Source organism: Pleurodeles waltl, chromosome 4_1, assembly GCF_031143425.1.
Source record: "Pleurodeles waltl isolate 20211129_DDA chromosome 4_1, aPleWal1.hap1.20221129, whole genome shotgun sequence".
Lineage (NCBI taxonomy): Eukaryota > Metazoa > Chordata > Amphibia > Caudata > Salamandridae > Pleurodeles > Pleurodeles waltl.
The window spans coordinates 1,023,854,827-1,023,926,915 of record NC_090442.1 but is presented as its reverse complement, the minus strand read 5'-3'; the positions used below and the strand labels follow the sequence as shown (position 1 = coordinate 1,023,926,915).

At 43.4% G+C, this 72,089-nt stretch overlaps 1 long non-coding RNA gene across 1 annotated transcript; it reads right to left on the bottom strand.

The window, feature by feature from the left end:
* Positions 1-57,531: 57,531 nt before the first annotated feature.
* LOC138288378 (uncharacterized) lies at positions 57,532-61,076 on the bottom strand. Its single transcript, XR_011202384.1, has 2 exons — positions 59,952-61,076; positions 57,532-57,877 (listed from the first exon to the last, which is right to left on the bottom strand). It is a non-coding gene; the product is annotated as an uncharacterized lncRNA (long non-coding RNA).
* Positions 61,077-72,089: the final 11,013 nt, after the last annotated feature.

The following is a 72,089-nucleotide window of genomic DNA, read 5'->3' as shown; positions in this document are numbered from 1 at the left end:
GAGTAACCTGTCCACTGAGTTCTAAATGAGGCCCTGAGTCAGCATGTCAACGAAATGAAACATTGTTCTCTTGTGATTGGGTATATACATTCAATTCACTTGGAAGCTTCCAGTGAAAGGACTGTAAAATGTGTTTGGCAAAACGTTTCCTCATTACACAAGCATTTTTCAGCAGCTACTAATGACCAAAAGTGGGAGTAGCTAGACCTAGCCAAATTAACAGTATTCTCACCTCATGAGCATTCTTAAAGACTGTTGGTGTTATGTTGGATGCATTGGCAGAATTGGGTATTTTTTCTCACAGCAGTTAATATTTAAATCAATGGTTAATACCCACAGCCCATAAGAAGAAGTGGCAAGAAAAGCAGGTAGAATTGTTTGAGGGGTTTAGACCTTCCTGATGAGAGCAAACTTCCAACAACAAATGTTGGTTAATTCTACAAGAAACTAGCAGAAACCTTAAAAACAAGACTTTCTACCACAAACTCTTGAACTATCATGACTTAAATAGTGGGAAATCATCTAGGAAACAACATCAACTCTTTTACACAGCAGATAAAATATTTTTACCCAAAAAAATGGCTAACAGATGGTATTGCTATAACATATGGTGACATGAAAGTGATGCCACTGTGAGTAATTGTGATGGCCACTAGTGGAGGATTTAGAGCACACATGGAATGCAGTGCTGTCTTTGCCCCTCATGATTTTAACCAATTATTGAAACCAGTTGAAACTACTGCTGTGCCAAGCTGTGAATGTGAACATAGTTTCACTGTATGCATGATCTACTTGCAGCAAAGAATAATTCCCTTACCACAAATAATATCTCACTTCTTCTGATTTTGAAATGTGTTGGTCCTCCTGGCCTAAGTTTTGAACCACTGTCTTATTAAGGAAACATGGTTGAAGTAGGGAAGTGGATCCGCTGAGGAGAAAGATTCTTGGTATCTCAAACAGGTGGAAAAAGTGTCATCTTTCAAGTCTAAGGGCCAGATGTATGATTCTGGCCCATTGCGATTCGGTAATTGCGATTTTTAAGAAATCGCTATTACCGACTCGCAAAGGGCCATGTATCACATTTGCGAATCGGTAATAGCGATTTCTTAAAAATCGCAAATGCAATTACCGAATCGCAAATTGCGATACTGGCCCCATTCGCAGCTATGGGCCTCTTGGCCCATAGCTGCGAATTTTTTGCATTTCCAAAATTGCGATTTCTGAAGCAGAAATCGCAATTTTGGAAATGCAAAAGGGCAGGGTGCTGGGGGCCTAAGGCCCCCTCTCCTGCACCCCATCTTTTTTTTTAACATGTAAAGTACACACATGCCAAAAGGGCATGTGTGCTTTACATGTTACATTTAAAAATGCAGTTTTACTGCATTTTTTATTTTTGCACCAGGTTACCACCTGGTTGCAGACCATGGTATTTTGCATGTGCAAAATGCCATTCTGCGAAAAATTGCAATTTGCGATTTTTTGCAGAATTGCCTTGCGACCTGGATTTTGCGAATCGCTATTTTGTGGTCTGCGAATGCCTTTGATGCATTGCAGACCACTATTTTGCACTCGCAAACGGCCGATTTTGCCGTTTGCGAGTGCAATTTTTTTTATACATCTGGCCCCTACATGACTACTTTTCTGACTTTTGGAGTTACCAGGATCATTAAACGTTTTATTCATTGATAATTTCTTAGCAGTCGCCTGGAGAGCCACAACTTTTGTTTTTGTTTATATAGTTTAAATAATTGTAGTTTCTCTTTTGTAACTTTTTTCCAAATGTAATTTTTATTGGATTTTCCAAGGGAATGAAAAAGCAACTCCATTTCAGAAACCCTCCATCGCACATCATCCGCTCCCTCAAGGCTCTCAACACAAGTGGAAGCTCAGTAACATCAGTGTTACATTGGCACAAAATATTGTGCTTGTGAAATAGAGGTACAGAACGCATAATAAAGTTCTCTTCTGTTAGACTGAGAGCTGGAACAACCTAGGGCACTCACAGATCAGGGTTTGTCCAACAAATATTTTACAAGGGTGTGCCACTGGGTGTCATGTTGGTGATTGGCCTCCATTCTGTCATAAACATGCTCACCATCTCTGCTGGCTTCAGGACCAGAATTATGGTTGCAAACTTTCAGTGGGAAGCCTTCCACCCCTCTGATATGACTGAGGATCTCTTTTCAGAACACCTTCAAATTAGGGCACAACCACCATATGTGTATTACATTCCCTCCCCATAATGTCCACACGCGCTCCATCACAGACCATCATCTGTCCCATACATGTGTTTCAATTTGGCAGGTGTGATGTATAGCATCATAAGTATATGTTGTTTTCCTGTTCTGTACACTCTTAGATAGCGAAGGGATGCCAGCTCACTGTGTTTGACATTAATTCCTGGAAACAAGGGGACTGATGATCTGGGACCACCTTTTTCTGTAGGGCCATTCCACATTGAGGCTTGTGTTTGGATGATTGTATAATTGTTGGAAATTAGCCCTTGTTGGCCCTCAAGCCTGGTAAACCGTTTCTTCCAAGTCTTTAGTAGGCATATCGCAGCCAATTTGTTTACAGGGAAGAGAGCTCAGTGGAGCAATTTAAAATATTGCAAATAATAATTTTCCTAACTTGGGTATCTTGCTTACATTCCAAAACACACTGGGAAAAGTCCACATTACCATGTAGGGCGTGAAGGGGATGAGAAGGTTGACATTCTATGATTTCCAGTGAATGCATCCCAAATTTCAAAGGTTGTCTTGAGGTTCCCAAAATAGTAGCAGATGGCTGACCAACCCACCACTGCTGCATCCATATGGACCGAATGATGTTTGTTTTCATATAGGGACCACTGGAAAAAAATCTGAGTTGGGCTGCCTGATATTATTAAACGTATATCTTGGTGGCCCAGTCCGCCCAACTTCCTAGAGGCTCACATTATTTTCTGTGACACCCGGGCTCTCTTCCCAGCCCAAAAAAATGGTATATCGCTAGCTGTAGGACTAGTATGTCACCCTCGGGTATCTTCATCTAGAGTGCTTTACAGAGGGACCTCAAATAGGGTACTATGTTTTACTTTATGGACGCCACTGTGCCTAACCGCAAAAAATGTAAGGGTCTCCATCTATGGAGGTCATTTTTTATAGTGGTCTATATTCGGGGGTAATTTGCGGCATATAGCTGGCAGCGTTTAGGGATAATATAGATCCCTTGATATTTGAGCTTTTTGTTGGTGGCTCAATGCAACGGAGTCATTGTGGACTGCATGTTTTTCACCTCCACAGTCAGGCCAACACCGAGCATTTCAGATTTGTCTAGGTTCACCTTGAACCTCAACACTCTCTTGTAAGTCTCTAGGAGTTCCATCATCTTATGTAATGAGTATATAGGGTCAGTTAGCAAGAGGATATGCCATTTGCAAACCAGTGCAGTGTGTGGTTTTATCCTGCTAAAGGCATGCCTGCTAAGCCTGCATGTTGTTGGATGGCTGCTGCTAGGGGCTCAACAGCAAGGATAAATTAGGAGGACCTGCCCAGTTGGTTTCGTATACCTGGCTGTCACCCAAGTTATCATTTGGATGCTTCCAGACATTTGGTCAAGAAGATCCAGTTTATTCTGCCAAACACCTTCTTGGCATCTAGCAACAGGATCAACATGGGATCAACATTTTTCAATAGTTGGCCTTTTCAATGAGATGTAGTACTTGTCTGATATTGTCTTCAGCTTGCCTATGATGCACAAAGCTCAATTGTTCGTTAGGTAAGGTAAGTGGGGCAGGGTCCTGTTGGCCAATACGTTTGTGAAAGGTTTTGCCTTTGAGTTCAATAGGGTGATAGGCCGACATGCCCGCTTATATCTGTGGGTTTGCCTGGTTTGTGGTTTAAAGTGATATTCACCGCAACCCTTGAAGGGGAAACCATCTTAGGGTACAGAATAAAATTAAACAGGAACACAAGATGGGGAGTCAACATAGATATGTAATGTTTGTAAAGTTGGTTTGTGAGCCTGTCAGGTTCCGGGCACGTATCTGAGTGCAAATATGAAATTGCTTTGGAGACCTCCTCCTTCATTATAAATATGTCTAGTTTGCCACTAATGGCTTAAGAGAGCTTTGGGAAATGGGCTGCTGTAACAAAGGCCTCTGCCTAGGCCTGGGACAGAGGCTGCTCTCGATAAAGGGAAGTGTTGAAATCGTGGAACACTTTCAACGTATCCCTATTGCTATCAAGGATCACACCGCATCCCCAATCAAGGAAGGAATCTTCCAAAGGCTGCTTGGGCTCTCAGTCTTGTAACCCAGGGTGAACCTGTCTTGTTGGCCCACTAATAATCCTTTTGTCGCAAGCAGGGGAGTGCCCTTTCATATTTTTCTTGGCCAATAAATCAACTTTGCCCTTAGGGGCGATACTGTTCTGTAAGTCCTTCAAGTGGCATTCCGAGGCTGTTTTCAGGTCTGTCTCAAGGGAGGTCCTGTAGGCTCTACTAACCTGGAATAATTTTGCCTTATCAGCTATACATTATCCCCTAAAAACTGCTTTGAAAGCATCCCATACTATGTTATGAGAAACTTCTCCTGTGTCGTTTACAGGAAATTGCATCCCTCAGGTCCTGTCAGGCCAACCTATCTTTCAATAGAGATTTACCAAATTTCCATGAGGGGTGTCTCAGGGGCACTGCATGGTGGTCACCTTCTCAGACAACCATTTCATGATCCAACACTGCTATTGCATTATGTATAACCATCCAGTGGCATCCAGTATTTCCTGTGTTCCACATCTGAGATCAATAGAGGAATAGGATCTCTGAAGGTGGGAAAAGAAAGTGAAATTGTGTTCAGAGGTGTGTTTACTTTACCCGAGGCTGACTAGGCAAAAGTCCTTCATGCTCTGGAGTAACATAGGCAACACTGGCATCCTTTGAGAACCTATCATGAGGGTGCCTATCTAGCACTGCATCGGGTACACCAACCCAGTCACCAACTGTAGTGAAATATGTGTTTTTGACCACTGACTTTGTGTTGCTCCACTTTGCACCTGGATTAGCTGTCTAGTGTTCACCAGTTACAGACTACATTTTGTATTCAGTTTAGCTGCCTATTGACTTTATCGTAGCGCCTGCCATGTTAAATCTGTTTGTACTTTTCCACATGGTACAATGTGCTTGTTTTCATGCTTTTTCTCACCAAGGGCCTTGGTTGATAAGGATGTACTCAGACGGCATGGAACGGCCTTGTTGTGATTTGACACCTTGGGATTGTGGCCAAACCCCAACTTGTTATTTTCAAAGCAGACTTAAACTACCCAGCATGTTTGAATTGCTAAATTAGGTTTTTTTTTCCAGAAAGCTCCTTCTGTTTTTTTTAAGATATAAAAAGATCCAGTGCGACAGTGAGAGTGAGAGTGGATGCCTGATATCTGTCCTGTGAGGGTGGAAATCTCTTTCTCGCAGTCGAATGGGGTCATCGTCTTGCTGGCATGAGAAAGATGAAGAGCTTGGCAGGCCCTATGGTGATTAATTTTTACTTCATTATTTGCTGTGTATATTGCAGTGGAGAATCATTTTGGTATGTTTTCCTTTCATTGCTGTGACTATTTTTAAATGTGTGCTTTCAACATGCTAATCTCCTTTTTAGGCACCTCGTGGTGAAATAATAACAAATGTCTTCTTTGAACTATGAAGTTCATTCCAGAGATTTTTGTCAGCTTGGTCATTAGTGAAAGCAAAATACCAGCCCAAATTAAAGTCTGCAACCCAGATTAAACTAGATTGGTCACAGGCCCTGAGATTTGCTTGGAGTTGGGTTATATATTTTTCTTGGCCTTGGTTAGGGAGGTACGTGTTGAGGATGTTGTAGGGACGTTCATGTCGACCCTCAAGGTAAATATGTCTTCCTTCAACTTTAACCATAACTACTTTCAGCACTTCTAAGAGTTAATCCTTATGTAGGGCTATCATGACACTTCCCTTCTTAACCTTAGTGGATTCACAAAATGGGGAAGAGAACATACTATGCTTCATTTAGGATAAGTTTGTGGACTGCAGATATGTATCCTGTAGACAAATCACATCAGGGCACACCTTGCGCACTTCCCTCGAGATTGTGAGCTGCTTTATTGGAGAGTTCAAACCATTGATGTTTCAGGATATGCATGTTACCACTATCCTACATGTGTAATGTGTCATACTGCAAAACTGATGTGTGATAAACCTCCCTGTCTAGAGCAAAATGTCAAACATGCCAACATTTTAAAAAGAATATAGGCATACAAATGGGTGAATATTGTGGCCAACATTACAGAATAAGACAAAAAAAACATTCATTTGGCCCGAAGCCCCTTTTCCCATTCCACTCTATGCTATCCCTTCACCCTCAACAAACCTGAAAACATTCACACCCATCAAGAAGGAGAGATTAGATGCATCCATAATGCTGTGATGATTTGTGTCTTAGCCTGCAAATCTGTTCCCCACCAGCTCCCCCTTCCCTGCAACTTACAACAAAGTCATGAGGCACCAAGTTATTTGTGGGTATAATTAAATCCTGGGTGTGGTAACAAGAGTGTGTAATCGATTAGAGTACCACCCTCAAAAGGGCCATAAGGGTGGCTTAAGATGAGCCATTTCTCTACGAAACGCCTTGAAACATCTTGAGTCTCAAACATTCACTGGTTGGTATGTTCCTGATGAAAACTACTCCATAAGGCACACTTTGACAGTCAACCACCACACAGAGTCGGGACTCCGGGTCATTTGCGTGTCGAATGGAGACATGCAGTAGGTTTCACAAAATTTTCCTTGGGCTTCCAATGCTTGTCCTACCCTCCTGTTTTGGGAGACTCTGATCAATCTGGTGACAACCCCAGGAATGACTGCTTCTCCTCCGTGGTGCATATAGTATGTGGCATTGCATCGATCTGGAATCACAAGGCTAATAGAAAGGCCCAACAGAAGCAAATTTGTCTCATACGCAGTGCAGTCATCACTGGGGAAAGTGCTTGTCTCTTATTTAATGTAGAATGAGCAAGGTTGTGGAACAATTCAAGATGTTGATCCTAAAATGTGAGCTGGTCACCTGGCTTAGACATTCTTATAATTCTGTCTTTCAATTTAGAAGAGCCAAGCTTGGCGATGATATCCCTTGGTCTAGTTCTGGGAGCAGGTTTTGGCACTCCAACTCAGAATCTCATGTTTGTGATTCTTTAAGAGTAGAGCAAAACAAGTATATATAATATTAAGCCACATCATTACACTCCTCTCCTTCCTGGACATGGCAGATGCATATATTGTCGCACCTCAACCTGTCTTCCAGGTCTGCACATTTATCCCAGATCATTTTGACCTCATCCTCGAGTTTCAAACCTGGATCCTACAGTTTCTCAAGTTCTTGACTCATGGCAATGATGTTATCCTCATTAATTGCCAACATCTCGCCCAGGGACTGACGTTATTTTGAGACTTCTGCAAGGCTTTAGTGCTAGATCAGCCTTCAGGGTCTGCTTTTGTGTAGTTACCATGTTGTAGATTTTATCATGAAGGTCATTCAAGCAGACCATTATGTCCTCTTTAGTAATTGCCGCTCTTCAATTACACTTCCTAGAGCACGTGGTGGGCTCAGGGTCCTGCAGTTGTGAGGGATGAAGTGAGGCAGTTGACGGACAGGGTGCAAGACCCTAACAGTCGCCAAACGTCTTCTGCCTTTTCAGTCGTTTGCTCAGAAAAACCTTTGGTAGGTGGATCCCTGATGAGAGGGCCCAATAATTCAAGCTTAAGTGGTGTGGGTGCCTGCCTCAGGGGTAGTGCCAACCAGAGGACATCCAGGTGCAGGGTAAGCCGATTCATAAATGTAGCAGCTATGGGATTCTCCAGTCTGGCCCTCCCTGCACAGGGACACTACTGCATGTTGAGGCAAGTTAGAGAATGCATCCTTCTGCATGCGTTGCGCTGTGTGGTCATTAGTATTTTTAGTCTCTGTTGTGCTGAGAAGAAGCCAGTGATGCGGATCAAAGTTGGAAGGTCCTTCCCGGGGAAGCACAAGATGGTTCATTCCCCACCAACCATGTTCACAAATTAAGGGTGGCCTAGTTTTCAGGCTATGAGTCACAAGGAGGCCCCAACATAGCTGCCTCTGAGCGCTTTCTTCCAGGGTGTGCCACAGCGCAGCGTGGGCTCCTCACTCGCTTTCCGTGCACTAAAGGCTGTTCTCTAGAGGCTGCATGTGCTTATGTTTCCATTGCCATATTTCATTTCCACCCAAAACGTGACGGAGGATCGAATAAGAGGAATCTGGGTCAAGAGCCCTTCGATCGGATGCCATGTTTGTCCGACCGTGGCCACACCATGTTCATTTTGTAACTTTTTAGCTAATTTCTGCCCATCATATTATTACATTTTGGCCTTTTGTAATGCAACTTAGTGGATCGGGTTATGAAGTTCAGTAGAATTGGAAAGTGAACTTTAAACGAACGAACGCAACTGAAAAAGGGGGCAATCTCATAGATTTGACAAAGAAGAGGCCTTGTGGAACTTAATACTCTGTTAACAGGAACTCCATCATGGTATATATTTATCCATGTTTCTTACTCAATCTAACCACATTGTCCATAATTGGTTCTTAAATATAAAATTAATGTCTTTCTGTTGCATTCTATACATAAGTGAAATTTAAGAGAATACTTTTTAACAAGCAAAGGCAACAAGAATACTATACAGATGCAGAAATGGCTTTCATGCACAACGACAAAATATTGATCCAATTAAAATATTTCACCCAACACCTTTAGCTCTCCACTTTGGCCTGTCCCTTAGCTGCATTTCCTATCTCATTCCCAGCCCGTAGCTCAATTTTGTGAGTACCTGCGCTTATTTTACCAGTTGTGAGTATTTGGGTGTATTATATGAAATGGAGTTGGGGCCTTATCGTGGAGTGCACTTGAGAAACTGCCTTGGGTCTAGTCAGGGTCATTTCAACAACCTTAAGCTCAACCCTGGGTAGCTATGGCTTTTGAGCAGCAAGGCTTGTAGAAAGGAACTTATTGTAAAGCATTTAACAGTACCATACAACAAAATAAGGAAGACACACAACATAAAAGAACCAGGACACCAATTTATGAAAATAGATTATGGTGCACATTATGACATTGGAGATATAAACCACCTACCAACGCGGTGACGGCCGCCAAAAGATCGTCACCGTGGCTACCATCCATCCGCCAGATTATGACAACAGCCGGACTTCCGCCACAAGAAGGGCAGAAATCCGGCTGTGGCCATACTGGCGGCTGGTGGTAAGGTGGCGTGCTACCACCAGCACCCGCCACGCCAGTAGACTGCCGCCCGCTGTATCATGACATATGATACGGCCTGGCGGTGTTCTGCTGGTGGGCGCTGCTGGCGGTAGCAGCGCCCCATCCTGTTCCCTGACGGAAGACCAGCTGGATGAGGTAAGTTGGGCTTCTGACAGGGAAGGGGGCTGGGGGGTGTTTGTGTGTGTGTGCGTGTGTGGTTGTGTGCATGAATGTGTGCGTGTGCGCGTGAATGCGTCTGTGTGTGTAGAGTTGTGTGCGTGGGTGTATGAATGTGTGTTAATGCGTGTAAGAATGGAAATGTGAATGCTTGTCTGCATGTGAGTGTGAATGTGTGTACGGATGTGTGCGAGCATGACTGGATGTATGCATGTATGAATGCGTGTATGCCAGTGTGAGTGAGTGGGTGTATGCGTGGTACATGTCTGAAGTTGTGTGCGTGTATAGAGGGTGGGGGATTGGAAAGGGGGGAGCGTGGATGGAGGGGATGGTGGAGGGTCTCTGGGGAGTGTTTGAGTGGGTGGGTGAGCCTCCAACCTCCAACCAGTGACAGGGAAGGAATTCCCCGTCACTGGTAGGGCCTACCGCCATGGTTTTCGTGGCATTGCTAACGCCACGAAAACCATGGCGGTAGGCTAGCTCAAAATGCAGCTGGCGGTACTATAGTGACCGCCGGGCTGGAGATTGATGTCATGGCGGTATGAATGGTAAATTGGCAGGCTGGCTGCAGCCAACCCGCCACTGTCATAATGTGGCGGTATGTACCGCCAGCCTGATGGTGGTACTACTGCCACATTAACACCTACCGCCAGGGTCATAATGACCCCTATATTTTTATGACTTTTCAGAGACCTTGATATGCAAAATCCACCTGAGGGTTCTGGAGATTCAGATCTTTAAAGATATTATCACTTTTAAATCCAACCGCAAAGAAGCATTGGTCAACAAAAAGTTTGGAAACTTTTCAAAAGTTTGTAGAAAGTTAGTATGTCTTTCCTGGCCTGGTTTGGGTGACCATATCTGACAGGATCAAGGTTTGGGCAGGGGCAATAAGGTAGATTTGGACTGTTACCTGGCCACCAGAGCGCTTTCCTGTGCTGTTCCAAACTTTACAGCACGACCGCCATAGACTATAATAGAGTGGTCCTGATAATGGGTTTGCAGGACAAAAAGATGCTCCGGTTGCTGGGTTGTCAACGGGGGTGCCTTTCTGGTGATTCCTCGGTCAACTAAAGTGGGATGACTTTTGCCACAGAGGTCAGGGTCCCACAAAGTCTTATTCGAGACAATAGAAGGAAAGGTGCTGCTAGGCTACTGGTCTCCAGACACAGCGATTGGATTGAAAATCTTTTGTAGGGGTTAGTGTACCTTTTGGACAACCAATCTGGACTTTGATGACACTTCTGAGTCTGGCTGACTTAGGTGCAGCTTTTCGCCATTGAGGATTGGGCTCCAGGGCAGCTGATAGCTGAGAATCTTCTGTATGGGGTACCAACTTGCCAGTTTGGGCTTCTTCAACACTTTTGTTCCTGGAGCTGGCTACAGGGGATCAACCAGATGATCCTTGGAGCCACTGCTTTGGTCTAGGGCATGGCTTTTCCCAACCCCGGAGCTACAGTCACAGTCCCAACTTCTCTAGCCCAAAGTGCTGCAGGTGCATTACAGCAGACAATGCAGCCTCTCTTTGTGTTGGTGTAAGAGAAGCAGGGCAGTGCTTCTTCAGTCCTTATCCCAGTTCTGGTATGATCTAAGATTGAGGGTGCTAGGGGTGCCATATTTATCTCAGGAAAGTTCCCTAAGGGGGCCACGCGGTCACTAGCCAATGGGCTGCCAAGTTCCCTCCCTTCTAGTAATGAGTTTCCTGTGAAGTTTGTAATTTGGCAATCTCAAGGTGCACTATTCTAGCTACCCTCATGATATATGTACCTTCCCTCAACTGTTGCCCCCAGGTAGCCACCCTAAGATGTGGCTACCTGGGGGCAACATGTCCTGAGGAAAACCGATTTGAGCACTGGTCTTCCATCTCAAGTCCTGTTTCTACCCTGTCTGCCTGAACAAAGGGGAGTCTCTCAAGAGTGTTATCTCTATTTGCCCACCAAAGGCAACTTCCCCTTTGAAGCTCGCCTTTTGGGCAAACACCCTGAGTGGCTTCATGCTAATGGAAGGTAACGCCTCGTCCTTTCACATATGTCTATTTTTTCTAAGCCTGGGAGTCGTTCACATGGCTCCCCAAGAAAGCTTTCTGTTGGCCAGTGCCGATGTGAGGCCTCTGGACCAACTGAGTCACAGAGTGTCAACTTTTTAAAAGTTGCATTACTTTAATAGTGACATTACATCCGACCTGGGCATCAGGTCTGGTTTATTGCCATGAATAATGTGATACCAGGGATGCCAGCCAGTAATCCTGTATTAACCAATGGGACTACTAACTTTTTGGCAGCAAAACAACAATTTAGAGGTGTTGCAGCTATGACATGTATAAAATATATGTCCTACTTAATAATATACAGCTCTCTGCCATAGGGCCCTATAGGCCTGCCTCAGGGGAGACTTGTATACATTGTTAAGGGAAGTGTTGGCTTTGCTATTGGTTCAAATGGCAAAGTCGAACTAGCAGTGTAAACACTGCCCTTCCAATCTGCAATGGCAGGCTGGGAGGCACTTTGTATTTTGTCACACTCAAGGTGGCACAATCAGGGCTGCAACACTGGGTAGAGACTCTGCCTTAGATGCCCTTAGTGCCCCCAGGGCACCATATACTAGGGACTTATAAGTAATTCAGTGTTTACCAATTGGGTATAGCCAATTCAACATACAACTTGAAAAGGGTTAGAACACTAGCACTGAGGTCTGGTTAGCGGCCCTTGGTGCCCACTTAGAGTCCAAAAACCAGCAGCAATAGTAAAAAAAATGTGGGGGTGAAGATGCAAAAAGGAGCATTTCCCTAAACCATTTAAAGCTCTGGGTGCCTCCTAAACAGTCTCCTTGTCATGGCAACTTTATAGGCTGGGCACAGGCGTAAAAAATGTTATGGATCTTCTGAATCTCCCACACACCCTAAACAGTGGTTATATTGTGCTGATTCTGTTGGCCAGTTTGTCTCTTTGCTGAAGACTGTCTTTTCTCATCATGGAAACCGTGTCCTTCCTTGTGGATTTGTGAGAGAGTTTTTGAAATTGAGAAATTTGCTCATTCTGATCAAGTGGAGTTCACTACACATTGAAATATCAGTTCTTATCATAGTATTGGTGTCTATAGCGGATGTTTTATTATTGGTTAACAGATTATAAGTGGAACAAGAGAAATGATTGTCTTTTAAAAAGCAAAGCCCCATGAAAAAACAAGATACTTAATTCTGTAAAATGCTGTTAATTCTATTCTCTAATGCTGTACCTTAACTTGTCAGTAACAACAATAAAATCCATAGCAAACTTCAGGTTGTTGTGCATAGTCTACTAGTGTCTAGATAGTTGTGGTTGAAATGTTCTTTCTATACCAGTGGTTTTAAGCATGCTTATATTTTTGTCAGTAGTGGATTGAAATATTACTTATACCTGTAGCTTCCCTTGTATTTTTTGCCATAATCCTTACCTTTTTCCCTACTTCCCTTCATTTCTCCCTCTTTCCCTTTGTGTGTCGTAATTCTTCATGTTTTGTCCTCCCTCTCCTCTCTGTCTCCACTCAATACTCCCTTCCTACATTCCCTCCTTAATGCCTCTTTCTCTTTCAGCCTCCCTCAAATCCTCCCTTCTTCTAGCCCTCCATCTACTTTTCACTCTCTCCCAGGGATTGCTCAATTTGTTCCTTTGTGCTGCTTCATTTCACACACAATTTTACAGGTTTTGGCCTAAAGAAATGTTTTAGTAGTGTGAAATGATCTAGCAGATTCTAAGGAAATTACAGTGTTCATGGATTGGTCTAATTCTTTTAAATTAAACACATTAAAGATGATGGAAGAATGCATTCGCAATCGCTCTGGGTAATCTTCCAAACCAAAATTTCTCACCTACTGTGCCACTCTAGATAGATGACATCATCCTGCCAACAGTAATCAACCTTCTCCTCAGTGGAAGAGTCCATTCAGATCTTCCAGGCAGGGTTCCCTCAAAAAGGGAACACAAGCAATCCCTGACTGGTGTCTACCTTGTTAGGCCTTGCCACTGAGATATAGCTTGAACCTTGTTGCACTGCGGACAATCAATCGGTCCACGTTTTGGCACACCCTTAGCCATTTAGGGTGTAACATCAAACACAAAAGATGATCAGACAAATAAAATCAGATCATCATTCTAAACCACCTGCAGTTACTCCACGTAGCATTCCAACCCATTTATTTTTACCCACTGTGCCACTTTAGACAGCAGACAGCCTTATGCAAATCAGTGCTGACCCTGCTCATCATGGAAATCATTCATCTTGACTGCCAGGAGAGGCCCCCTTCAGAGGGGAGTACAAGCAACTCCTACAAGCTTCACCCTGTTAAATCTCCTCAAAGAGATATAGCTTGAATCAAGCAAAGACAGGGCACTTTGTGGCAGTAGAGATGCTATGCATGCCAGGTTTACCCAGATATAGGTACCATGTTCACTGTACCACAGGACTCAACCGATGAGACTTTAGCAGGCCAAAACCAGTCTGGGGTTGCTTGTGTTGCCCTCTGGAGGTAACCTGGCCTGGCAGTTCAGACTGGACTGTTACTATTGGAGGAGGAGCAAGATTGATTTACACATGGCTGGCCTGCCTCTACAGAGAAATAGTGGGTGAAATATGATGGCATGGAATGCAGCCTAATTTATCACTAATGGAACTGGCTGTTATTTAGTCAGGCATTCCTTCTTTCATTTTGTTGTTTATTGCAGTTCTCTTAAAGGCAGCTTTGAAGCATTTGTAAATACAGTAAATAATCCTATTTAATTTACACTCTCAGTAGAGTAACTACCAGTTGAATCCACCATTCCATAAAAGCAAAAGAGACTGCACATGAATATATCTTGTGGTCTTTGTATATTGAGTTGGATTACTTGATCATGTTGGATAGCATGAGTTTTCTGGTAAACATATTGTTCAATGTTTGAAGCAGAGCCTGTGAATGAAGTACAGATTGGCACAGGCCTGGTTAAGCAAGTTTAGAATAATGTGACAGTGACGGTTGCTTTCCATTGAAGACTACAGGCTCTGGTCTTGTTTGAGAACCTTGTTGTCTGGATGGACCTCAGGCGCCTGCATGCTGTTTCTAGTTGATGCCAGTGTTCTTTGAAAGTCATTCATGTGTCATTTTACTCATCCAGGTTGGAGGTTCTAGTTTTAAGAATACAAGGTTATGTTGGGAATGTTGGTTGTGTTTGTGAGAATGGTACTCTATGCCCAGAGCACAATGAGTAGGTGTTTGCAACTTGGAAACTTCCAAAATAAGTGTTAATAAGACTGTGCTTGAAGTGGTGTTTGGAACTGAGAAGGTAATGGGCTTTTGATGATTTCAATGTGGTAGTGTTGTTTAGGAAGATGCTGATGCATATCTGGAGAAGGTGAAGCTGTGCCCTTTACATATGACTGTTATGGAATTAGGTAGTCAGTGGAGTAGAAGTACTGAAGCGTAAAGGGCGGTCCACTTTCTGGACTTCCACCACATTGTCAATGATGAGGTTTTGGGACAATTGTTTGCTGGATTACCAAATGGGTGTGGAGAAGGGTATAATGATATTGGTTGCCTGGTGTCTTGAAGGTTTGGGGAATTTAGTTTTGTGAGGTCCGATTTCTTCTTCGTAGTGTTAATTTTGGCACTCAGATTTTTTTTAATGTGGTTGTCAAACTGCAGTGACGTTGGATTACACTGCCATTTTAAGGTGATTGCAATCACTTTGAAGTGGTGCCATTGTGGTTAGAGAATTGGGGCTTAGGAAGCCGCAAAGGTCCTTAAACTTCTCTTTTTATTTATTTATTTTTATGTTTACTTATTTTTTGGGGTGTTGCCAGTGTGGGGTGGGGTTGTCCACATAGGATGCCAAGATTCCGTAGATCCTTTTGTCCAATTCTTTTCCACTTTTCACTACTGTCTTTACCAAGCTCTCACAGTGTTGCCCTAAACAACATTCAGATTCCCTGGTTGTCATTTTATGTATTCATATGCAGGAGATGCTCCCTGGTTTTTGAGGAAGTCTGGGGTAGAGACCATTGGGGGGGTGGCCCACATGTCTCCAGGGTCATAGTACTAAGCCAGTGGTAGAGTGCCCAGATGTCCTTGCCCTAGGTCAAGGCCTGTGTGATTTCCTTTGTTTCAGGGGTGACACTTGCTGGACCGTCAAAAGGCCTGTATTGTGAGTGCTTAAGCTTTCAACAAGACTGGGAAAGAGTTTAATATTTCACACTGGCTCTTTAGCAAGCAAGACCAGGGTATATTTTTAAACACCTTAGCTAGCGGTTGGGGTGTGTGGGAAGGGTATTTTTTATCAAAATTTCTTTCTGGCAGCCAAGACAGCAGGGGTGATAATCCAGAAGTGCTTTTCCTAAATGCGGCAGCAGCTATCCTGCTGTGATACCGCTTTTTACTCCTCTTTGTTTGCAACCATGAAGAGGGTTTTTTAAATGAAAGGGTTTTTTTAGCCCTCCTTCCACAAAAAAATACACCACATTCTGACTTTCATTTGTGAAAGATTTAGCATGTTTGTTGTTGGAATAACAGCCCCTTTACTTTTGTTTACTCCTTCAATTTTCATGTAGGCAATCAAATCCGATGAGAAACACGGAAAAATTAAAATGTGACTTCCATTTCCATCTTTGCAGTTTCCAAGTGACTATGAAGAAGAGCAACTAGATATCCCAAACTGGTCTGAACAGTCCTAGACAGTGGATGCATTCCCGGTGTCCTGACACCTAGTTAGTAGCAGGATTCCCCATTGTCTTGGAAATGTACTGCACAGAGCTACTTACGTTTCTATGTGTGCTTTCAGAAACAGCCTCACGCAAAGATTCACTAGTCGCAGCTTTGACCGGTCTGCTTTGGAAATGGAGTGGTGCATGACAGCCAGTTAGGAGCTTGCATGCATTTCATACAGTATCCAAAACATTCTGTTGCTGTCATGATTCATTGATCAGCTTTCTAGGTTTATTAAAAGTTCAGTTTCTTTTTTCAGAAACTAGACGTTAGGACCAGCAAATGGTTTAAAAGCATTTGGGAAGGATAATCTTATCAAAGATCCCACCAATATGCATATTTTTGAAGAGCAAAATGTGTAAGGCCAGCAAAGGTGAATTGCCTTAGCTGATGCATAGCATATAAATGTGTGCTGAGCCTTGTAAACGGCTCATAATATGGTCAACAGTTGCTGATGAAAGATTTGAGAGGCTAGAAGTTGTATGTGAAGTACAAGGTTGCTTATGCTTATTTCAAGTAGAATGCTCCAATATATAGACCCCATCCATCAGGGGTCTGACCATTCCAGCTCCTCAGCTCCAACTCCTTCCCTCTTTGAATCAATACATTGTCATTCTGGAGTTGTCAATGCACTACCATTCCAAACAGCCTAATTCAACATACCACACACATTCCCTGTATTACAAATAAAACATGTTCAATTCTTCATATTTTCGCAACACTAATAAACAAAAACATATTTCATACAAATATTTATCAATATACAAAATCACTATGCAATATACTAATTTATAGAAACTTGGTTCTTACAAAATCATCAAAACCAGCTTGTCTCTTACTCACTTGTAAACATTTCCTTTTGATGGCTTGCATTTCACCACCATCACAAGTTTCCTCAGTGACTTTCTCAGGCTCATCTATTCCCTTAGTGGCAAGCTCTTTGTGTGAGGCACGCTTCCAAAGGGCAATCCTTCCCAAGTTCCCAATGCAATGGTCTTCTGTTTTAATTGCATTTTTTAACACTTTGATGACTTTTACAGGTTGACTAAATTTATCCATAAACCAACCTTTCCTTGGATGGTTTATTTTCACCCAATCCCCAACACCAACCTTTGTGTTCTTTACAGCCATTCACTCATCAAAACGTTTCATTCTTTTTTTCAAAATTTTATTTTCTCTTTCAATGCACATTTTTCCTTCCACTCTCACTTTGTCATCATCAGTTACCTTCTCGGTTCCCAGTTTTTACATTCTGTTTACCCATGCTGGACCCACCATGTCATTTGGAGATCTCTTCTTGAACATAAGAAAAGGTGTTACTTCCATACAGGTGTGAGGAGTTTACCTATACATGTAGACTTTTTTTTTGCATTCCTCCATCCAATTCAGACCATTGGCCACAGCATGATGTATGCAATAATTGACAACTTTATTAAAGCGCTCAACCATACCATTGGCCTCTGGATGATATAATGATGTTTTTTCTGCATAATACCCCTCTCCTTCAAAAACTCCTCCATCATTTTAGACAATAGCTGGACACCATTATCTGCCAAAAGTGAAACAGGAAACCCCTCTCTTCACATATCTCTTCCAAAAATAGCACAACATCGGGTGTTTTCACTGAGTTCACTACTTTAAACTCGGGCCACATGGAAAACATATCCATACACGTGATAATAAACTTCTTGCCATTTGCCACTCTAATTGGAACTACAATGTCAAGTGCTACCTCAATCCAATCCTGTCACTCTTCCCACATTCAATACAATCACATACCACTCTTTCAATTAGAAGATCCATACCCAGCCACCAGTGATTCTCCCTTACTCTTTCTTTAGTTTTGGATATACCTGGATGACTCTCATCGGCACTACTAATCAGTCTCGTTCTAACGTTACCAGGTGAAACCAGTCTATTCCTTCTCAACACTAAACCATTTTCCAATGAAAGTTCATCTCTCACTTGCCAGAACCCCTTTACGTCTCCACACAGCTGTCCTTTTCAGACCATCCTTCTTTTAACCTAACAATTACCTCCTGCAATTGTGTATCATTCCCCAGTTCCTTTCTCCAATCATCCTTTTGAACTATGCCACCCAGTACTGTACATAATTCACAGTTTCATCACCAAACTCTTCCTCCAACTCCACATTTTCCTTACCATATTTTCCACCCACACACAACCGTCAACAACATTCTGCAGTGATATTCATAGCACCAGGCAGATATTAAACAACAAAATTAAACTCTGGCAACACTACCACCCATCTTCAAATCCTACTAGAAATAGCATCAATTGCTTTTATATAGAAAACCTCCTTCAAAGGTTTATGATGTGTTTTTACTTCAAAAGAACTACTTCACATATATTTTTTTTCAGTCTGCTTCTGGCCCAATAGTCAGCGAAAGCCTCCTTTTCTATGACCAAATAGTTGGTCTCCACAGCACACAATGCTCTAGACATGAATAAAATTGTATTAACCTTCCCAGCAGAAACTTGCCTTAGCACTGCCCCTAGACCTTTTGCACTGGCATCATTCCTCAAGATAGTTATTGCACCTTGCATAAGTTGCTCTTCACCTCTTCAAATTCCTTCTCACTTCCTTCGACCATATAAATTCCACACCTTTTTCCAATTATTGTCTCCTACTACTGCATCCTTTGGCAAAACTTTGGATAAGCCTACTATAAAACTCTGTAGTGTTTAAACATTTAACCAGTTCATCTTTAGTATAGTCACTTGGCACTATGGTATTCACCAAATCCTCCTTGGGCCTAAATCTATCTGCAGTAATCAAGTGTTCAAGATTCTCTATTTCTGTCACACTAAATCTCCACTTCCCATACTTTAAGGTCAGCCCACTCAATTTCTTCAAATTCTCACACACTCTAACATCATGCTCCTCCAGCATCCATCATGCTCCTCCCATCATCCTGATACATCTTCACACCATCAACTCCTTCCAACACGTATTCGATCGCTCTTTAAAAAACTGCAGATGCAGAAATTAATCCAAAGAGCATTCGTACATATTTGTAAGGTCTAAAAGGTGTGATGAAGGAGGTTAATTCTTGTTACTTGGGATGAAATGATATCTGGTGTTTCGCTGGGGTTAAAAACAATGAGGTGAAAAATTTTGCACCTTCCAGACTTCATAGCATTTCTGTGTTACTTGGTATTAGATAGTGATCGGCCACCACAGTCTTGCTTAACTCCCTCAAATTCACACATAGGGGGTTATTCTAACTTTGGAGGAGTGTTAATCCGTCCCAAAAGTGACGGTAAAGTGACGGATATACCACCAGACGTATTACGAGTTCCATAGGATATAATGGACTCGTAATACGGCTGGTGGTAAATCCGTCACTTTTCCGTCACTTTTGGGACGGATTAACACCTCCTCCAAAGTTAGAATAACCCCCATAGTCTTATGTACTTATTAGCCTTCTGAGCCATTATTAAAGGTGACACCCATTCTGATGCTTCAACCTCTTGAATCGCTCCACACTCTCATAACTTTCCAACTGCTTTTTCATGGCATTCTTAATCATTATGGGTCATCTCTCACCTTACCCATCTTTGGAATCACACCAGACCTAGGGCCAGATGTAGCACACGATTGCGACTCGCAAACGGGCCGAATCGCAATTTGCGACAGTGCAAAATCGGAAATGGGATGCAAAAAGCCCATTTCCGACTCGCAAAAAGCGATGGGACCCGTTTGCGAGTCGCATCCGGTGCGACCCCATTTTGCGACCTGCAAATTGCAAGTCGCAATTTGCGAGTCGCAACCCATATGCAATTGCAACTCGCAAATTGCGACTAGTCGCAAAAAGCCCAGTTTGCATGTCCCATTTACCACTAACTCAGAGCAGGTGGTAACCATTACCAAAGTATAAAAGGGGACCCAGAAGGCATCTGGGTTACTCAAGATGGCGGAGATATACCTGATAGCAGTGAGGAGGAGAGTCTACGCAGCCCAGCAGAGGAGGAGGAGGGGCCACAGACAGGAGAAGATATATAGAACCAGGCAGACTCTTTTTCAGCAAACTGAAGAGGAGATCTATGACAAATACCGCCTTAGCAGCGCAGCCATTCTAGAATTAATAGATTTACTGAAACCACAGCTAGAACACAAGACTCTGCGTGGCTGCGCCATCCCTACGCATGTGCAAGTACTATGCGCACTGCACCTCTTGGCCTCAGGGAGCTATCAGGGGGTCATTGCCGTGGCAGGTGGGGTATCCCAAAGTGCAGTGTCAAGGTTCCTCAGGGCATTCCTAGATGCCTTAGTCACGCACATGTCTCACTTCATATACTTACCAAGGAATGAGGCAGAAATTAACAGCACCAAGTTGGACTTTTACCACATTGCCCACTTTCCTCATGTCATAGGGTGTGTAGATGGGACACACATTCAAATATGCCCCCCTGCTAATCTGGAACACATTTTCCGCAACAGGAAGTGTACCCACTCACTCAACATACAGGTTGTTTGTGATGCCCATTATGTCATTACGGACATCGTAGCTAAGTTTCCTGGCAGTACCCATGACTCATACATTTTTAGGCATAGTGGGATACATCAACGCCTGGAACGTAGGGAATTTGGAGACGGTTACCTCCTAGGTAGAGCCACAGACACTTGCAGACATACACACAGGTCACTGTGCACGACAATCTGGACTTCCTAACCGTGTACTTTTGTGCCCAACAGGTGACAGTGCATATGCTCTCAGGCCTTGGATCATGACTCCGTTTTTAACACCCAGAACTGAATCAGAGAGGCAATACAACAGTGCGCATAAGAGGACCAGGAACCTGATCGAGCGCACCTTCGGACTGCTGAAGGCAAGATTCAGATGCCTCCACCGCAGTGGAGGCGCCCTCCAATACACCCCCATTACCGCTTTAAAAATTGTGGTCGCATGCGCCATCCTCCACAACATAGCCACCCGACGTGGGCTACCTCTCACCCCTGCAGACCCAGATCCTGATGATGAAGAGCAAGAACAACCACATCGCCATCATGGGGATAGGAGTCTAGCTAATCAAGGCAGACTGAGACGGGACCACATTGCAACGCAATATTTTGGACGGTACGTGTCAACTCCCACCATACTCACCTATTAACCATTTGTTAAGTGGAACAAAAGAACGAGTTACTTACCTTCGGTAACGACTTTTCTGGTGGATACATTAGCTACCTGTGGATTCCTCACCTAATGAATACTCCCATGGCGCCAGCATTCAACGGTAATCTTCTTACTAGTCTCTGCACGTCGACGAGGACGTCACTCTAGCCCACGCGACGCCGTCTGACGTCATACAGGCAATAAGAGGTCCTCGACGACGTGCGGACGTCAGTACCAATCATTTTTTACGTGCATGAGAACAACCAGGCAATGCAATGAAAGAGCAAAGCAACATCCCATTACATTGTAAAAATACACAACATTGCATGAATAACTGTAAATCTTTTTTATATATATATATAACTCTCTCTTTTTAAAATATATATATATACACATCAAGTATATACACAAAGATATATACATATATACATATATAAATATATTATACACAACATCTATTGCACCCTCGAAGACCAAGAGGAGCGCACTCAAGGATTACTTGGTAAGACCATAAAGGCAACGGGGAGGCGGGTGGGACCGTGAGGAATCCACAGGTAGCTAATGTATCCACCAGAAAAGTCGTTACTGAAGGTAAGTAACTCGTTCTTCTGATGGATACAACTACCTGTGGATTCCTCACCTAATGAATAGAGTCCCAAAGCAGTACCACTCCCGGTGGTGGGTGCCGAAATGGTCAAACCAAAAAATCCTGCAGCACTGACTGTGCAAAATGGCCGTCCCTTCTAACCTCAGAATCCAAACAGTAATGTTTTGCAAAAGTGTGAAGGGACGACCAAGTTGCGGCCTTGCAGATGTCGACCACAGGAACACCTCTGGCCAAGGCCGAAGTGGCCGACTTAGCTCTGGTGGAATGAGCTCTAATGCCCTCAGGAGGATCCTTCTTTGCCAAAGCGTAACATATTTTAATGCAAAGAACAACCCACCTGGATAGTGTTCTCTTGTGGACTGCCTTTCCTCTCCTCTTGCCCACGTATCCAATAAACAGCTGATCCTCCAGCCTGAAATCCTTTGTTCTATCAATAAAGAAGCTCAACGCCCTCTTTGGGTCCAGACGGTGCAGTCTTTCTTCCTCTTTGGAAGGATGAGGCGGAGGATAGAACGTGGACAAAGTAATTGCCTGAGCCAAATGGAAGGGTAAAACAACCTTCGGGAGGAAAGCAGCCTTGGTCCTCAACACCACCTTATCCCCATAAAAAGTTGTATAAGGGGGCTTTACTGATAAGGCCTGCAACTCACTCACTCTCCTTGCTGATGTTATAGCTATCAGGAAGACTGTTTTTAAAACCAAATACCTTAAGGGGCAAGAATGCATAGGTTCAAAAGGGGACCCCATAAGGAAAGTCAGGACCAAGGACAAATCCCATTGCGGCATAACGAATGGCTTTGGAGGATATTTATTTAGAAGACCTTTCAAGAATCTGATAACAATAGGGGATTTAAATAAAGATGGTTGGTCTGGAAGACATATGAAGGCTGACAAGGCCGATAAATAACCCTTAATGGTAGCCACTGCACAACCTTTCTGCGCTAGAGACAGAGCAAAAGACAAAACGTCCGATAGATGAGCATGCAAAGGATCAATCTGCCTCTCTCCACACCACGCAACAAATTTAGACCATCTATTGGCGTAGATAGATTTAGTGGAGTGTCGCCTGGCCGCTAATATAACATCCACTACCTCAGGTGGGAGAGAGAAGGAACTCAGGTTGCCCCGTTCAATCTCCAGGCATGTAGGTGCAGACTCTGGAGGTTGGGGTGTAGAACCTGCCCCTGCGACTGCGAGAGGAGGTCTGCCCTGAAAGGGAGACGGAGCGGAGGGCACATTGAGAGTTGGAGAAGGTCGGAGTACCATACCCTCCTTGGCCAATCCGGAGCTATTAGGATGACTAGAGCCCGGTCCTGGCGAATCTTCCTCAATACTCGAGGAATCAAGGGTATGGGAGGAAACGCGTAAAGCAACTGGCCGCACCAGGTTATTTGAAACGCGTCCCCCAACGTTCCCTGCATCGGATACTGGAGGCTGCAGAATAACGGACAATGCGCGTTCTCTCGAGTGGCAAACAGATCTACCCGAGGAAACCCCCACCTCTGGAAGATTAAACGGACTTGATCTGGATGGAGACGCCACTCGTGGTCTGCCGAGAAATGGCGACTGAGACTGTCCGCACGCACGTTCAAGACTCCGGCCAGATGGTTTGCTATCAAGCAAATCTGATGGTCCTTTGCCCAGGACCATAGTCGAAGAGCTTCTCTGCAGAGAAGGTACGACCCCACTCCTCCCTGCTTGTTTATGTACCACATCGTGGTAGTATTGTCCGTTAGGACCTGTACCGACTGACCACGAAGGGAAGGGAGGAAGGCCTTGAGAGCCAGACGTACAGCCCGTAACTCTAACAGATTGATGTGAAACATCTGTTCCTCTGGAGACCAAAGACCTTTGATCTCCAGATCCCCCAGATGAGCTCCCCACCCTAGAGTGGAAGCATCCGTTATGACTGTGGCCACTGGTGGCGACTGCTGGAACGGCTTTCCTTGTGAAAGATTGTTGCTTGCAATCCACCACTTCAAATCCACAGCAGCATCTCTGGAGATCTTGACAGTACTCTCTAGATCCCCTTTGTGTTGAGACCACTGCCTTCGGAGGCACCACTGAAGAGCCCTCATGTGCCAGCGAGCATGCGTGACCAACAGAATGCAGGAGGCAAACAGACCGAGCAGACGAAGGACCTTGAGGACTGGAACTACCGCTCCATTTCGAAACATTGGAACCAAATCCTGAATATCTTGAATCCGCTGAGGCGGAGGAAAGGCCCGACCCAATGTTGTATCCAGTACTGCCCCTATGAACAGGAGGCGCTGAGAGGGCTCTAGGTGAGATTTGGGCTCGTTCACCGAAAAACCCAGGTCGAACAACAACTGGGTTGTTGACTGCAGATGATGCGACACAAGCTCCGGGGACTTGGCTTTGATCAACCAGTCGTCCAAGTAAGGGAATACTGCTATCCCCTTCCTTCTGAGCTCTGCCGCAACCACCGACATCACCTTCGTGAAGACTCGAGGTGCTGAAGTAAGACCAAACGGAAGGACCGCAAACTGATAGTGCTGCGATCCCACCACAAACCGGAGATACTTCCTGTGTGACTTGAGTATCGGAATATGAAAGTAAGCATCCTGCAAGTCGACAGACACCATCCAGTCTTCCTTGTTCAACGCCAAGAGCACCTGTGCTAGGGTCAGCATCTTGAACTTTTCCTGCTTGAGGAACCAATTCAAGATCCTCAGGTCCAGGATTGGTCTCAAACGACCATCCTTCTTGGGAATCAGGAAATACCTTGAGTAACATCCTCGACCCCTTTCCTGCTCTGGGACCAACTCCACCGCGCCCTTTGAAAGGAGGGCTTGTACCTCCTGTTCTAGCAACAGGAGGTGTTCTTCTGAACAATAAGAAGGACGGGGCGGGATGAGGGGCGGGAACTCCCGAAAGGGAAGGGTGTAGCCTTTTCCCACAATACTGAGAACCCAAGTGTCCGTTGTAACAGTCTTCCATTTGGTGAGAAAATGCTGTAATCTTCCCCCTACAGGAGAGGAGTGAGTGGGAAATGGTGGAAGCCTAAGGCTGCTTCCCCTGCTGCACCCCGCCAGAGGATGAGGAAGAGGCAGAGTGCTGCTGAGAAGCTCCTCTGGTGCGGACCCTACCTCTCCCCCTAAAAGATCTATAGGGATGGGAAGAGGCAGGTTGCTGATATCTTCCCCGAAAGGAAGAGGAGGAATAGCCACGCCCAAATCCACGAAACCTCCTGAAAAATCTGGAAGAGGCCGTGGAAGAAGGAGCTTGGAGCCCTAACGACTTAGCCGTGGCCCTGCTTTCCTTAAAACGTTCCAAGGCCGAATCAGCCTTAGCTCCAAACAGTTTGTCCCCATCAAACGGGAGATCCAACAATGTGGACTGTACATCCGCAGAAAAGCCCGAGTTACGGAGCCAGGCCTGTCTCCTTGCCACCACAGTTGTGCCCATTGCTCTGGCTACAGAGTCGGTGGTATCCAGTCCCGTCTGGATAATCTGGGTCGCAGCAGCCTGGGCATTTGAAACAAGATCCAAAAGACCCTGGGGAAGCTCTGTAAATGATGAGGAAATGTCATCCATCAGAGCATGAATATACCTCCCCAGGATACAGGTTGCATTGGTGGCTTTTAACGCCAGACTGCAGGACGAAAAAATCTTCTTGGACTGCGCCTCTAGTTTCTTAGAATCTCTGTCCCCAGGCACCGTCGGGAAAGAACCAGGCGCTGATTTGGATGAACAGGAGGCCTGCACCACCAAGCTCTCCGGCGTAGGGTGTCTAGATAGAAAACCAGGGTTAGTTGGAGCCGCCCGATACCTCCTGGCCACGGCTCTGTGAACTGCTGGGGAAGATGCCGGCCTCTTCCACACCTCTAACACCGGATCCAGCAGAGCGTCATTAAATGGCAAAAGAGGCTCCGCCGCAGCTGAGGCCGGATGTAGCACCTCTGTTAAAAGGTTTTGTTTAGCCTCCACCACCGGCAAAGGCAGGTCCAAAAAACTAGCTGCCTTCCGTACCACTGCATGAAAGGAAGCAGCCTCCTCAGTGTATTCCCCCGGGGACGAAAGATCCCACTCAGGGGAAGTGTCCAGCCCACTGGCCGACTCCAGACCACGCAGCCCATCACCCGAGTCCTCTAGCTCTCCTTCCTCCAGGGCTCGTTGGTACTCCTGCTCCTCTAATACACAGAGAGCACGTCTCCTCGAATGAAGCCGTTGTTCAATACGCGGAGTCGACAATGCCTCCGCCGAAGTCGAAGATCGGCGCCGATCTTCAGAAGCCACCGACGCCGCGTCCGGCGCCACAGGTAACTTCGGCGCCGACGAAAGAGGAGCTGAAGCAGATGGACCCACCGGAGTCACAGGCCGAAATCCCGACGTCGACGTCGACGGGATGGAAATCCCCAGGGCCAATCCTTCTGAAGCCACCGGAGCGGCCACCGGCGCCGACACTGGCGCCGAGCCCACGTTCCCAAAAGGGAGAAAGGGCATAAAGGGTGCCGGCCGAAGAGGCGCAGGATCACCCAATGAAAAGGCCAAAGGCCCAGCCGGAGCACCCCCTGGAGCCATCTGTTGGAAGATGGCATACATCGCATTCAAGAATGCGGAACTATCGGCTCCAGGGGTGGGAAAAGCCGGATACTGGGGTGCCTGTCTCGGAGGCGACCCCGACGCCGGCCTCGACGTCTGCAACGCCGGAGAAAATACCTGAGGCTCCAAAACCTCAATCACCGACGCCTGTCCAGGTGAAGTTGGAGACGCCGGAGAGGGCAACGGCGTCGAAGGATGCGGCGTAACCGTGGGACTGATCTCCCATGTCCTTCGGCTCCGATCCGAAGACCTGGAACGAGTCTCCTTCGAATGACGCCGAGATTCTCTACGGCGCCGGGAGTCTCGATGACGCCGATGTCTTGGAGAAGAAGACTTCTTGTGATGCTTCTCCTTCGATTTCGCCATAAACAGCTTCGCCTCACGTTCCTTGAGGGCCTTTGGATTCATGTGCTGGCATGAATCACAAGTCGAGACGTCGTGGTCGGAGCTCAAACACCAAAGGCAATCGGAATGAGGATCCGTCACCGACATCTTGCCTCCACACTCACGACAAGGCTTGAATCCAGACTTTCTCTGCGACATTATTACCACAGCGAAAGACTACGCAGCAAAAATACACTGTAACCACAAAAGTAACAGTTGCTCCCTCGAAGATAACCGTTTCGAATGCACGGAAAAAAGGGAACTGACGTCCGCACGTCGTCGAGGACCTCTTATTGCCTGTATGACGTCAGACGGCGTCGCGTGGGCTAGAGTGACGTCCTCGTCGACGTGCAGAGACTAGTAAGAAGATTTCCGTCGAATGCTGGCGCCATGGGAGTATTTATTAGGTGAGGAATCCACAGGTAGTTGTATCCATCAGAAATAACTGTTTTATTAATGTCATGAAGAAACTATATACAAGTTGAAATTGTCCATGGGCAGGAAAATGCCAACCAGTCATGTGGCACATTAACGCCATGTGCCACATTAATCTGTCCTGGCTGTTATCTATGATCTCCTGCCCCTCCTGCCAGCCTGGCTGGTCCCTGCTGCGTCCATGGTGCTGTGCCTACCACTCCTCAGCACCCTACTGTCAGTGGCAGAGACACTGCTCACTGTTGAGCCCTCCTCCCAGGTGTATTTGTTAACTTCCTGGCTGTGATGTCATCATCATGTGCCAGGAAGTGTTTCCAGAGTGTTCTGGTATGCTTTCTGGAGTGTTCTGCTGCACCTGCAAGCAATTTTGAAGGTAATCGCAATTTGCGACACCCACTCGCTAATTGCGAGTTCGTTTTTTGCACACTCGCAAACAGCGACCTCGCAAACTGCGGACTCGCACACAGCGTTGCGAGTCCGGCTGCGAGTCGCAAAATCAGATCGCTTTTGTTTCTGACATTCCAATTTGCGACTCGCATTTTGCGAGTCGCATCAACTCGCAAAATGCGAGTCGCAATTTTTATTTTTGCCACATCTGGCCCCTAGTTTTATGCGGTGAACATAATTCTTCAGGTGTCCTAGCTCTTTCCAAAAGATCATTGGGAGCTGCTTTTCATAACCATTTCCTTTTGTTACATTGCCAACCTTTGATACAATCAGTTAGTGGGCAGTGACCCTCAACAGTAGAGGGGCATCGAGCCAAGAGTTAAACCCAGTGGTAGGCACTGTTATAATTCACAAAGCCTGTAGGCTCAAATTTCAAAGCTCTCAATCATGGCTTGTTAACAGATTTCATAACAGACCGTGACAGAGAGCTCTGGAGTTAAGGCTGAAAGCAATGCAAGCTTCTTTAAGTGTCTGTCAGTGGGCCAAAAAGATAGAAAATAAAATGGGAAATGGACTTACCCATGCTTGATCGTCCTTGTCTTGATTGCAGTCAGCGCAAATCCTCCTGGATCCTGTCTAAGACAGCTAGGTGGAGAGGTCCAAAGTATGCATGTCAACTGTGATGACATGCACAATTTAAACTAGAGTGAGCACCACTCTCCCCCTGCTGCCAGTCAGCCTCAAACACAGCTCGGACTGGGAGTAGTGAAAGAAAAAATAGTAATTCATTTTCTTACCATTATTTTTCACTTTTGCTGCACTGGCAGCCGGGGGTCCATCCTCTGCCGCCTTGATGGAGACGGAGTGTCGCTGATGCCATCAGTCCTTTCTTAGCAACACAACCATCTTGTAGCCTCACTGAAGGGTTTTCATTGGGACCATGGAATACAGATAAGTCTCTTTGATTACACCAGCTATTAAGAATTCTCTCTTAACAGACACCTGTGGACAATGCACTACCATTCCAAACTACCTAATACAGCATACCACATTGTACTTTGCTAAAAACATGTCAAATTTACAACTCATTACCAATTGCACATGTTAGCTGAAAAAACAACAAAATTGTCCAGCCGTTAGACACTGGAAGATGTCACTTTCTGGTTAGCTGCAGCACTAGCTGCATTTGAAATGAAAATTACATAGCTCTGTTACTACCTCTTACTTTAGTGCAAACATGTAAGCAGACTGGTAGAGCCAGACATCTCCCTACTAATTAAGGATTCCTCTCTGGATTACTGTGTTGCTTCTGCACATAACACCATAATTTATTGCAGGCCTCCCATTACTGTAGTTTTGATGGTGGATTTAAGCACGGCTGATAATATTGTAGCACTGATTTATATTGTCCATCAAGCCATACGGTTTACAAGAAGCCCCTGTATTCACATGCTTTGTTGACTACACTGAAGCATCCAATGGGCTGGACCCTGAAATACTATGAAAGAAAATGTCAAGATAGGCCATATCAGCAGTTTTATTAAAGTCCATTATATCTCTTTACTCTGACACAGGTGGGATTTAAAGTTTGTGATGGCACCGATGTCTCAAAAACAATGCACACACATACAGGGCTCAAACATGGATGTGTCCTGGTCCCACTATTATTCTAACCCTGCACAGCTAATATTGGTATACCACTTGCGAAGGCCAGGAGTTTTTGTCCAAGAATCTGTTCGCAAAAGATACAACTTCTACAGTATGCAGGTGATTTAGTCATCCTTGACCAAACTTACATGAGCCTCCAGAAAGCAATAAATTAATAAAATACATCAAACAAGCTTTTTGCTAATAAGTCTAAATCTAAGGCCATGGTCCTTGATAGGCCTAAAAACTCGGCCAAGAAAGTGTGGGCTTTCAGATCTGCACTATTGAGCCATGCCACTTTATATAATTTTCTATGAGTTAGGCTAACAGGTGTGTATACAAATCTTATCTGTTGACTTTGGGGAACACAGGACCTTCTTTACATTAGATAGATTATATACAGGGTTTTAAAGCTTCTCGGTTGAAGGCATTTTAAGTGTTATTAGGGCTAAATGTTTGCATGCGGTAACATAAGGCTATCAAACCTTCCCAGCAAGATTTGAGTCTGTTCTGGATTCATTAAAATTACAACTCTTCAGCCTCAGATTCGCCTTGATTGTGTTTTACAAGAACAAGTTTTATCCCGCAAGGTGGCTTTCAATAAATACTGCTGTTATATCAGAAAGTAGCCCAGGGTTCACTGAAAGTGTTGTAAAACAAATGTATTTAGACGAGACAATAAGGGTTCTGTAGATGGAAGTTTCTCGGGCACATGCTATACCAAAATCTGTCTTAAAAGCTACGATAAAATCACAGCTGAGGCTTTTTCACATGCAGCAGACAAATATTTGCCAAATATTTCCAATTCAGACATGCTCATCTGATAATTGAATCTTATAATTGATTTACACACAATATTTATAAGACCTATTTAACAAATTATATAAATAAAATGCCAATTAAATGTGTTTCACGATATTTCCAGCAATCCAATTCAGAGCAGACTGGCGCAGGCAATCAATTGAAGCACAAAATTACAGATTATGTAATTATAGGAGGGAGTTATTTCTGCACATTTATACTGTTGCCCAAAAATGAAGACAGATATTTGTCCTAAAACAGATATTTTTATAAAACGTTATCATAAAGTGTAGAGATGCATTTGAACACAAAGAGAGTAAAACCATTGCTTCGAGCAGTCAATTTTTTTTACACTGTTGTAAAGAACTTTCGCTCATATCATTTTAGGGACTAATGTAATAGTCAATTTTCGTATTACCGCACTCTTTAGATAATATGTCAGATATTATTGTCCATGTAGGAGAATGCATGAATATTCTGCTTTTGAAAGTATGAGTATTTTTGCCAGCCACCCGTCAGGTATTTTACAGGGGGCAAAACGAATTTCTTTTCAATAATGTGAATAATTTGTATTTTTATGTTCATAATTTGTATATGTTTTGTAATGATTTTAGTTATTCATTTACAATAAAAATGTATCTTTACATTTATTTTCTGTTTTAGGAGATTCTTGATCTTTTCCATCTTTTTCTGGAACTTGATTGTGATGCCTATAGAATGCTTGGCCCCTGCGTTGACAGATTCATCTATGTGCTGTCATATCTGTCATTTTTCCAGCTTGTCGGACCTACTGAATAGTTTGGGAAATAACTTTATATATTGGTGTCTTCCAACCTGGGAACTGGGAAAAGCTCCTTCATTATGGTAGACATGAAGCTCAGCAAACAGCAAGTCTATGCTCCAACCAAATACACAATGGGTTTAGGTTAACAAACATTATGTTTTTTCATCCACCCCTAAATGTAAATAAAGAGGTAATATGTTTGTAGGCAGGCGGTCAGTGGGATGCACTTCTTGTGTATGGCAAGCAAGATAACTTGTTTCATTCAATAGTCTGTGACCTTTACCTAAAATTCTACCTTGCACTGGTGTGAGCCTTGCCAATAATGTCACCCAGTCTGTGGGTGTCCTCCCTAGCACTTTCTCAGTTATATTTGTTGAATTTGCAGTGTTGAACATCTACTTTGAGGCAGATGACAAGTGTCAGTGGGTTGACCAGGCTTCTGACAATTCAGATTAAATATGTAGTGTTCATTATTCGTGTTTTTGGTAAAAAAGTTAGTGAATTTTTCAGCTTGTGGTACCTGTCACTCTGGTTCTCACCCAACTGGAACATAATCATCTCTTCTGAGCTATGCAGTGTTTCAGAAGTTCTTGCTGTCAGTACTGAAGAGACCAGTGTATATGTCGAAGTCCTCAATCCAGTGACTCCACCAAGGTCCCAGACGAATGGTGTCCTGAAGGCCGAACTGCAATGGAACACTAACAGCAAGAGAGTCAGAGGTTACTGTAGCAGACTCCTCTGGAGTAATGGGACACCTCCATCTTCCCGGTTGCTACTACGTTCAGTTTTTGTTCAGGACAACCTTCATTGGAGGACAATAATCTTACCAATACAATGAGCGTCAGGCAGATAGAGACCACCAACCTGCCACAACAGGAGCAGTAATGATCTTTGCATGTGGGAATGGGGACCTGTCTTGTCCACAATGTATTGTCTTGAATGACAATGCCATTAGGCAACTACAACATAGCTTCTTTCTTGGTACAAGGTAATAGGCCGAGGTATGTGTACTGGGTTGAGACATTTTGTCTCTTGGAATGTGTGAGTATATGCACAGGGTTTGTGCAGAAGCTGAAGTCTCTCTCCAGTTTCCACTCTGTTCTTGGGTTCCAGTCTGCCAGCACTGCACCACCCTGCTTCTAGTTCACATGTTCACAAGATGTATGCACTGAAAGATGTTAGAATTTCCCGCAAGTAAAACCCTAAAGCCTCATCTCCCTAATTGCATCCCAGGTCTTGGACTTTACTTGGGTGTGCTGGCTCACATCTTCCATGGTGTAGTTTCTAGTAAATGTTTTTTTTCAATACTGGGCGCGGAATCAGTCCAAAGCACGGACTTCTCAAACTAACTACAATATGAAATACAGTTGGCTTTCTCATGAGGGTCAGGTCAATTTCTTCACATGCAGAATTTGGAATGTTTTGAGTCTAGTTCAGTATGTATTGCAGGAGAAAGTAATTATTTGCAGGTGTGGAGTTCTGAATTAGGTTGATACCTGCAAAATGTGGGTCAGTAGACAGGTTTGTTTTAGCAAAGCTCTCAAGTTGTTAACAAATCTTTATTAGGTCTTGCTTACAGATATCGTTAGCTGTTTATTGTCAAAAGACCTGTTGTGTACAGTGAGGAACCAGGAAAGATTTGACCCCCACCCGGGGTCTCCTTCCCAGCGGTGGAGGGACACCCTTTATGTCCTCAGGGTCAATTTAGCAGAGAGTTCACAAATCAGACGGAGTCACCAACTGGAGGAATAAAGAGAAGTTTATTACATGGATTATAGCTCGAGCTAATACAGAGTCCCAGGACAGTCAATTGACTATCCTACGGAGGCTGCCCCTTCACTCTGGGGCACCCAACCTTATATACACACAAAACTGCTTAGTCAGAGGACAACTCCACCCATATCGTATTCAAGGTCCTCTGCGGTCTTCAGAATATTTCAGGGATACACGTGTGGTGGGAGAAGGTACAGATGCAGCTGGCAGGAGGTGGCAACGACCTGTACAAACTTGTTCTGGCAGTTACTGATTAAGCACGACAATTCTCTGAACTGTAATTGGAAAAAGTAATATGGCAGCGATAAGCAGATTGCAGCCCAAGGCTGCGAGCACAAGGTCAATCATCAAAGTTCAAGAGGTTTGTCGAGCACATGGCAACATAATAAAGATAAACAGATGCCTAGCAGCTATGGTGTATGATTAACTTTATGTACATTTTCTCAATCCCTCCTTTTGCCATTGTGAGGCAAGTTTGAACGTCATTCATTGTCTATGTTAATGGACATAAGGTCTTTTATCTCCTGCTCAAGGGACAGCATAGCCGTGTGTTGAGGAGGGCGAACAGGCCAGGGGGCAAAGGATGCCATACAGCAACCGCACAAGGCAGGTAGGCACTGTACACAAAGACAACAGGTGAGGAATACAGCAGCAAGCACAAAAAGGAATATTAGTATCTTCCAGCCCCATTGGGAAATCAAGCCCCAAAACCAGTCGGTCAAGGACCATGTTCCTTCGTCTTGGTATATTGTGGAAGCTATCATATGCAACCTTTGAATAGCTTTATACACTGAAGGGGCATTGTCTGATATATAAATGCAGCAGCTCGATCCGATCAAAGTACACACTCCACCACTGTTTTGAAGAGTAACAAGGCGGTCAGCAGGGAGCTCTGCAGTGATGTTACTCAGAGCTCCTGCTGTTTCATTTATTGTTGCTTCCACGACTCGTGTGAGATGTCTGATATCCCTACTGTTCATCATAGGGCCCCAAAATGGAAGGACTCCTTTAAAGTAGTCCAATGCTTCTTGTGCTGAGGTATCTTCTGCAGATATTACCCCTCTCCGAGTCCTGTGGTGTTGAGGGCCAGCTGTGTAAGTTGGTGGTAGTAACCAAGCAATGTAACACGTGCCGGTCCAGGTGGGTACCAAGGAGGTGTAGGCATTATTACCACAAACAAAATACAAGTTTTGTGATGGTATCATGGTAGGCCAATTAGTTCCATTCAATATTACTGTAGCATTACAGTTACTGGCACCTACACTTCTATTACCACTTTTCTGAAAACAAAGTGGAGCCTTGACCTGTGTTACAAAAACTCTTCGGCCAATCCGGGGTGTGGTATTACAGGATAAAAAATATATGTCAGTAGACCTATTTCGTTGGTCAGCATATTCTGACTTTTCTTCCTTTGTTCCATAAACTCTCTTTCCAGTGGGCCAGCATAACTGGTATAGGTGGGTGACCAATAGTCCGGAATTAGTAGCATCCATTGAGGTAGCCCAAATGGCTGATAGTTCATACCAGGCGCTGCAGGAGCCATCAAAAGAAAAAGGGAATGCAATATATGGCAACCTTCTTTGCACGGAACTCGGTAGCAAGCCACATATCCAACAATTTGTTCTATTTACAGCCAGCTGATGTTGATGTAACATAGATATGAAGGTATTGTTTTCATATTCCTTACGTCGTCCTTCCTCATGGGGTGGTAAGGAAACACGGCTGTGTTCTGGAGGCAGTGGCTTAGTTGGTGAGACCTCTGAGTCAGAATCATGTATTACCCACCCAATGCAGGACAGAAGTATCAAAAATAGTATTGTTATGGTGAGACAAGCGATACGTGGGCCTAATAGTCTTTTTAAATGACTTATTTTCTTATTTTTCCTCTTGTCTTCTTCTATAACACCCATTTCTCTTTATTGCTTGTCCCACTAGCAGTTCAGTCCAACCTAGGTGCTGCCCGTGACTGGTGGTTGCTTCACTGTGGGATGATTCCAGCAGTCCTATTGACACACTCTGGTCCGCCCGACAGTCAAAATCACGGCCCTGCAGCTATCGTCAGACTTAAAACAGGGGTTCAAGCAATCAGTTCATTGTTCATTTTCTTATTTACGTGGGCGGAAATCGTATCTTGTGGACTGTGGTATGGTATGGTCAGGAAACAATTGTTCAGTGTGACCAAAATCTGAGGGAACCTCCTGCAGCGCACTGTTGTTTTGTTTTTTATCACTCCGTGTAGTGTTGCTGAAATGGTCCTCAGTCGTCGGGTGGTCACCACTTTTTATTTCATCAGAGGGTACGAGTAGGGGTACTTTCTTACAGTGGGATGCATGTATCCAATTCTTAGCTCCCTCGACTTTAACTGCTGTTCGAGTAGCAAGGAGGACTTGTCGCGGACCTTTCCATCGAGGTTCGAGACTCTTTTTCCGCTGGAAATTCTTTGTGAGGACCCAGTCTCCAGGTAGTATCTTGTGGCCTGGATCAGTGGATACAAATGGAAGTGCTTCACGCACCTGTTGGTGAACAGAACGCAAAGAATTAGTGAGTTCATTTAAATAGTCCATCAAAACAGGATGTTCTAGTTCTGAGTACTTGTGAGGTCGAGGGACCCCCCAGACATTTGCTGGCCTACCCATCACTATCTCATGGGGTGACAACCCTGATCTAGAGTGAGGCGTCATCCTGACAGACATTAAAGCCAGGGGCAACGCGTCCGGCCACCGTATACCGCATTCTGCGTATATTTTTGACATCTTCAATTTAAGTGTGCCATTATATTTTTCAACTAGTCCTGCTGACTGGGGGTGGTTAGCTGCCTGAAACTTCTGGCGGAGGCCCAACCCTTCACACACCCTTTTCATCACCTGCCCTACAAAATGACTCCCATTATCTGACCAGACACACCTTGGGACCCCAAACCGTGGGAAGAACTCCTTCAGAAGTACCTTACCGGTGGTAAGGGCAGTATTATCTTTAGTAGGGTAAGCTTCTACCCACTTACTGAACATAGAGACCACAACTAGGACATATTTCAAGTTGTTACACCTTTCCATCTCAATATAATCCATTTGTAGTACTTCAAAGGGATACGTTGGTGGGGAAAAATGCCCAGCGGGGACTGAGGCACCCTTCCCTATGTAATGTTGTAAACAAATCATGCAGGATTGAACCAGTTGGTCAGCTACTCTTCAGATATTTTCATTAGACCAAACCGGATCAAGCAAATCACAGATGCTTTTCGCACTAACGTGTGCAGGACCATGGGCCATAGTCACTACTGGCAGCACGAATGCATCGGGTAACATCCATCTTTCCTCTGTGTCAGATCTGTCCAGCACAGCGTATTTTCATCTAACTTGGCCTTCCCTTCTTCCCATTCCTTTCTCTCCTGTTCAGTTGCCTCATCCTGTATCTTCCTGACACTCTCTACTGTGTTCCCAAATATTTCATGGGGACGAACCTTCTCTGTACTATCTACCACATACATGTGTCCTGTCTTTGCATACGCTGTATCTTTTGCTGTCTGATCGGCTAGGGCGTTGCCCCGTCCAGTTTCATCTGTCACCTTTTTGTGTGCACTACACTTCATGATAGCCATTGTTTTGGGCAACGCCAGGGCAGAAAGTACGTTAGTTATAAGGGTCCCATGTTGAATACGTGTCCGATGTGAAGTGAGGAATCCTCGTTCTGCCCACAAGCGACCAAAATTGTGTGCTACGCCAAATGCATACTGACTGTCTGTGTAAACATTCACATTAAGTCCTTTACTTAACTCACAGGATCATGTTAGAGCTATTAATTCTGCGGCCTGAGCAGAGTTATGTGGTATTCTAGCTGTTTCAACTACAGTGGTAGCTGTTGTAACTGCATAGGCTGCAGAGGTAGTGCCATCGGGTAGCTTGATGCATGAGCCATCTACGTATAATATGCCATCAGGGTCTCTCAGTGGAGTGTCCTGTAAGTCCACTCTCCCTTTTGTTTCATCCTCCGTCCGGAGAATGCAGTCATGTATGTCATCATAAGAATCTTCTGTTTTTTCAGTAATTGGCAATAAAGTGGCAGGATTGAGCGTGTTGCACCTTTTTAATGTTATATTACTAGCTAAAAGTGTCAGTTCATAAGATGCTGTGTTTTTGTTTTGTTTAATAGTGCGTCAACAGTGTGTGGGACGAACAGGGTGAGGGGTGAATCCATGACTATCCCGGCCGACTGGCGCACTGTGACCGCTGCAGCGGCTACTTCCTGTAGACAGCTCAAGAGTGCACAGGCCACTGGATCCAGTAGGGCCGAAAAATAAGCACAGGGGCGTTGTTTTCCACCATGCTCTTGGGTTAACACTGATAGTGAACATCCATTTCTCTCGCTCACATATAACTGAAAATCTTTACGATAATCAGGCGTACCCAGTACAGGTGCTGTGCAGAGTGTATTTTTCAATTCATCAAAACCAGACTGAAAATCATCATTCCATTCAATCTTTTCAGGACAATCTTTGTGGGTGAGATGCACAATGGTTTGATCAAAAGAGAATAATTAGGAATCCATTGACGACAGAAGGAGGTAATACCTATAAAGGCCCTAACGTCTCTCTGTGTCCTTGGAACCGGTATGTCTCGTATAGCTTGTATTCTCTCAGCCGTTAACGTACGTCCCTCCTTAGACAGGAGGTGTCCTAGGTATATAACCTCCTGTCTACAATATTGCAATTTGGAAAGGGAGACCTTATGGTGATGATGTGCTAAATGTTTCAATAAGGCTACAGTATCTGTTTTACAATTTTGTTCTGCAGTGGATGCTATTAAAAGGTCATCCACATATTGAACCAGCGTCGAGGAGCAAGGAAAAACAAGGGCATCTAATTGACCCTTGAGGGCCTGGCTAAAAATGCTAGGCGATTCAGTATAGCCTTGTGGAGCGCGACAGAACCAGAAACTGCGACCACCCAGTGAAAACCCAAAGATGTGTCTACTATCTGGATGAATGGGAATGCTAAAGAATGCATTCTTAAGATCGATAACAGAGAACCAAGTAGAGGAGGCAGGTATCATTGTTAATAATGTCGTAATGTCAGGAACAACAGGGAACTGGGGTATTACAATCTTATTGACCGCCCGTAAATCAATAACAAATCGGAGTCCTGGAGACGCGGTGCCATCAGATAATTTTTTATGAACAGGAAGGACAGGACTGTTACAATCATTACCACGCGTTTCTTCAATGACACCCAAATCAATCAACTGGGTCACAATATTTGAGTTGTTGTTCAATGTGTTGGGATAATTTGTATTGGGGAAGACGAGGTAATTTGGCATTGGCTTTCAAGCGTATGACATATGGTGGTATGTCCAGACATCCAACATCGTCCTTATGTGTGGCCCATAAAATGTCTGGCAAATCTCGAAGTTCGGGTGGAAGTGGTTTTGACAAAAATTGTGACGGGGAAAAATTTGGACCTAGAGTGACATGAACTCCATCCGGAGAGCAATAAATGGTGGCGTTCAATTTCTTTAATATGTCCAAACCCAATAAATTCTCACTACAGGCCGAAGTAAGAATGAGAGGGGAGCTAATGGTGTAAGGACCTATAGCAACATGCAGTGGCTGGGAGACGGGGTTAGCCACCGGAACACCAGAAAAACCCATAGAGACATTAATATTGCCAGACAGAGGGACCCCTTGACCTCTTCCTGTTTAACAGAACTTTTGGTGGCCCCAGTATCTACCAAAAAATCATGTGGAGTACCGTCTAATTGTACCTCAACGTGAGGGCCATTCTGCCTAACAGGAATAGAAACTGGTCCCACCCCCCTCTGTCGAAGGCTGTCCTAGTCAAAGGAGGACCCCTGACCTTCATACGCATCATAGTCGTCATTAAAATATTGACGCTGGGATGAAGCATCAAAATAATTCGGGCGGGGGGTACTGTGGGACCGTGAAGGGGCCTGCTGGCGGGGTCTGTCTGCAGGACCAGACCTACCGCGTGGTCTGTAGTCCTGTTGCGGTGGGGGCATGAGGCGGCCTGTGGAGTTGTCCTTATTGGGGCAGTCATTCTTCCAGTGGCCCTCCTGCTTACAATAGGCGCACTGATTGTAGGAGAGGGAAGAACGGGGAGGGCGTTGGGACTGCCTTCTGTCATTGGGAGGTCTTTGTGACCTTGATCTGGACTGCTGTTGATGGGGCTGAGGGTAGGCCTGCTGAAATAACACCTTTGTTTTCAACTCCTTCTTTTTTTTCTCGTTCTTTTCTTGTTCTTCTATCTCCCTGTTCTCATAATATTGGGCCATTGTCAGTATTCCAGTGGCAGTAGAGACTGGCCATGTACTTTCACACAATTTCAATTTTCCCTTTATGTCTGGTAATAAATTGTCCACGAATTTGTCAACAAAGAGTCTTATCCCCCCTTCAGTAGTCATGGTTTGGCCGCTGTAATCAGAAAAGACACCCTCAAACCTTGTATAAAAGTCTGAAACACCCTCGTCCTTTTTCTGTTTACAGGTGGCCAATTTATCCCAATTTATCCTGTGTGGTGCAAGTATGGTCTTCATTGAATCCAAAATACGCAGTGGGAGAGCCAATATAAGTGGGTCTGGTTTCGCTCCCCCAACCCTGTCTCTTTCTGCTGCTTGCAATTGGTCCCACGTGCCCCCTAGTTCAGCATAGTCGTGCCTCCGTATTTTTGACCATACTTCCTGCGGGACTACTGCTGCCATTAACATGTCAATATCGGAAAACGTCATAGTATATGATTCAAGAATTTGTTGCAATTCTTTACAATATCCTGCAGGGTTCTTACGGGGGTCAGGTAAGGTGGCTTTTAGGGTATATGTTTCAGATCTTTTCCATGGGGTGTGTACCCACATTTGTTGAAAATGCCCTGCGGCAATAACTTGGCCAGCGTCACCCGTCACCGGTTCTCGCCAAACCGGCGGAACCTCTCTCATGGGAAACATGGATGCCCTTATTGAAGGGCTACATGTCCACAGGCGGTCCCTATATACAAGAAGAGTAACAACATAATCATGTAGACCAGAACCAAACGGCAGCCCAGTAGAGGCGCGTTTTCGGAGGTCCACCAGTCCTGCGGGAGCTGAGGAACCATCATCCTCATATTCTTGTATTATAATGTTGCACATAAGGGTGGCTGCATGTAACTGAACTAAACTATCCCATTGTTTCATAGTGTGGACAATGTCCCTGACCCCATAGTCATTCCAATTAGTCATCCACCTCCGTGCCATTTCTTCAATGACATCTTCCTCTTGTGAATTAGAGAACAAATGTCCGCGCAGGGTGCTCTTTCGCGGAGTTATGGGGCGGGTGGTATGTGGTGTCTAAACAGGACAGGAGTCAGGGGTGGGCCAAACGGGGGCCAGTCGAGGGGTGGGTACAGTCGGGCGGGGTGTATCCTCTATAGGTCTGGTGACAGGAGGGGTGGTGGTGTGTGGCGGAGCACTCGCCTGAGATCCAACCGGGGGTGGCACAATAGGGTCACCTGGTGCAGGTTGAGGATGTAGTGTAGGATATATTGGTGGAGTATATAACGGGGGCTTATCTAACATATCGTTTAAAAGGGGGTCTTCCTCTTGTGGCTTATCCACTACTGTCCTGGAAGGGTAACACTTATCAGTTTGTAAGTGAAGCCTTCGGTCATGTTCTAAAATTTTCTGTTGATGTTCAGCTACGTCAGAGTCATATACCTTTTCAGTCACCGTCCTGGTCTTATGTCTCTGTAATTCTTTCTCTGCCTTCCTACGTCTTTGGTCTGCTTCTTTCTCCCAAGTCCGTAGTGAATCAAACATCCCTGGTCTACTTTTTGTCACAAACAAACGTTCCTGTAAATAGTCTAATTTATCTTTATCAAATGTCCCGTGAATAGGCCATTGTAAATCAGAACTACCTTTGGTTCTTTTTCTCCATATATCAGACCAAATAATCGGACCTATGCCACATTTAACATATATATCATAATTCGGAGTCCCGGCCGGAGGAGCGGGGCATGTTTCCTCCAGGCGGGAGTCCCTACTGCAAAGACAACAACACAATTTCCTGAAACAACTGAACGCTGGCATTCTTCCAGTATATTTTTTAAAAATAAATTCTTACATCAGTGGTTTGAATACACCAAATAAGTGGCAAATATGCCTTTTGCTTCCTATATACTTAAATGACAACTGAGGTCAGTCTTACCACTAACGTCGGTCTTTGCAAAGAGCGATAGAAACCGTACAATACTCACAGACCTATTTTTAGACAGGAATCTTTCAACTCCTTTCCTTACCTGACACTTCTGTTATAGTCCAACAGTTGGAGACTCCAGTAGTTCACAGGAAAAGAGACACGAATTCAGACAGCGCCAGGAGAAGTAGAGCCGGCTGGAAGACACACAGTGGAGATCCGCAGGTCCACGACAGAGAACGAAGCTCAGAATCTGGTGTGGGGAGCCTCGCCTGGAAATCCAATCGTGAGTCCTCCGTCACCTGGTCGGTCCCCTGGATGCCTGACTCGGGTCCCTGTTCGGGCCCCAACTGAGGAACCAGGAAAGATTTGACCCCCCCACCCGGGGTCTTCTTCCCAGCAGTGGAGGGACACCCTTTATGTGCTCAGGGTCAATTTAGCAGAGAGTTCACAAATCAGACGGAGTCACCAACTGGAGGAATAAAGAGAAGTTTATTACATGGATTATAGCTCAAGCTAATACAGAGTCCCAGGACAGTCAAGTGACTATCCTACGGAGGCTGCCCCTTCACTCTGGGGCACCCAACCTTATATACACACAAAACTGCTTAGTCAGAGGACAACTCCACCCCTATCGTATTCAAGGTCCTCTGCGGTCTTCAGAATATTTCAGGGATATACGTGTGGTGGGAGAAGGTACAGATGCAGCTGGCAGGAGGTGGCAACGACCTGTACAAACTTGTTCTGACAGTTACTGATTAAGCACGACAATTCTCTGAACTGTAATTGGAAAAAGTAATATGGCAGCGATAAGCAGATTGCAGCCCAAGGCTGCGAGCACAAGGTCAATCATCAAAGTTCAAGAGGTTTGTCGAGCACATGGCAACATAATAAAGATAAACAGATGCCTAGCAGCTATGGTGTATGATTAACTTTATGTACATTTTCTCAACAGTACCAATACTTACAGTGGCCTTTGAGTCATCACATTGTTTTTCTTGGGTTGACTTTCTTGTTAATCTTATTTGCTTGCTTTTTATTTGATAGCTTTCCTTCTTCTTGTTGCGCTTGTACCTTGCCTGAAGCACTGCTATTTTACCATCCTTTTGATTGGATGACTTGTATCCTTCTACTACTTACATTCAAAGAACTACTTTTTTGCTCTCCGCACTCCACAGAGTTACATGCATTTTCTTGTTCTGTCCCCTATCTGCTCGAGAGCGCTCAAGTTTTAGAATTTCATGAGTCAGTACTAATTAGTTTAACTGCTATCACAAGCAGTGCCATGAAATGACCTCTGACGCTGTGTAAATCACAGGAAGTGACATCATTTGATCTGTCAAAATGATGACTTCATGGAAAAAACCTTCAAGGTTATAAGCGCATGTATTCTGAGTTACACTCATCTCTTTAATGTGACATGCAACTCACTGAGCTGTATTACCAGGGCTGTAATTTCTGCTATGAAAAGTTATTTCTGTGGCAGAAATTTTGCAAAGCTTATTTACATTGCTCTCTTTCTACTGAGCAGAACTTTCCTCACGAGTCATAGGGTTATTTATGTGAGTTATACATAATGAACTTAACTGCTTGAGAAAGACACCAGTCTCTGCTGGTCCTCTTTGTCACTTTATATTTAGCTTCTGGATGCAACCCTTCTGATAGCTGCATCACTTCCAGCTGGAGCATTACAGTAACTGGGATCATGCAGTCTTTTTAGACACTACCTCTTGACCAATGGCTTTTCTCATAATGTGCGTTTGCTCTCCCCCAGAACCTAAGATGAAACAGAGCACAATGGTTGCTCTTACAAAAGACTAAAAAAGTATTCTTTTGTAAGGGACTCTACCGTGACTGCAAAAAGGATGCTGGACATATCTTTATTAGGTAACCATGCACAGCATTGCAACCTCTCAAAAGGTTGTTTTTACTGATGCTCATTCCATGTTGTGACTAAAGCACTGGCCTAGTTAGTTCAGCGTCTACACCCTTCTTTATTCCAATTCACTTGTACCCACATTTCCTCAGCTCTATTTTTAGCAACATATCTAAAGCTGGAAGTGCATATCTGAGGGTACAATTGACATAGCTCTTGTAGTTGTTATCAGTATTAGACTTTTGCCTTTAGAAGTTTGATTTATGTCCGAAACTTTGCAAAGCAACTATCCTAGTAGAACTCTTCCAGTCCATTGTGTTTGCTGGTTGGTGCCTGATTGAGACAGGAGTCCTTTTGATGGTTTGCCTCTTGTGAAAGGTTGTTCTGATAACGATATTATTTCTAGCTTACTTTATTTTAATGTGAAATAAACAGTATCTTGTCTGACTACATACATAATCTTTTACTTTAACACACCTGTAGTAGTTCAAAGAAAACTCGAAAACATATGCACTCTGTCTAGACCTCAAGGATGTATGAATAGATGGAGGAATTCATCTAGTGAATAAGATCAGATATATTTTCACATTATCCAATACCTTTTAACACTTTAGGTATTAAAGGGCATTTAACTTTTTCATCTTTTTAATGACAACCACTGAACATTGTTTTAGATCCACTTTTTAAAGAATCCACCTTGCACGGACTTCTTGTCTTTGTGGTGTTATACTGCGGTATCTGTTATGTCTGTGCTTAATATATTTAGAGATCATGTTCAAGATAGAAATGAAATGATGAAGCCAAATTAGATTGTTTCTTGTTCATTGGGTCTAATACTTTTGTTCCACATTATGTCATGGAAATATAAGTGATACCTCTGTTTAAATCAAATTTCATACACTTCTAAGTTTCAGACGGTTTCTGGTTAGTCAGTTTGTGTTCTTTAAGGGGGGGTCATGAATTTGCAATGTGGTACAGCACCTTTTTTAACCTTAACTTTTAGAGAAACGTCTACTAATGCAGGATATTCACAACAAAAGCATTAACCCACTGGCCTGTTTTACATAAAATAAAAATCTGGACTATTAACGCAAATCAGACCTATGGCCAGATTGCACAAATATGGCTCCAGCAAGTGCATTAGCTCTGTCAAACATCTTAAAAAGCAGTCTGTGACCAATTAAGTACTCCATTTGTTCTTGCTGCAAATGTGTTTTGGAGCAGAGTATTTGGTTAACAAAAATGTACAAATCTGATTCCTGTTTCTCCATTTCTGTCTTTTTGCTTTCTCCTTCTTCCTTTTATCTGTCCCCTTCACTACCTCCATTCCCGGACACATAAATGCTGCGTTTTCTTTTCCCTTGCTACAGCCCATAATGTTTTCACAGTTGTATACATACTTCACGCATGCAGTGAGAACACAGGCACGGCCAGAATCAAGCCACATCAGATTCCCAAAACTTCCATCCAGGGAGGGGCAAAGCAGTGGTCAGCATTGGAAACTCCTCCCTCAGGAATAAAATAATCTGCACATACATAAGCACAGTCACCACCTGTCCCTGACCTAGCCAGAGCAGGTTTGGCAGCTGCCGGAAAGCACACTGCCGGGTGAGGTCCCAGCGCTCCCAGGAAGAGAGCAGGGGCGGGCTTTTGATTGTCGTCTCTGTCCTAGGACCGGAAGAATAGGGTGATCTGCAAAACTGCACTCACTCTCTGCAGGCAGTGTAGTTGCTGCGCCAACACCAGATCACATACCTAACCCAGGCAGGCTGCATGATGACATCTGCGACACTGAGCTGTGGACAAAGACTGGCCCAGGCAGGCCAAAATGACCCTTACTATATGAACGAAAGGCACAGCCACATCCCCTAACACCACCAGGGCAGGTACATGTTGTGCCGCCGGCAGCACCTGGGCCTCTGCTGGTCAGACTAAGGCCTGGTCATGTGATGCATAAGACTTGAGGTTTCTGCTGCTCTGTTCCTTCTGCGCAGCTTTAACAGCACATTTGAAGTAGTTTTCTGTTACTCATTGCTCTCTTTCTTCACTGAAAGAACACAGCAGCCAATAAATGTTTAAATAACAAAAAACTACCTGACGCAACATTCCTAGTAGTCCATAACCTGACCGATCCCAGGACTACTGTCTATAAAAATGTCTCTGTCTCCTTAGTCCTTCCTCTTTCTTTGCCATAACAGAACAAGACAAGAACCGAATCTTCAACTCCAATCAGGAATATTGCCTTGAAATGAAACTGTTTGCTGTCCAACTCCTAGGCTCACGGAAGCTCTGGATTTTCATGCACCTTTGTTATTGAAACCTACTAGAGAAAAAACACACCGCTAATATCCCACATTGAATATGTAAAATGGGAGGGAAGAGCAGATTAGATACAAGATATCAGATATGCATCACAAACAATGATAACATCACTAACAACCAAATGAATAGCAAACTTTCTTAAAATACGTACTTAATAAGGGTGGAATAATCCTTGCCTCCGTGTCCTTAATAGAATTGAAAATTCTTGATGCCACAGCTAGAATTATTTTTTTTATGGCAGGACTGGAGGCTCCGGTTTATGCTAGTTCAAAGTTGATCCACCACAACAGAAGCTACATCCACAAAAGGTTTAAAAGACTTAGAGCCCATAGCACCTCTTACAGAATGCGCTCCAAAAGAGGAGATGTCTACACCCACTTCTGTCAACAGCCATCTGACCCATCTAGCCAATGTGGCTAATGAGACTAGAGAAAATAGTCTCTCTAAGGAAATGAGTAATTGCCCCTGAGCATCCATGCAAAATTCTTGAGTGCAATCTTCAGTGCTTGTAAAATGCTTTTAGTCATTTTACAACACATAATTTGGTTTATCAGGAAAAGCTGGATATGATACATATCTAAGAGCAGTCTTAGTACGTCTGGAAATGGTAAAGGTGACCCCTGTAGGAGTAAATACTCTACCTGTGAAATCAAGGGCTCTCACATCCGATACTATTCTACATGAAATAAGACATAATAGTATCATGAGTTTGGCCGACAGTTGTTTGCGTGATAAGTCTTCCTTACATGGCCAATTTTGTACAAACCTAAGCACAATACCTACGTCCCATAAAATCGTACATTTAGGTTGAGGGGGTTTGACCATCCTAATGCCCCTTAAAAGTTTGCAAACCAAAGTGTGCTCACCCACTGGTTTACCTTCAACATGAGGATGTCCTGCTGAAAGAGCCGATCTGAAGTTATTGATAGTCCTATAAGCCAAACCTTGTGTTGCTAAGTCTGATAAAAAATTGATACTCATACAAATGTGGGCCCCCAGTGGATCACCGCACCAACCCACCCATCGCTGCCAGGAAGCCTCATATCTCTTATGGGTGAAAGGTGCTCAAGACTGGAATAAAAAGAAGATAGCCTCCCTCAAAACGTCTGCCATTTGCCAGCGTCCCCTAACACACTCCATGCCATGAGGGACAAAAGTCTATGTAGTATCAGAGGATGAGGGAGGAGTCCTGGGTCCAGAAGTAATGAAGGGAATGACGGCAGAAGAATCGGAGAGGCACATGATAGGGACATCACCACCGGGAACCACGACTGAGCCCCCCCAAAGAGGAGTTCCCAAGATGATCTCCGCCCCCTGTCTCCGAACCTGAGAGAGTACTCTCTGAGTCATGCAGAAGGGGGAGAATGCAAACAAGAGATTGTCTGTCCAGACCAGGAAAGCATCTGTCTCCAGGCTAACGGATCCAGTCTCCAACTGTAAAAGTGAGGGAGCTGAGAATTGAGTCAAGACACAAAGAGAACTATTGCACACTCTCCCCCAATGATTTGTCAGAGCCAAGAAAACAGACTGATAAAGTTTCCAGTCACTGCTGTCCCTCAAAAAACGAGAGTTCCAATCCACTACCACATTGGAGCGTCCCGGAATGCATTCCGCCATCACCGATATCTGATGTTGAAGGCAAAAATGCCAAAAATCTTTGGCAATCTCTGCCAACACGTGGGACTTGGTCCTACCCAATCGATTGATGTATCTCACTGCTGAGATGTTGTCCATAAGAAATAGTATGCAACAACTGGCTTTGTGGGGTGATAGAGAGAGAATCAAAAAAGCTCCTGCCAGAAGCTCCAAAAAATTGATGTGCAGGGAGAGTTCCTCTGGAGACCATCTGCTTCCCTTCTCCACTGTTCCACATTGCGCTCCCCACCCCCACTGACTGGCATCTGACTCTATGATTATCTCCAGAGCAGAGGCAAAGATCGCTTTGCCGTTCCAAGCATCCATGTCCTCCAACCACTAAGATATCTCTACCCGGGCTTCGTCCGTCAGAGAAATCTGCTCCGAATAACTCAGCCCTTTGCGAAGATGGAGAATCTTTAGATGTTGAAGGGCCCTGTAATGCAGAGGACCCGGAAATATCGCTTGGACAGATGATGCCAGAAGTCCTACTAATCTCGCCAAGGTCCTCAATGATATAATCGGAGAGACAAGGGCTCTCCATAACTCTCTCTTGATCATAGATCGTTTCACCAGAGGAAGTTTTAACTGCGCTCTGACAGAGTCGACTTGGAAGCCTAAAAATTCTATACAGTGTGAGGGAGTTATGATGATTTATCAGAAACCCCAAATCCTGCATGATTTCAATGGTCCAATTTAGGTGTACGAGAACTAATTCTTTGGTTTGGGTCATGATCAGAATGTCGTCTAGATAAATAATGAGGCGCACGCCTCTCTCGATGAAGAAATTGTACGATGGGCCGCAGAAGTTTGGTGAAACACCATGGGGTTGAGGACAGACCGAAGGGAAGGATTGCGAACTCGAACCACAGGTTTCACCAACAAATCTGCAGGAGTCTGCCATGATGCGCGAAAACTGGTACAGTTGAATAAGCATCTTTGAGGTCTAAATGGACCAGCCAATCCCCTTCTTGCAACAGATCTCTTAAAAGATGAATAACTTCCATCTTGAAATGGCGGTAGACTATGTAAGAATTTAACTCTTTTAGATTGAGAACCAGACAGTAACTTCCTCCTTTCTTTTGCACAAGGAAGATCGTGCTGACAAACCCTGATGGGTGCAGATTTGTTCTTACTATTGCCGTAGAAAGAGAAGCAATTTCGTCATCTGCCACCCTGCTTAGCACTCCGAGCGCAGAGTGTTGCGTACGTCTTTGTCAAAGCTTTTGCGCAACCTCTCCTGGGCATAGAGCGCAACTTCCATAGAGGGCACCCATTCAGTGGATCACGGATGAATAATACTCTCTGAATTAGAAAATACATTATTTTGTACCACCGTCTCCTCAGTAGTGTGATGGGATTTACGTTTTCGCTTACCCGAGACTTTGGGTTCATCTCGTGCCCGTTCGGAATCTGAAGAATGGGAAGCAGAGGATTGTGATTCCTCAGGGCACGCCAACTCGTGGGTGGACAACCTTCCCGGGTTCTCAATGAGATCCTGTTCATATTCATGGTCCCTTAGAACCGAGGTAGCCATCTGTGCCAAAATTTCTACAGAGGATCTAGGTCCTCTAGAAGCTCTCTGGGTGAGACTCATAATGGGGACCTGAGTGTCCATCACCATTGTGTCAGAGTGTCCCCTGCTCATCAGCTCTCTTTGCCCAAATCTCACCAAGGGCTGAGTAAAGGGTTTCAACCCATTTAAAAGGGCTTGATTTACAGAGTCCTGCACTTGATGACCCAGGGTCTGTACAAGTCTTTCCTCATCTGATTTTCATATGGCTCTTCGGCCTCTTCATGAAAGAATTAGTCCTCTTCTGTGTAAAACGCCATATCACTTGATATAAGAGGTATGATGGGGATCGACAGGGGAGAATCAGCCCTTGCAGGTATTAATATGGAGAAACCTTTGACACAAAATGAGAGAAAAACTCTTAAAACGCCCCAAATTGAAAGTGGAGGGAGCACCTGCATCAAATTCCCTCAGTCACAGTGCTTATTCACTTTTACCGACCCGTCGGGCGTTCTCCGGGGTAATTACTTGAAAGTAATGCCACACGTGCTTCCTGCCGACGAGCTTCGAAGCCAGGAAAGACTCAGACCTCATCCACGCATGCACGCAGTTTAGAAATCGAGAGAGGACTAGCCTCTCAATGCCAGCGCTCGTCCGACTTCACAGAGAAGCCGGAAGCACTTGGTGAGGCACGGGGATGCCCCACAGGAGTGTCCCTATGCCTCAGCAGCGTTACTCTGCACTTCTGCGCTCCCTGCTACCGGTCCTGAAGGGGATACGAACAGGCGAGCAAGCGTGGAGCACATTACAACAAACAATGAATGGAGGGAGGAAACCTCCTACTGATCTCAACCCCTGCTCCCGCTCCACGGTCATAAGCAAGAAAAATATCAAATAAATATGCATAAATAAATTGCTTAGCATAAACTGTTGGGTACTTATCTTCTGGTTGCGAGCAGCAAAGAAAGAGGAAGGACTAAGGAGACAGAGACATTTATATGGACAGTAGACCTGGGATTGGTTAGGCTATGGACTACCAGGAATGTTGGGGGGTCAGGTAGTTTTTTGTTATTTAAATGATTATTGGCTGCTGTGTTCTTTCAGTAAAGAAAGAGAAAGCATAAGCCGAAGCCTCCGGTCCTGCCATAGAATTACAGTCTTGTTTAATTAACTATCACACATTCAGTCACACGTGCTTCTAACTTTTCTTCTACCATTGTAATTTCAGCACAACCTGTGATTTTTTTCTGCCTTTCGTTTCATGTGAAAAATGCCTCTGTTTGCTGCAAGAGGTACCATAAATCCATTCATGCACGTTATTCTTTCTCACTGCATACTGCAGTGATGATAGATGAACAACTGAGAGTCAGAAGCCCTTGCAACATGCCACGTTTTTTCTGTAAATGGCTCACGTCATCATCTCTGAAGTTTAGTTCATTTCATGTTGTGATAGGTTAGTGCAATTCTCTGTTCCTACTGACATGTACATTGCGTTCTCATGAAGCTGCTGTGGTGCTTTAAAACAATGCACGTTTTTATAAATGTATGTTTTAAAAAAGCAAATGAACGTTAAATCGACAATCAATCAATCAGCCATTTGTAAAGTGCAGCACTATCACCCCTAAGGATATCTGGGCACTGAGGGAGCTTTGTCTCCATTGAAGAGCCATGTCTTGGGCCTTCTTCTGAAAACCCCCAAGGAGGGAGCTGTCTGGAGGTGGAGGGGCAGATTGTACCAGGACTTGGCTGCGATGAAGAGGAAGGAGCGGCCCCCGCTGTAGGTGCAATGGATGGGGGGGGGGGGGGGGTGCAAGGTTGAGCGTGGCAGAGCGCAGCTGTCTTGCCAGGATGTGGAGGCTTAGTTGGTGGTTGATGTAGGCTGGCCCTTGATTATGCAGAGCTTTGTATGCCAGTATTAGGATTTTGAACTGGTATTTCCTCTGGATTAGGAGCCAGGGGAGGCCCCTTATTTTTTGGCCTGGCTCCATGAACGTCAATTCACCAAAAGGCAAGGGGTAACGGAAGTGACATCACACGCCTTTGACCTTTACGTTCAGTCACACACACATCCTTACACATACATACATAATCATGCATATACACACTCTTACCTGCAGGCATACACACAACATACATTTAAAGGCATTTGTTACTTACGTTGGCTGCCAGGGTGGGTCATATTTCAGCTCTATTTTTATTACACTAATAGTGAATACTACTATTCACTATTAGTGTAATAAAAAACTTGACAAAAAACAAGGAGATTGAAGCCCCCGCTGATGTCCTTAAGGACTAGCTTTCCCTGTGTTCCTGACACTGATTTTGCTCTCTCTGCGCCCAGGGGTTGCAAATGCAGTGCCACGGGTCGCAAGCTAGGGGTCACAGCTGTGACCTCTGGCGACCCCTAAATGACATCCATGGCTCAAGAAAATGACAAACTTGTTGGAGTGTAAATTTAGTAATGCTTTCAGTGACCCAGACGTCAGCAGAAAGGGAGAAATTATGTCTTATGTTAACAATCTAATGTAGAAAGCTGCACTGACACGTATTTTAAAAGTGCTCATGTTTTCATTTGTGGTGGTCACAATTATGCCTCCTGAAAATAACAATGTGCCAATGTGAGCACGTTTGGCCTTATTTGGTCTTCGATTATTTATAAAAGGACAAACATTTAAGAGTTACCATACAAATTAATAACAACAATAACCGAACAGTAGAAATGGCATACATCTAGACTTGACAGGTGAATAAAATCAATCCTTTGTTAATAACATTTGTTTGACCATGAACACACTAGCTAACCCTCTAATTCGAATGGCATGTTTAGCTTTCATGCAAAAGAAAAATCAGACAAAAGTTAATTTGGACAACATCTAGCTATGGCTCTAAAAATAGCGGTTGGTACCTAAAAGAAATGAACAAAAATCTACGATAGAGACAATTTAATTTTGTTATACCTCTCCTGAATGGATCAGCAAGCAGAGACTTCTTCGTCAGTTGGACATTCGTCTGTTCAGCATTGGCAGGGGAAAGTGAAGGGGATTGGCTCACCCATGATTGGGCTCTAAGTCAACTGAATCAACTTAGAAAGGGCATCACACTAAGGAAACGGCATCAATAGCATTAACAAAAGCAATAACTATGCTAGGAAGAAAGGGTATCTGGAACTGCTCTGCTTCTACTAAGTGCTGTTGGGATAAGTCAAATCCACAAAGTATTTTCTTGAACTGTCATTGGTCAGAACATCGGGTGTTCACAGTAGAACCAATAACCATTATTTCTTAAATCTGTAATATAGTTCGACAGTCTTTCACACATGGATGATTGGCTCCTCTTTGTCCGTTACCATCACCAGTTTTCGTCAAGTAACTTTTAGTTGCAAGTATAACTCCAGTCAGTAAACCCATTGTCTTGCCCTGGGAACGTTAGCGTCTTGCGCACCAAAAATATAAATGTATCTATAGCTAGAACATCGCATTACCACAGACAGTTCTCACAAGAACGTTTTAGACATCATCTTTAACATTTAATGTTGCAACATTACAAATCTATTTGGTCAGCACTGTGTGAACAAAGAAAAAGTGTTAATTCTGCATTTTCCGTCCTTCTCTAATTTTCTTCAAAATATCTGCTTCTCAACTTTTCCAATTTAATTTCCTCCCTCCTCTGATAATTTTTCATTTTCTGTTTTTTAATTATATTGTACAATTTGGAAACTTCCATTAGGCAAATGATACAAATTATAATAATCAACAATAGTCTCAACATTATCCCTATGATACCATTCCCAGGTTGCCCAGCCAATTTCCCACAGCAGTAAAACCTTTGCCAACCTTTTCCCAAACCCCAGGTTCTTTTAGAACTTGTAAGTCAGAGTTGATGTTAGTTACATTATTAATAAAGATTTTAATTTCTCTACTGTTATCTGGAATATATATGCAACAATGTTGCGATTTCAGCATTTTACAGACTCCGCCCTCCTTTCCTAAAAGGATGTCTAAAGCAAGGCGGTTCTGAAGAGTCATAGAACATACCGCAGTCATTTCGTGTCCATTAAGACCATGGCTCCAGAAAAAGTAGTCAACATTTTATCCACAATAGTAGATAACTTTTGAATTTTCAAGGAATTTTGAATAATTGCCACTGAGGGAATAATTGCTCAAAATATATCTCCAATTATGCCAGAATAAAATTCTCTCTTTGGTCTAGCAAGGTGTAATTCATTTAGTTTAGGTGTCTTATTTAGTTTCTCAAGTTGATAAACCTTTGGGAAAACAAGTACCAAATAACATGTCCCATACCATCCTCTTGGAAGACAGTAATAGGCATTCTATATATAGATATAGTAAACCCCAGCAATCACTGGGTCTTGTTCATTTAGCAGAAAAGTCCCTTTACTCTGGAAAAGAAACACATGTTGGCATTCACTCATTCCCACAATAAAGTGTCAGTTCTGGATTGTGGTCTGTATATACAAATCTTTCCTACATATTGAAAATCTAAAACTAATTTCCCTTGTGTTTTAGTTTCACTAAATGCTTGGTCATTTCTAAATGTCCTTTTCACTAACCCTTCATCTATTTTCTCTTTCAATGCCTTATTCCAGCCATCAGTTTGATCTAGAAAACTCTTTTCTGTTGGGGTAAGCAAGCATGTGACATTATTCCTGTGCACGTAAGCTGTGCCAAATGATAGTGTAGGTTCAAAGAAACCTCTCACTAATTCTACATTCTTTTCCCTGGCAAGGCTACCCAAGTATTTGATAATAGGAACAAAAGAAAATACTAAATCATGATTTGAGTAAAATACTGTATGTATTCTTGGTCATAAAACCTTGTTAATATAAGACTGCAACTAATTCCATATGTTAGTGGCAAGCTTCGGTAAGTGTTTCCTTCCTCCACTGATGAAGGAATTCACGTGCAAACGTAACATTCTCTCACATTTATTGTCTTGTCATATTCATACAGCAAGCAATAGAAAACATTAGAGGAAAGATCTCCTTGTGAGTTATCTATGTGCTAATATCTCTCATCCTGCTTAAACTTGTCTAATTCTGTAAGTGTAGTAATTTCTACAAATACATTTTTACAGAGAAAGCTCATGCTCACAATCAATAGCAAACATACTGTTGTGCAAACACTTGCTAAGCCAAAACCTATCTATTTACAGCACTTACTGTTCCTAACCTGCTTATTGTCATTATCCATGATCTGCAAGGAATCAGAAAGTAGAAGAAAACCTCAGCTATGCAGCAAAATCACCCCCAAAACAATCTTCAATCTTCTCTGCAGTTATTTGCAGGTTTCAGTCTGTTCTCCACAGCTTCTGTCAGAAGTCAGTAACAGTGGTTAAAGATCAGTTCAGCAGCTTGTCAAATCCGTTTATTTCAAAGTCTTTTCAGGTTATCTTTAATGTCTCTTCCTTTCTCAGATTCACGATCAAAACAAAATGACAAAAATTCACTTTGCCACTCACTAGTTGTTACATACTGTATACCGATTCAGGTCCTGAATATCTTCGATTAGCGACTCATTTCCTTTTCAGTCTTCGATCTTCCCTTAATTCTCCATCACGCAAATCTTCTCTTTTTGTGGTGTTTACTTCTTCTTTGATTGTTGGCACTGTCATTGATTCCTTTCTCTTAACTTGTGATCTTGGCCACCTGTCTTCTTTGAGGGTTCCCTTTGTCAATGCTCTTTTTAGTGCCAGACTTACACCTTCTCCTTGCTCTGCAGGGTTTTGACTTGAAGTACCTGCAAATGGTCTTGGAGGAGTCAGGTCTGTTTGATTTTGTTCTAACTCAACCCCTTCCACCGGGTCAGTCGGCTGCTCTGTCTGCCTTTCCAGATCATCTGCTCCTGGGAGTCCTCCTCTGTTTAGACTCTCCTGCTGCCTCAGTTGAGACTGGTTTAATGTCAATTTCCTGTAAATCCTTAGTCTCGTCTCTTACACGGATACTTGGATTCTCCTCTGTCTGCTCAGAGTCTATTTCTGATTCTCCTGTTTTCTTCTCTACTGCCGGAGTTTGGTTGGATATTGTTAGTACTCTCATCAAATGTGCAAAGATGTTACACAACATACAGGGCTGGCTTATGAGAAGTTAGCAGAATTATCCGAGAAATATGAAGGTAATTTAGAAAAATCTAAACCCTTAATAAGAAGTTACAGATTAGAGTTAAGTACCATAGACATGCAAACATGAGATCACCTGGAATGAGAATGCAAATAAAATAATTAATTACATACATACAAACATGGGGTGCATTAGATAAATGGGAAGGCAGATGGTGAACACTAGTGGAATGCAAGGTGTGCAAAAGCAGGTTAACAACGTGCCTCAGTTTAGAGGTAGAGGGTGTGATGTTCTGGTAGATTAGAGTGGTAATGTCATTGATATGCAATCAATGAAGAAAATGCAGCCATAACATGCGTGCAGAAGTTTTAGACATTGGAGATAGGAATGTTTTTATAATAATGTGAATAATTTGATGCAGAATGGTGGTTTGTTCAGACTGTTGGCAGCGATCAAGTTTACAAACACCCCTTCTGCAGGAATACAGTAATACGGGTTCCACAGCAGATACAGGTCCCACAAAAAATGCAGATTGCACAAGCCTCAATGACACAGCAGCAAGTGATTGTTCCTCAGCAAAACATGAACCAGAGGGCAAATGCAAATGTAAATCAGTTAGTGATACACTTTCCGTTCAGCGATCTGAGTGATGAGGAGTTTTCAGAAACATTTAATAGTGACAGTTCTGATGATGAGGATTGCACGTTAGCAGCATCCTTAGAGGTAGATAAAGGTGGTCCCTATGGAAATGCCAATGTTATAGACGTTTCATTTGTGGTCGACACTGGAGCTGCACATTCCACTGTCAGAACTGCAGAAGTACCAAATGTGCCCTTGTCAGGAAAAATAATTCAGGTGGTAGGAGTAGCAAATAAGCAATTAACAAATCCTGTTACAGAACATGTCCTAGTCAAAATAGGTATATTTGAGGATCAGCACCAATTTGTGGTTTGTGATTCAATTTCTGTTAGCTTGCTAGGTCATGATCTATTGTGTAAGCTAAATTTTTCCATTAGCTGCACACATAATTGAATGGAAATTCAAATAAATGATGAAGAAGAAGCTTCCTGTAAAATTGAAGAACACAACCCACTTATCATATTGTTCCCAATAATGACAGTTAAAGATTTGCCTGATGGGTTGCAAGAGACAGATTTACCAAAGGTTTAGGATTTTCCAGGAAAAAAGATAGGAATCATAAAAGGAGTTGAGGCAGTAAAAATAACAGTCAAGCCAGACGCAGTGTATCTGAAGATACCACCTTATAGCATGACTCCAGAAGTAATTGCGGGAATAACTCATGTAATTGAAAATTTCATTGAACAAGGTGTTCTAAAAGAAATCTTGGAAATCCCATGTAATTACCCTATTTTAGGACTGCGTAAGCCAATGGAAAATACTGCATAGTTCAGGATTTGAGAAAAGTGAACGAGATTGTTGTTTCGTGTTGTACTGTAGTACCAAATCCAGCAGTGATTTTGTTCCAGATTCCTTGTGAAGTGGTATGGTTTACGATCATTGATTTGTGCCAAGCATTTTCCTCAATTTCCCTCCATGAGGATAGCCAATTCGTATTTGCTTTTAAATTTGGAAGCCGTGGTTTCTCATGGTGTCGTACGCCTCAATGGTATACCGAGTCACCATCAATTTTTAATCAGATTTTGAAAAATAATTCAGAGTCCCTGTAGTGCTTTCCTCTTATTTTAGTTTCTAAGCACTAACATAACACAACAGAAATGCACTTCTGAGGTCAAAGAAGCCTTTTATTGTTATTTTATTCTTCCCCAACCACAATGTTTATGAATGAATGACGAATTAGTAGCTTTCAAGTCCGCGTTAATCAAACAAAATATATCAGTTTGCAATATACACAGCAGGTTATATTTATAAGATATTGAATGCAAAGCAAAACAAATACTTCACCGTGTGGGAACTATTTACAGCTACATCTTTCTAAGGTCTGCAAGCTGGGGACCCCTGTCAGCCGCGAGAAAGAGTGTCATCTACCCACACGGGATGCTGGCAACTGGCGCCAAGCTCCAGCACGAGGTCCGGCAGATTCGAATCTGACTCTCTGCAGCCTGTTACATTCGTTACAAAGGTGTGCCCCCTCCCCTCAGACCTGGGAAACTGAGCAAGCCTTTTGGAGACTGGCCAGGTCTCCAAGACTACTCCTGTTCCCAAGCTCAAGGGAAGAGAAACAACGCCCATGTACTCTCTCTTATCAGGTCTAGTCTACTGTGAGAGCAAAACATCTTGGTTCTCTGGTGCAAAAACACAGCTTGGAAAAATACAGAACTATTCTCAACTGCAATGTCTAACTCCACGTTAAAGGCAATGGGCAGCTAACCTAAATATCAAATGCAATGTCATGTTAAAGGCAATAGGCAGCTAACCTAAATATCAAATGCAATGTCTAGTGTCATGTCAAAGCCAATAGGCATCTAAGCTGAATACAAAATGCAATGTCTTATATCATGTCAAAGCCCATAGGCAGCTGAGCTGAATATAGAATGCAATGTATAATATCATGTCAAAGCCAATAGGCAGCGGAGCTGAATATCATGTCAAAGCCAATAGGCAGCGGAGCTGAATATCATGTCAAAGCCAATAGGCAGTTAAGCTGAATACAAAGTGTAATATATGATATCATGTCAAAGCCAATAGGCAGAATATCTAATAGCATGTCAAAGTCAATAGGCAGCTAAATTGAATACATCATGTCAAAGTCAATAGGCATGCAATGTCAAAGCCAATAGGCGGCTAGACTGGATACAGCATGTCAAAGCCAATAGGCAGAATACAGAATGTAATGGCTAATGCAATGTCAAAGCCCATAGGCGGCTAAACTGAATACAGAAAGTAATGGCTAATGCCATGTCAAAGCCAATAGGCACAATACAGAATGTAATGACTAATGCAATGTCAAAGCCCATAGGCGGCTAAACTGAACAAAACATACCATGTGCTACTGGTGAACATTGAGCAACTAATATGCGCAGTGGTGAAACACAAAGTCATTGGTCAAAACAAAACTCCATCAAATAGCAGGACATTCCGCCCTTTGACCAATGAATTTTTGTTTCACATATCTCATATTTCAAACAAACAAAAAAAAAACATTATCAGCAAATCAAATTTCAATGATCAAAGCAATCCCTGTAAAGCAATAGAAGTGAATTAACACATTGATCTCATAACCTTTCACATCAGATACATCTACATAGAAAAGACTGGGCAATTTTTTTTTTTTTTTTTTTTTCTGAATGAGTCTCTAATTCAACAGTGTTAGCAATTTGATGTGGCATGAGTTCTGCTCATGTAAAGGTGCACGGTCCACCTGAAAGGTTTTCTGGAAGGTAAGCAAAAATCAGAGTTCCATACGAGAGGGAAAAAAAAAAAAAACACAGCAAACAAGTTGAACTTGAACTGAAGGCGCAGTTTGCGCAAAATGGATCCATGGTGCTGGCACTTTGCTCAGCCAGGTTCAGGTTGGGGATTCGGTCCCTTCCCCGACCCCACACGCACACACCGGAAGGGGGACCACGCAGCACACTCAGGGACAGTGGCGAAACGTGGTCGGATCTGCAAAAGAAACAAGTATGACTTTTCTTGCAAATAACATTTTTCATTTAAACTGCACCCTTCCTCTTTCTTTCCCTGTTTTATAATCAGCAGGACGTTTTTGGGGCCCTTTGTTATATTCTCTGCAGGTTCTGGAGGGTCACTTGGGGCGTCAGCCAACACATCAGCACTGAGGTTTTTATCTGCTGCACCACAGCTTCCCTTTTCTTGCACTGTCAGAAGGGCTGGGGCAGACTCCTTCTTTACCAAACCTCCATTCACTGCATTTTTGCCAAGTTGGGCCATTCTGTCTCCAATTTGTATGAATGAATCAGATTCTTTTCTAGGTATCAGCATAATTTCGATTTTTCCTTGGTAATTTGCAGCAATCACTCTCCCTAAAACCTGATCAATTTGCCATTTCTGTTCTGGTAACTTTCCTCTCCCCAACTGCTCTGTGACTGCTTGCATGACAGATTGCTTTTGTGCGTGCTGCACAGTTTTTATCAAATCTAGGGGAATGTGCATCTCTCTCATCTCTGCCCACCTGTAAGTGGCCTTTTCACATTTCTGGGGCACCCACATAGTCATCCCCACTAAGGCAGAATTCTGGGTGAACACTTCTCTCTCTGCATTTTTCTCATTAACATCTGCAAGGTAATTGAACCAGTTAGGTACAAGCCATGTGGCTAAAACATTATCAAAGAACCAAAAATCAGCATAAAAATGACACATCTCACGTAGCTCTTGCTTTAAAATCTGACACACATTATACAACTCCATTCCTTCTCCTGTGCCAGAAAACAACATTTCAGTCAATGAATCATTAGTAAAACAAACATGCTTTTTATCTTCAGTAGACACGAATTCAAATGGTGCACACAATTTCATTGATAATTCTTTTACCTGTGGTACTCTAGCCCTGTCTTGCAAGTACCAGATCCATTGTATGATTCTAGCTAGGGGCACTATTTTCTTTCCTTGTTCATGATTTAAATGTACATAAGTATTTCCTTCTTGCACTGCGCAGAAACCTAAAGTCTGCATTATTTCATTTGCCAAATCACAAGCGCGCAGCTGCATATTATTTTTCACAGTGACCATGTACAAAAGTGTTAGGATTTCTCTCAAATGAGGGCTATTCTTTTTCCAAAAATCAAACAAGCTAATGAAACTCGGGGTGTCTTGCTCTAAAATCCTTCCTTTTACTTGTGCATTTTGCAACGGTAACTCGTAAATCACATTCTCGTCCGTGTTATCAGTTAAGGAATGCACTTTGGCTGCCAAAAACCCTGGCTCACACGGAAACTCAGTGCAGCTCGGAGCTGTCTTAACCCCCTCATTACTGGAATGGGACAAGAAAGATTCTTCATTTTTATAACTTTCAGCATAATTTTGAATTATCGTATCCTGGCTAATTTGCTCACGTAAATTCCTATTTTCATGTTCCAACTTCCTACATTTCTCCTGCATTTCTCTGTAAGCAGATAAAGGTATCCAGACCTTTCTGTCATCATTACTTCCAAAACACACGTTTTCTACATATATACAACAGGAATTATTTCTCAAAACATTATCAGGCCTTTTAGCTACACATGCATTTTCTTCTGTAATTCCCCAAACAGAAAACAATTCACAGTTTTTCTTAGCACCATCAGGCAGTTCATCAACACATGTATTCTCAGACATGGTCTGCCGTGCTACTGTGATTCTCCAAACAGAAAACAATTTCTGTAATTCTCCAAACAACAAAAAACAATTACACTTTTAAAGTGTGCACTTAGAAATCTACTAACTCGTCAAACCCCTTCTTAATCACCTCTTAATGACCGACCCCACGACTCCAGGTACCAATTGTAGTGCTTTCCTCTTATTTTAGTTTCTAAGCACTAACATAACACAACAGAAATGCACTTCTGAGGTCAAAGAAGCCTTTTATTGTTATTTTATTCTTCCCCAACCACAATGTTTATGAATGAATGACGAATTAGTAGCTTTCAAGTCCGCGTTAATCAAACAAAATATATCAGTTTGCAATATACACAGCAGGTTATATTTATAAGATATTGAATGCAAAGCAAAACAAATACTTCACCGTGTGGGAACTATTTACAGCTACATCTTTCTAAGGTCTGCAAGCTGGGGACCCCTGTCAGCCGCGAGAAAGAGTGTCATCTACCCACACGGGATGCTGGCAACTGGCGCCAAGCTCCAGCACGAGGTCCGGCAGATTCGAATCTGACTCTCTGCAGCCTGTTACATTCGTTACAAAGGTGTGCCCCCTCCCCTCAGACCTGGGAAACTGAGCAAGCCTTTTGGAGACTGGCCAGGTCTCCAAGACTACTCCTGTTCCCAAGCTCAAGGGAAGAGAAACAACGCCCATGTACTCTCTCTTATCAGGTCTAGTCTACTGTGAGAGCAAAACATCTTGGTTCTCTGGTGCAAAAACACAGCTTGGAAAAATACAGAACTATTCTCAACTGCAATGTCTAACTCCACGTTAAAGGCAATGGGCAGCTAACCTAAATATCAAATGCAATGTCATGTTAAAGGCAATAGGCAGCTAACCTAAATATCAAATGCAATGTCTAGTGTCATGTCAAAGCCAATAGGCATCTAAGCTGAATACAAAATGCAATGTCTTATATCATGTCAAAGCCCATAGGCAGCTGAGCTGAATATAGAATGCAATGTATAATATCATGTCAAAGCCAATAGGCAGCGGAGCTGAATATCATGTCAAAGCCAATAGGCAGCGGAGCTGAATATCATGTCAAAGCCAATAGGCAGTTAAGCTGAATACAAAGTGTAATATATGATATCATGTCAAAGCCAATAGGCAGAATATCTAATAGCATGTCAAAGTCAATAGGCAGCTAAATTGAATACATCATGTCAAAGTCAATAGGCATGCAATGTCAAAGCCAATAGGCGGCTAGACTGGATACAGCATGTCAAAGCCAATAGGCAGAATACAGAATGTAATGGCTAATGCAATGTCAAAGCCCATAGGCGGCTAAACTGAATACAGAAAGTAATGGCTAATGCCATGTCAAAGCCAATAGGCACAATACAGAATGTAATGACTAATGCAATGTCAAAGCCCATAGGCGGCTAAACTGAACAAAACATACCATGTGCTACTGGTGAACATTGAGCAACTAATATGCGCAGTGGTGAAACACAAAGTCATTGGTCAAAACAAAACTCCATCAAATAGCAGGACAGTCCCTTAAAATGCCTTTTAATTCAACTTTGGACTTTTTGTGCGGTACACTGATAATTTGATGGTTGCATTACGTTCATGTGAAGCCTGTGAGAGAGATACAATTGCCCTGTTAAATCATTTAGGAGAGAATGGACATAAAGTTTCCCCAGCAAAGTTGCAGTATTGCCAAAAAGAAGTGAAATACATAGGCCACCACATAGAGAAGGGTGAAAGGAAGGTGTCCCAATACAGAATTTCAGTAATCATGTAGATGAATCCACCAGTAGCACAGAGAAATGTCAGAATGTTTTGGGGAATGGTTGGCTACTACCTCTAGTGGATTCTGAATTTTTCCCTTTTGTCCAAGCCTTTGCTGAGGCTGACACACAAGGATGTGTCTGATTTAGTACCATTTGATGACGCATGGATGAAAGCCTTCCTCAAGCTGAGGGAAAGCCTGTGCCGAGCCCCAGCTCTAGAATGCCTGATTACAACAAATGTTTTTCTTTGTTTTGTTGCGAAAGAGATGGTTGTGCGCTTTCTGTTTTGACACAGTTACACGGAGGTACCAACAGGCCTGTGGCATATGTTTCAGCCACACTTGATCCTATAGCTGCTGCATTGTCTGGCTGTTTAAAAGCTGAGGCAGCTGTGGGTGTCAGTGTTGGACAATGCAAATCAAATGAATTGTCTTGGGTCATTTCCTGGCTGTTTTTGTCCCCCACTCTGTTGAAGTTCTTTTTACCCATACGAAGACTTAGTAACTGACCAATGCTCATTTAACTCGCAATAAACAGGTCAGTTTGGGGTCCCCCAATGTCAACATTAAAGATGTAATATTCTGAATATGGCAACACTCTTACCAATTTCTGTTGAAAATGCAAACAACTGCGAAGATGAGGTGGAGCATGACTATCTCGATGTGACTGAACTGTGCATCAAAACAAGACCTGAAGTTCAAGATACCTCACTAGACGAAAATTATTTTGTCATGTTCATTGATGGCTCCTGTTTAGGAGATACTGATGGAACCCTGATATCTGCTTATGCAGTTTGCAGTCTCAGGAGTGGTAGAGGTTTCATGGCTTCAATGAGTCTTTTCTGCCCAAGAAGCTGAATTGGTTGCTCTTACCAAAGCATGCTGTGCTTCTGAACAGCTTAAAGTGACCATTTTCACTGATAGCAGTATGGGTATGGTTTTGTTCATGATTTCGGACAGATATTGTCCCAGAGAGGCTTTATACCCTCTTCTGGATCACCTATCTGAAACAGTGAAAGGGTTTACCAATTGTTGAAAGCATTACAGTTACCTGTAAAAATTGCAGTTGTCAAATGTGCAGCTCATCAAAAGTCAAATGATTACATTTCGTTAGGCAATGCCTATGCTGACCAAGTAGCACATTATTTTGCTCTTCATGGCACATCCTTTAATGAGGAATGGAGCAATGAGAGCAGCAACAATGAGACAAACCAAAACTTCTTTATGATAGCAATTGAAACTTGAGAAGAAGTCAAAAGATTACAAGAAGAAGTGCCAGAAGAAGAATGAAGGGGTTGGAGCAAAGCAGGTTGTGTTCAAAGAGATGAGGATGATGTTTGGGTTTCCAGTGAAGGAAAAGCAGTGTTGCCCAAAAGTTTGTTTCCCTGATGGCAAGATAATACCATGGCCAGGCTTACATAGGCAGAGATGCAATGATTAGAACATTCAGACAAACATGGTACAACACCCAATTCAGATTGGTTGCAGAAGCAGTGTGTCACAGATGTGTAACATGTCAACAAATGAATGTAGAGAAATGCACTGTATGCAACCTGAGCCACATATGTAGATCAGGAAGTCCTTTCAACAGAATGCAACTTGATTTCATCAAAATGCCTTTGTGCAATGTTTTGAGATATGTTTTGGTGGTGGTGTGTGTCTGCTTGCATTAGGTCGAGTCTTACCCAACTCGCAGAAATGATAGCCTCACAGTTGCAAGGATGCTTTTGAGGGAATTTATACCTCGATTCGGCTTTCCGACTTCTCTGGAATCAGACCAAGGACCTCATTTCAATAACGAAACCATAAAATTATGTGCAGTTTTACAAATTGAGCAAAGATTGTATTGCAGTTAAAGACCAGAAGCCTTAGGATTAGTCGACCAAATGAATGGAATGCTGAAGTCTTGATTGGCAAAAGTGTGTACATCTACAATGTTGAAATGGCCAGATGCATTGCCTCTTGTCCTGATGAGCCTGCACAGCACACCTGACAGAAAGACATGATTGTCCCGTCTTGAAATCATTATGGGGCGTGCAATGAGGTTGCCAGCTCTGCCCACAAATGCACTTGTAAACATTACTGATGATTAAGGGCAGTGGCGGTCCCTTTATTGGTGTGTGGGGGCGTCAACCCTCCTGTTTATATTGTGTTCCAGTGGACAGGCCCCATATTACATATTTACTTTACTTTGCTTAGTTTTGATTACATTTTCTTTGCCCCACATGTGCTGAATGGCTTGGGCAAAGTTTCCATTTCCTACAGGATAGTGCAGTGGGCGAACGTGAGTGGGGGGGGGACTGGGAGCTTGATGACTGACAGGTGAGGCTCCTTGAGGTGAAGTAAGCATGTCAGGTTGGATGGGTGCCTTGTTCTGGCCAGCCTGGCATGCGCACTTAAACCCCACTGTACCGCTGCAGTGTAGGAGCCTGGGGGATTGCTGGCACAGCCCCTAAGTCTCCTACGGAGCATTGGCAGCGCCTGGCTGAGCCAATCATTGCGCTACTCTCATGCTGTTTTCCAACATAAACAGCAAGAGAGCAGCGTCACGATTGGCTCAGGAGCTGCAGTCGAGCTGGTGGTCACAAGTTCCATGCACGCCTGGAGGCATATTCATGACGAGTGTTGTTCTCCATGAGCTGGACGGGATAGTGAGTGAGCCACTTGTGTTGTGGAAGGTGTGCCTCGGCTTGTTAAATAACGTTGGAAGCTATTTAATTTGACCTGACTCACGGGAGACACCCTCTTTATATTGGAGTGTCATTCTTCTCCTGTTACAAAAAGGGGCTCTTGTTTGCCATACCATTTGCTCATGCTTTGTTCTTAGACAAGGCCAAAAGTTCTTATTATTCTTTTAAACATATGACAAAAAAGTGTTTTTTTTTATCGATATATTTTTCAACAAATAGTATTTAAATATAGTGCCTCGCAGGTCACTGCAGGCATTGGGCTGTGCAGTAATAAGTGTTTCACACATTCTGATATATAACTCTCTCATGCATTGCGCCATACATACATTGTGCCCTCACAGCTATAGATAGGAAGTTGTGGCTCAAAAACAAGAGGGACTGAGTCTACCTATTCTCACGGCCAATACTTGAGATATCAGGCGGCACAACAATGCGGTTTATCTCCATCTCTATGTTTCTGGGTTCATTTCGCAGTAAATATCTTCTCTGAATATAAATAAGTCCTAGAGCTCAGATACAGAAGTCCTATAATTTTACTGACAAAAGGTGGATGAATGCTAAGTAGTTAAATGAATGAATGTGTGCAGTACAACTCTTCAAGGTGTTTCTAGCTCCGAGGTTTGGGGGCATACATAGTTATAATAGAGGCAACACTATTCCCTCGGGCCAAGGTCACTGGTATCATCAAACCATTTTCGGCAGTCTTCAACTTAAGAAATCTGCACAAGATGGCAAAAATACGCATATGTTGTACATGCCCACTTTGAATATTTGGGACAAATATGAAAATATGAAGCAGAAAAGGGGTAAATGGAGTTGGTTAGAAATAGTTAATTTTTTTGCAGTTTTATATATTTGACCTGAAGGTATTGGAGCACTATATATGAGCACCAGTTACATTACACAAGGTCACATTCTTTGTGTTTTTAAGCAGTCTGGTCTTCACAGGACCTCTGCAGTGCACATACAGTGCGTACATAAACATACATTTTTACCCTTGGGTAAGGTGACGGCTCAGGCAAGATGACAAGCTTGTACTTGTGCCATTTTTAATAGGCCAGATGCTGTGGAAAATACTAAGGGGGTCATTCTGACCCCGGCCGGCGGCGGAAGCCGCCGGCCTGGCTGGGACCGCCAGAATACCGCTGCGCGGTCAAAAGACCGCCGCGGGTATTCTGGGTTTCCCGCTGGGCTGGCGGGCGACCGCCAGGAGGCCGCCCGCCAGCCCAGCGGGAAACACCCTTCCATGAGGATGCCGGCTCCGAATGGAGCCGGCGGAGTGGAAGGGGTGCGACGGGTGCAGTTACACCCGTCACGATTTTCAGTGTCTGCATGGCAGACACTGAAAATCATGGTGGGGCCCTGTTACGGGGGCCCCTGCAGTGCCCATGCCATTGGCACTGCAGGGGCCCACAGGGGCCCCACGACTCCCCATACCGCCATCCTGTTCCTGGTGGCCAAAACCGCCAGGAACAGGATGGCGGTATGGGGGTCGGAATCCCCATGGCAGCGCAGCAAGCTGCGCCACCATGGAGGATTCCCCAGGGCAGCGGAAAACCGGCGGTACACCACCGGTTTTCCGTTTCTGACCGCGGCTGTACCGCAGCGGGCAGAATGCCCAAGGGAGCACCGCCAGCCTGTTGGCGGTGCTCCCGCGGTCGTTGGCCCTGGCGGATTTTACCGCCAGGGTCAGAATGACCCCCTAAGTTTCAAATGGCAGTACAGAGTGTGACTCGGTCAGGGAAGCATTCAGAATCGGACTGGTTTCTAACTTATCTATAGCGCAGACATCTTGTTTTCTGTTGGGTTGTAATGAACTGTTTTTCCGGCATAGACCCTGGCATACATTTATTGAGGGGCACAGCCCAATCGGATGGACGAAATAGTGGGAAAATGAGCAATGTTTCCCACAGCTGAGATTAAAGTGTGATTTCTTGCTGCTATTGCAGTGAAGGTGTGGGCTTCTTGGGGCATTACCTATCACATAGATGAAAAAGTGGGAAAGGGTAGCTTATTTCGACAGTAGGTTCCTTCTGTCAATAATCCTGACCATTGTTTGGCACAAAATACTTGTAGTACACTCTTAAATCCAGTCACCCAGTGTTAAAAAGACCAACAAAAGAGAGAGCCAGTTGATCTACCCAAGCCCGCATTCCAACAATAACTGGGAATGAGAGATATTGTGACACTATTAAATATATGGGCCCTTAAAATAACAGCCATTATTATCAGCTTTAACATTCCAACTCTCTTCACACAGAAGCCATAACAAATATTCACCGGTTAAAAGAAGTTGAAAGCCCCTGCCGCCAACATAAATGACAGCACTTCTTTTCCCTCAAGCTCTAAAGCACCTCTGAACATTGAAATATTTTATTTTCAAGAGTGTAAAGATTTCCTAACACTGGATGTTGCATGAGCTGTATAGCTACAGGGAGTGTGAGGTTGGATTCTGGTTGGGTGGGGAAGTTATTTTCAGCTGAAATTTATTAGTCTTTTAGGTTCGCATAGCCTTCTGTTCTCAAATCATGGGTAAATTCCCTCATTACTTGTTTTTACTCTCCATGTTATCGAGGCAATTGCTGTCCAGTACTCCAGTCTAGTCCCAGGAGGGCTGGTTCCATGTCAAATTTACAGGATAACCACTCACTAAATAAATGAGTCCCATTTAGGTTATTTGTATGCACATATATCTTGTGTTGATGTCTTCAAAACTGAGAATGGGTCTGGTTTTGCTGGACCTGCGTTGGACACCCCTGAGAGAGGGGGCTTGACGTGACCATAAAGTGTAGTAATGTTGCATTTACAGCACAACCACTTCATTCCACAGGTCAGTTCAAATTTGACAATTGCTTTATTAATCTTTTTGCTTTCTCATATTTGCTTGAAAACTCACCATTTGAACACTCTTTTTTTGAATTTTTTTTCAGGGGGAAGACCCCTCAAACACTACTTATGCCACTCAAGCTCTCTCGCCACAGGGCACTGATCCTGAACTTTCACACCCCACTACTTTGAAATGTCACCATCCGCCACTGACTTAGGGCCTCATTACGAGACTTGCGATGGCGGTCATGATCACCGCCGGTTTGGCGGTCCGACTGCCAAATTAGGAGTTTGACGGTGAGACCACTAAACAAACACGTTCTCCACTGGGAACAATGTTCCAGACGGGCTGACGGCTGTGCAGGTGTGAATCAGCCAGGGTGGTGCTGAACTCAGCACCTCCCTGCTGATTACAACCTTTTTCTCCGCCAGCCTTTTCATGGCTGTTTCACCGCCATGAAAAGGCTGGCGGAGAACAGGTTCAAGGGCCACAGGGGGTCCTCTGCACTGCCCTTGCCCATGGCATGGGCGGTGCAGGGGTTCGCCTGCCCAGCACTCTTATAATGTGCACTGTCTGCTGTGCAGGCAGTGCGCAATAAGAGGGTGCAGGTGCCCCCTGCGGGCGGAAGCATTGCTGTCAGCTTTCTTATGAGCCAGCGACAATGCTGCAGCCACTTTCCCGCTGGGCTCATGGGTGGAAAGCTTGGTTTCCATGAGTCAGCCCAGTGGGGCCGGCAGGGAGGTCACCAGTGAGGCGGCAACCTCCCCACCGAAAGTTCGGCAGACTGGTCTTCCCATCCGCCAAACTCATAATCGGGCCCTAAGTGTTGGATTATTGCAAAGAACTAACTGATGTGGTTTGCTGTTTGTCTCGCCAGGTTGGAGAAGCAACTGCTCAACCACCACAAGAACTGTGCCACGATCTGAGTCTTGGAAACTGAGGTTTGCTCAAGAAGCATGCCCCAGATTGTTCTAGTTACCACGACAGCTGTGAAGTGTGCTGGTCTACCGAACTGGGTACATGCAAGCCACAGATACAAAGTTCCAAGTTCTCTTGATGATACAGTGCCTGTTCCTCAAGGGTTGGTTACAGTGAGAGAAGGGGTCCAGGTTAGCCAAACTGTGAGAACTGGACAAGTGGCTATTGCAGAGCATGCACAGTCTGGTGAAACTCTGAGCACGTCAAAGGCAATCGGGGGTGCAGGAGGGTTGAGTCAGAGTCACTTGACTCCTGCTAACTCGGAAAATAATGAAGTCCCAGTTGTGCCTGTGAAAAGTCCAGACCTAGTGATAAATGTGCCTCCTGCTATGGCTGATGTGACAGAAGGATCAGATCAAAGTGACAGTGCTATTGAAGGTCATGCAGCAAGGAGGTCAAAAAGAAAAAGAGTGCCCAGTCGAAAATATTCAGCTCCTGAATGAACTTATTGCACAGCTAATGATCGGAAGAAGGATTTCAATGGCTTTTGTGCTGATAATTTGAGTCCAGCTGAACATTTTTTAACTTGAAATTGCTTTAGAACTGAACTTTGAAATCTCATTGCCACTTGAAGAACAAAGACATTACTTGCTGGAAGTCCTAAGCAGTGATTACCATATGGTTTAATATTAGAGACATTTGAAACTTTTAGTAATGATTTTTGAACATCTTCCATTAGAAAACAATCTTGATGAACTTTCTAAAAGGTGGAGGACTTTGTAAATAAGTACAACGAATTTTGAGACGTGGACAAGTGGCTATTGCAGAGCATGCACAGTCTGGTGAAACTCTGAGCACGTCAAAGGCAATCGGAGGTGCAGGAGGGTCGAGTCAGAGTCACTTGACTCCTGCTAACTTGGAAAATAATGAAGTCCCAGTTGTGCCCGTGAAAAGTCCAGACCTAGTGATAAATGTGCCTCCTGTAATGGCTGATTTGACAGAAGGATCAGATCAAAGTGACAGTGCTATTGAATGTAATGCAGCAAGGAGGTCAAAAAGAAAAAGAGTGCCCAGTCGAAAATATTCAGCTTCTGAATGAACTTATTGCACAGCTAATGATTGGGAGAAGGATTTCAATGGCTTTTGTGCTGATAATTTGATTCCAGCTGAACATTTTTTAACTTGAAATTGCTTTAGAACTGAACTTTGAAATCTCATTGCCACTTGAAGAACAAAGACATTACTTGCTGGAAGTCCTAAGCAGTGATTACCACATGGTTTAATATTAGAGACATTTGAAACTTTTAGTAATGATTTTTGGAACATCTTCCATTAGAAAACAATCTTGATGAACTTTCTAAAAGATGGAGGACTTTGTAAATAAGTGCAACGAATTTTGAGAAGATACATTTTTTGATTTTTGTTTTTTGCTTTGCTCACACAAAGAAAAGAAAAGATGCTGTAAAATAGTAGAGGGACGCTTTTACATTTTTGGTTTTTGATTTTTATTTCTGAATTCAATGTGTTTTTGGTCTGAATGTAGACAAGCCATGAAACCCAACCAAGGTAAAAAGAGTAAATAAAAGTATGTGTGTCCAGGATTAGCAACAGTATGTGTGGGCATTTTATTGATTCCTTCTTCAGTTTAGGAAGGAATCACTTATCACAGCTTACCACTAACATATGGAATTTCTTGCAATCTTTTACTAACTCAGTTGTATGATCAGAAGTACATCCAATATTTCTATTCCAACTATGACCTAGTGTTTTCTTGTATGCCTATTAATTTCTACCTGAGTAGTCTTACTAAAGCGAGAAACATTGACATTGTGGGAGGTTTCTTTGAACCAACCCTGAAGTTTGAAACCGCATTTGCACACAAGAACAATTTAACCTGCATTCTTACATCAGTTGAAAAGGAATTTACTGGACAAGTAGATGACAGAAGGAAAGCAATGAAAGTCAAGATAGAAAAAGGAGTAGTTTTACAAGACTGGCAAAAAGACCATGTACCTGGTTCAGGTAACAATAACCAAGGATACCTAGCTTTAGACTGGCAACACATAGGGAAATTATCAAAGACAGACACACATTTTGTAGGTACTATTGAATGTAGACATGTATTTTTGTTCAAGAGTGTTTGCACTTTTATGTTGAAATGACAAGACCCCGCTATACCAGGTGTTTCTTTCATTTGTGGGACAAATGTCTGGGCTGGTATGGTACATGTTTCCTGGGAGTGGTATTTCCAAAAATGTTTCATGTGGACAATTTTGACAACTCAGTCTGGAAAGAGAAACCGATATAGAGAGTTAAGAGTGGAAGTAATGCAGTGGAGATTACAGGAGATATATTTGGTGCCATCATTTCATCAGTTGGAGTAATCTTGAATGATATCAAAATTAGGGAATTGTCAACAATAGTAGATTCGTTTTCTACTGATGATGCTTGAGCTATGTTATCAGTGGATATGGAGATGGTAGCTGTGAGATCAATGGTTTTGAAAAATTGTCTTGCGTATACATCTTATTGGCAAAGGAGGGTGGAACCTGTAAGGTTTTGCATGTGCAACATTGTTGCACTTACATACCTGATAATAGCAAGGAGATAGGAAATTTATCGCTAACATCACAAATCTGAAAAATGATCTGAAAGGATTGACAGTCACCGGTGTATGGAAAGCAATAGGTAATGGGTTTTCAGCCATTTGAAAGTGGTTTGGAAACTTGGGAAAGGGAGTAGTAGGAATTAATTTGAGACCTGTGTTGATTGGGGCTGTGTGTGCCTTAGCTGCACTTGGATTTTACAAACTATACAAATTGTGGAGAGAGTAAAGACCTAAGAGTAAACAGAGGATGGAAGAGATAAAAATGGAGAAGATGAGAAGTGTTTATTATTGTAATCTCAAGAAAATGGAGAATTACAGCAGACCTTACCAGAAAAAGACGCCAAACTTTGGAGTTGTCTCATTGACATGAGAGTGTGTCCTTTTGTGATGGCATAGATTGCTGTCAGAGGAGGGACTGTTGGAGCGTAAATTTAGAAATGCTTTTAGTGACCCAGACATCAGTAGAAGGTGACAAAATATGTCTTATGTTAACAGCTTAACGTAGAAAGCTGCACTGACATGTATTTTAAAAGTGCTCATGTTTTCATTTGTGGTGGTCACACATTTGTGGCCTCCCTAATTTATCTACATGCTAATAAGATTTAAATGATGCCAAAGTATATTTTAGACTCTAGACTAACTGCTAGTATCAAAACGAATTTGGTTTTCTAATGTTTAATGTGTGATCTATGAGTTTAATTAGAGGTGTGCATAAAGTTAAATGTACTTCTCTGTTATATCTAATGTGGTGCATTAACAAAGTTTTACAGTTTTTAATTCAATGTTTTATATATTTTGATGGTATATTGTTAATGGCAAATTTATAAGTTTGCATTTTATGTGAGTTTTATTAATAAGCATAATAATGCATTTAAATTTCTTGTGTTAGCATAACTAGGCTTTTAGAGCTCGTATTTGAAGTCATGTCAAATTGATGAATAATTGTTCTTTTTAACGTGAAATTTTCCTTTAGGTTCTGTTCTCATGAGTAGCAATAGTTCCTTGTTCGATTGCAAAAAGAGGCTTTTAATTTGGTAACCTTGAAAAGGGAACATCCAGGCCCGTGGACATAACGTGAAATAAATTGTTTCAATTAACATACGGATTCACATGGGACTAAGATAAGTCCATTGTACTCCCTGGGAAGAAACTTGATTGTTGGTAGTGAAAATAAATTGTCACTGAACTGTTTGGATTCACACGCGGAGGGAAGATGTTCCCAGATCGAACCTGAGAAAATACTGGACTATTGCAGCCTGATATTTTATTGACTTTTGATTGGATGTTGCCATTTTTGTGTGATGTGAGGCCACTGAAATGACAAATCAGAGCCATTTGTGTGCTTTTCTATGAGGATGGACTTTGTAAGTTTCAGACAGTCTTTTCTTGGCTCTTGATAACTCTTGACTCTGTGCAGCTGTCTGTCTGCACTTTTCTGATGATGCCTGGCTAGACTTTGCTGCTGATCTAATGCTTTGCTGATGAAGAATCCTTGAATGCTATCTCTTGGAGAGGTATATCCCCTGTTGATTGCAATTTCTCTTGACATGTCTTTATTTTTCTAGAATAGAAGGAAGCAAGCTGACACTCACCTAATATATTTTTTTTAGTTAGTAATCTATAGCCCTAGATATATTCTTCCCAAATTATGTTTGTCACTTTTGTATTTTGCCCACATATGTTTGTCCCCACACATGCATTTCCTAATTTGGTTAGCTGTAGG